Source organism: Artemia franciscana, chromosome 5 (genome assembly GCF_032884065.1).
Source record: "Artemia franciscana chromosome 5, ASM3288406v1, whole genome shotgun sequence".
In the NCBI taxonomy this organism is placed as follows: Eukaryota; Metazoa; Arthropoda; class Branchiopoda; order Anostraca; family Artemiidae; genus Artemia; species Artemia franciscana.
Window position 1 is genome coordinate 9,823,610 of NC_088867.1, and position 72,089 is coordinate 9,895,698.

Below are 72,089 nucleotides of genomic sequence, written 5' to 3' on the forward strand. Positions count from 1 at the left end.
TATGAGGGGATTCGCCCCATCGTCAGTACCTCGCTCTTTACACTAAAGCTTAAATTTTATCCCAATTCATTAAGAATGACCCCTGAATCACAAAAGCCGTAGAATAAATAGTTGAAATTACTAAAAATACTTTAGCGTAAAGAGCTAGGTATCATAAGGAGGTGAGCCCCTTATATGGGTAATAATTTCTGTTTGTTTTAAGTTTTATTGCTGTTCCTTACTTCCAGCTGAAAAAGCTTTTTCACATTTATTTTTTAATTTTTTTTTAAATAATGCTAGTAAATCCTGCTCTCCCTTCATGGAAGTTTTCTTTTCCCATGACAAATTCTCGATGGAAAGTTCCCCCTGCATATCCCCCTCTTCTCAACCCCTCCCCCCAACCAAAAAAATCCTCCTGAAAACGCCTGTATACTTCCCAATAACCATTGCTATATGTAAGCACAGGTCAAAGTTTGTAACTTGTTGCCCCTCCCACGGGGACTGTGGGGGAGTAAGTCGTCCCCAAAGACATAGTTATAAGGTTTTTCGACTACGCTGAATAAAATGGCTATCTCAGAATTTTTATCCGTTGACTTTGGGAAAATAATTAGCGTGGGAGGGGGCCTAGGTGCCCTCCAATTTTTTTGGTCACTTAAATAGGGCACTAGAACTTTTCATTTCCGTTAGAATGAGCCCTCTTGCAACATTCTAGGACAACTGGGTCGATACGATCACCCCTGGGGAAAAAAAAACAAAAAACAAAAAAACAAATAAACACGCATCCGTGCTCTGCTTTCTGGCAAAAAATGCAAAATCCCACATTTTTGTAGATAGGAGCTCGAAACTTCTACAATAGGGTTCTCTGATACGCTGAATCTGATGGTGTGATTTTCGTTAAGATTCTATGACTTTTAGGGGGTGTTTCCCCCTATTTTCTAAAATAACGCAAATTATCTCAGGCTCGTAACTTTTGATGGGTAAGACTAAACCTGAAAATTATATATTTAAAACCAGCATTAAAATGCGATTCTTTTGATATAGCTATTGGTATCAAAATTCTATTTTTTAGAGTTTTGGTTACTAATGAGCCGGGTCGCTCCTTACTACAGTTCGTTACCACGAACTGTTTGATTAATAGATTATATTCTCTACGAGTGGCAAAAAGAATAAGGTCTCTTTCCAGCAAGGCTTCAGAACGATCTATTCATTTAACCTGAAGTATGTCCTTCTGATGTACTTTCTTTGCGTATTCTGTCACATTCAGCCAAAAAGTAGGATTCTGTTTATGGATTCAGGCTGTTTAGATTCAACATAAAGATAAGATAATTTTATAAAATTGTTCCCTTCCTTTGCATCTCTTGCGTGCTGTAGCTTCAATTCACTAAAATGTGGATGGGGAGGAGGGTTTATTTTAAAAATATGGGGGGATGGATATTAATTTTTTCAGTTTTTTGAATGATTATTTCGAAAAAGTAAATATTTTCAAACTGTATAGGGTGGGGCAACAAAATATAGGAGGCAGATACCTTCCCCCTGTGGATGCCTCTAGTTTTTACCCCATAAAAAGTGCTTCGTACAATTTCATAATGAACTTCGGACTTCATGAAACTCTGCAAAAACATACTTAGATACATTTCATATATATTCACGAAAGCTTAGAGGGGGTAGGATTTAAGATATAATTCTTAATAGCTAGGGGGATGGAAATTTTGCTCTTTTTATTCTAAGGCAATATATATATATATATATATACATATATATATATATATATATATATATATATATATATATATATATATATATATATATATATATATATATATATATATATATATATATATATATATATATATATATATATATATATATATATATATATATATATAAATGCATTTTTCGATGAAAATACCAAAAAGGGTGTTTTCAAAATATAGGGAGTGGCAAAAAATCTACTTTTATCTATTTTAGGAGCTAAATTTATTGTTATTTTTATTTTACGCTGAAGGTAACAAAATAAATTATCAATAATGTTAACCAAGTTCTCGATAAGCTCCATGCCTCTGCTTTATATTCTAGGCCGCACTTCAGAAACAAATTATTTTTAAATATAATGTCTGTTTAGATTCATCATTTGTCTCGTAACTTCGAACTCTACTCTTTATATTGTCATAATAAGTAATAGGCAGGGCCGTATCAAGGATTTTTTTTTCTGGGGCTGTTTTAAATAAAAAAATTTCGCGGGGGAGGATTTACTAAAAACTTTAATAAAACACATTAAAAATTGATTTATATTTATTTTTGTTGCATTTCTACGAGTCGAACAAACATTTCTAGGCGGGAGGTCAAACCCCCTAACCCCCCTGGATACGGCCTTGGTAATAGGTGCTAACATTTTAGTTCTTCTAAACTTTTAACACAAAGAACTGACCAGTTTTTTTTAATATTTTGTGTCCTGAAACAAAAATGATTGAATGATTAATTTAGGATTAATGACGATTGCCCTTTACAGCAGACCCTAGTCTCTGGTTTTAGCAGTTTTTTCCATAATCCAGGCTGATTTCGTTTCCGCATCTGTCCTAATTTTATAATATTTAATGTCGAGAGTTATTTCTCTTATGCTTTTGTACAAATTGAAATTTCCTTTATATTCAACTCTTTAATTTGTGCCGAGTCTAAAAGCTTTTATTCAAAACATTTGTTTTGCTCAGTAGTCAAACACTGAGGCGAAAACAACGACTGTCAAAAGAGAGTAGAGCAGCAAATTTTGAATGATTAATTCATGACAAAAAGAAAAGGAATCACTCGGCAAGAGTTTTGATTATTTAAATATTTATAATGGCAATATAAAAACTACTACATAAAATCATTTCATCTTCAGAATTGCCTGAATTAGCACAAATGTTGTAAACGTTTTCATTAAAGTGAAAGCGAAGTTAAACAACGCCCTGTTTAACCTGATAAACTAAAAAAATTAACTGGGTTGAAAAAAACTTGTTTTCAACTATACAGTAGCATAATAAAAACTGTTCTGGGTCTTGCAAACTTGCCTTAATCGACACAGTCTAAAAGCGCCAAGATAATCAAAATGAAAATAAACGCCCTCTCCCCGGTCCAATCTTGGGTCTAGTTCCATGAAAACCACAAGTTTCTTAGATTTTTTTTGGTCCAAAATAATGAAGTTTTCAAGCTGATTTGTCTCCAATATTCATGCAAATTTGTCTCAAATGTATATATATATATATATATATATATATATATATATATATATATGTTTCCACTTAAACAATACAAAGAATCAGATTTCCTTTTCACTTGTCTTTGGTACTCTAAAAAAGAATAGTACTTACGAGAAATTTTCCTGTCAACTTTGCATTTCTTTATTACTAACTTGCACTTTTTAGATTTTTAGATCCATGAAGGCAAAAATATAAATATCCATAAATATTTTGAAATCCAAATAGATACTTTTTGAACTTTGCAAATCCTCCGCCATATACCCATTCTTATGGAATGAATGGCTCAGACAATTGTACATTAGTATATGGTTAAGAGAACACAGTTAAAGTATTGTGTATAAGCTCTGGTGAAATTTAAAAATTGGTAGATCAGCGTAAATGCTGAGCTAAAATTCCCTAAAAAGTCCAGTTTTCCCCTCCCCCCAGCTGACATTTAAAATTCCCTAAAAATAATGTAAATGCAATAATTTAATTAAATTTAAAATAAAATATTATAAAATATTAAAATATAATAATTAATTACATTAAAAATAATGTAATTTACCTAAAAATAATGTAAAGTTCATAAGTTTCACTCACCTTTCATTTTTATTACACGTATCGTAAACACCTTTCATATCGTAAACTACGTAACAAAAGATTGTTTTTAAATAAAATACAACTCAGAAGTTTATAATCGCAATTTATGTAATAATCAAAAAACAAACGGTTGAATAAATTTGAGGTTCTCTCTTTATTAGTAGAAAACAAACCCCCCCCCCAAAAAAAAAAAAGAAGAAAGTAGAAAAAACTCAAAGAATTAAGGGGGCGAATTTAGAATAAAGGTCCTAGAAAGGAGAAATATTACCTGAATGATTTAACTTTTGAAGAATCCGATTTTTTAATATTAAATGGTAGTTCACCAGTTTTGAATATTAAGAAGTTTAAAATTACACAAAATAATGCGTATAAAAGTCCGAATAAAACGACTTCATATCCAGATTTCAGAAGCCTTTATCAACAGGAAAAAAAAAGTTGTTTTCATTGTAATTTCTATTTTGTGTTGTTCTGTTTAGTCTAGTTTTCTTTTTCCCACCCATAAGGGAAACTATATTCATTGCAAGCATTAGAAGTAACCTTAAAAACAAAGAGAAAATAAATCTCAAGATGAAGAAAACAAAAGAGACCACAGCCAGTTTTCCTCTTTGTTTTTGTTATGGCTGGCCAGTTCAGCTTAAGGTCTTTCAGAAATAACATTACCATTTACTATGTTAAATGTTAAATCTATCAAGCATTTTTTCAGGGGGGAGGGTCAAGCACTGCTTCCATCATCAGTCCCTCTGTTTTTGTCTGAATTGATTCTGCATTTAGCAGTGAATTAAATAATAAAAATTAACCTTAGTTTATAAAATGCTTAGGGAATTTAATCACGATTCAGAAATAAGTCTAAAAAAAATTAAAGTATTGGAAATATCTGTGGTTATCTGTTAAAACTTCATTATATTATGTATTATGTTTATTATATTTCAAAATTTAAGGATGTTCAGGGGCTTCGGGTACTGCCCCCATCTACAAAACCTCAGTATTTATCTTGAGCAGTTTCTAACCGCTCTTGGCAGTTTTATGGATGTTTTGTCGATTATTTGGCTTGAACATCTCCGAATAAAATTATAAACCTTCGTCCCTCTCCCCTTCTCACATTTTCATTTTCCGAAACACCATTGTTTTTTAATGATTTCAATAAATACTGTTGGCTATATATTTCTCTTGTTCAAAATCTACACTTATTACGTCCTATTATATTATAATTTTTAACAATTTAAAATCGTCTTATTATAGGCTGCATTAGTTTATTACATTTCAAAATTCAAGTATGTATTCAGGAGGGCTTCATAGATACTTGACCAACATACATATGATGCTTTAATATTTATCTTCAACATTTCCTGTATTTAAAGTAAATCAAATAATAGAAAATCGCCTTTATTTGTAACAGCTAGAAAACTTAAAAACGCACTTCACGCAATAATCTTAAAAAAGGATTAAAAATACTAGAAATTTCTCTTGTTATTTGTTGAAAGTTTTTATCGACTGGTGGTTGTTCCAGAGCATCGTTTCCATTTCGACCATTTTTGGAGAAGGAGCTGCTTACAATTGACCTACAAAAAGAAAATTTTACAAATAGAACTAAAATTTCTTTAAATGGACGTAAACAGTGAGATGCCCTCGGGCCCAGGTCCTCCAAAAGTCCTATTTTTTCAATATTTCTGGGCACTTCTTATAAAGATTATTATTTCTTTTGATTACTGCTCCCCCCCCCCCCGCCGAAAATTTATTCTGCTTGTGCCTTTACATAAACATTAGCATTTAGCCTTTTTTGCCCAAAGTTTTTGATCAGTAGTTTTTCTTTTTAACACAAAACTTATATAACCAAAACTTTTCAAATCATTCGGCCAAAACTATGGATGTTAGAAACAACTTTGAATTTCACATGCAAAACTGCATTGAACATATTCTAAATGATCTGATTTTTTGGACATCCACAACATCGAAAAGGTATAAACAGCAAAATTACAAAAATCATCACACAATGGATGATTTTTAATCGTGATAGATTATTTCAACTAACTATATAAATTTGAACTAGAAGTGCAAATAATCTTTAAGCCAAAACAAATGAAACATATTAAAGCCACGTTTCCCAGTGTAGTTTTGACTTTTTAAGGGGGAAAATAATACGGAAAAACCTTGGGTGCTAGAATACAAAATCTGATTAGTTATCAAGTTTTAGAATAAAAATAGTATTAAATGTTTTCCAAGGCAACTAGAGTTATGTTACCCGGAAATTCTAAGATTGTGAAATTTTTTACAAAGAAATCATTGTTCCACAAAACTGTGGGAAAACAAAACTCCTGTTGCTTAATTCTAATTTTAGGATTCAGGGTAAAAAGGTCAATGCGTCAAACTATAAATTCTAAGAATCGTCATACCTATTTTTAGAAGAAAAACTTTTCTAATCTCCTAGCGATAGCTCCTATTTTCCACTTGAAATAGTTTTACGTTTTATTGCCCTTCTAATTAGTTTTAGATTATGCTTGTCAAATGAAAAAAATTTATAATTAGTCTATGTTTGTATTTACATGCTTATGTTTACGGGGCATGTGATTCTATGTCATATTTAAAAATAAATTTACATATTTGTAAACTATGCTTAAATAAGGGTGCCCTCCCTGCGTACATCCCTGTCTAAAATAACCATAAAAGTTTAAAAAATAACCCCCTCCTGGAATTTCCTTAAGTCCTGGGCACTTCTTACGGTAATTTTCAAATAATTTGTAACAAGAAATTTGTAATTTTGCGATGTTTGTATTTACATGGCTATGTTTATTCTATGTTGAACTTACAAATATGTTTATATATTAGTAAACTATGTTTAAATAGGGGTCCCCTCTCTGTGTACATCCCTGTCTAAAATAACTACAAAAGTTAAAAAAATGACAAAAATTGTACTTTTTTCTTTACTTTTGGCGATTAGCATTTTTGCCTTCATCGCTTTTTCCCCTTCTTTACTTGACAAGAACAATCAACCAAGCAAATTAAAGAAAATTATGCTTGACGCATCGAGATGAATGGTCGCTCACTCTCTATCACCTGATGTTTATCTCGGAGTGTCGTATGGCAAAATACGTACCATGCTGACGCTCCGAGTCATGGTGACAAAGGCAGGGGATGCACCATTTCTGAACACAATTTTTATAAGTAGACAATCTCTTATATCGAAAAGCTTCAGGTCAATCTTTGGAGCTCAAAAATATTTACACCGGAAATGAAATTAAAGACAGCAATGAACTTTAGGTATCCTTACTTTCAAATAGTAACAAGTAAAAACACGACTTTGTCAGACTGGTTTGAAAAATAGAAACCACAAAACTGTTATTGGAATTGTCGACTATGGCAATTTGTTAAATGAAAACTTGCTTACTATTAAATGTCTGATTGAATTAATCAAAAGAAAAGCAAACCAAACAAAGAATAGAGGATATTCTTCGGCACTTGTCGGTTATTGGAAATACACCAAAGAAATACGCTTAGGTTATATCTCAGAAACCGGTTTCATAGCTACAAAAACAAGTGATAGAAGATACAATGAAATGGAATTAGACAACATGTTTTGGGCTTATACGATTTCGGCTCTATACTCGCACATATGGGGCGGGAGTAGGGTTTGGGTTACGTTAGCTTGGGTTAGGTTTCCATATTTTGTTTCTAAAACATTATTTTATCATCATGTGTTGTTATTATTCATTAGGATTAACCTAACTTCACTTCTTGGGTGTGTTTCCAATAACTGACAAGTGCTTATTCTTCTTCATTTTTTTCGCTTTGATAATAAGACTATACTTTTAGGATGTGCGAAAGCTGGAGGATATCAACATATTATGATACTACTAATAAAACATAAGAACACCTCCTCCTCACACACAAAAAAAGGATGTCAATAAAACGCTTATAACTTTTGGGATAAAACTTATCGTACATTGCAATACAACCTCGAAACAAGGTGTAAAACCTGCTTTCTTCTTTTCCGCGTAAAATGTGGTCATATTTTATTTCTTTCCTTTATTTTTTACAAATGTTGAATGTCAAAAAGAAACTTTTAGCTCCAGATGCTAGTCCCTAAGATGGTCAATCTAATAATGGAAAAAAATTAGAGCGCCATATTTAATACTTGTTTGATGATCTAATCAGGTCAGCAATACATACAGACTTAAAACTTTTGGGCTATAGTTACCAAATTGTAGTTTTTTAAGTTTTCAAATTTTCCAGGACTTTGAGTCAAAATTGTCGAAAAGGCTTTATTTATCTGTATTTACCATACGAATCAAATTGTAGAGTATCTGTTTTGGAGTAAAAGTTTATTGAAAGAAATAAAATAGGACTTGGAATATACAGAGCTAGAGTTAGGTTTTTTTCGCAAGGGGAGCGGGGGAGTAGACTTTTTCGCCTCCTGCTACATCATCAATGCTGTAAAGATTACAATTTTTGTCCAAAGATATTACAATTTAAGCTTGTTTTGCCGTCCCCTGACGTGTCATCCGGGGTGCTTCCCCTCTAAACACTCCCCCCAGATCTGGACCTGCATATATATGGAAAACCTAATCTATTGGTTCATTTGTTCTTGAAGAATTAAGTTGCATACTACAATAACATGTATGGGAGACTTTCGTCAAATGATTCCCAGTAGAAGCTTATCATAGCCAATAGCAAGGAAACTTACACTTTGCAAGCTCATTAGACCTAAAAAGAAAGTGCCCTAGACCATCACCTAAACATCATGTAATATAGTTTTCTAGTACATTTGAAAATAAAAATCGCTCGCATTTTTCCAATTAGAATCATTAAAGTGTTCTCTTGAATTATTTGACTAGTGAAAAATCTTGATTTCTAGGACAAGTAAAAAAAAAACGGTTTGACCTCAAGTCTCAAGAGGTTAGAGTTCCAAGCTTTGAGCTTCAAGTTACAATACTGTTTCTGCTTAATAGTAGAGGTGAATTTTGTTATGGGGAAGGAAGGGGGGATAACTATTCTTATTGGACCTCATTTTTCCCCCATACCCCAGTTTGAACCCCCCAACCCTGCTGAAATTTAGTTTCTCCAAAAATGTTGTCAAAACTAAGATAAACCAGCATAATTCAAGCATCCACAGAAACAGGTCAGTTTTCTTTTGTGTATCTTTACTTTTTTTACTATATGGATCATTTTCCAGTTTTCACTGTCATTTCACCTGATTTTGGAAAACTGACTCCAGCTCTCCGCACCCCCGGATTTTGACGAAATTAAGCCAGTGCTTAATAAGGAGGGCAACTTGTTTTTTTTTCAGTCCTTAAGCTTATCTACCTCTCACTATCATTTGGGCAGTTTTCACCGAAAGAAGTAAAAAATCCACATTAGGAAAGTGCTTACCTTGTTATTGATTTTACTATTCCACCGAAGGGACCCTCTGACAGACCTCCAATAATGCCAGGACCGGCAATGTTATTATTATTTGAACCAGCAGGTCTCCTGAGGCACGGAGCATCAGATGTGCAAACCCTTGCAGCTGGATTAAAGCCTAAACCATTTCGACATCTTAAATCAGTTAACAGCCCATCATCACATTCCCAATAAATATTGCATTTTTCAGTGTCAGCAAGCAACGTTTTCCCTGTACCAAAGGGACATTCAGGTTCCTTTGCAAAAACTGAAACTACAAGAAAAAAATATGTAAAGCTATCAAATATTATTTTTTTTTATCAAACCGGTCACGATACATGATATAAAGATGATTTAACCACATGTGCACTTTCACTTTTTCAATTAGATTCATTAATTATCGCCAGCAAATATCTGCTAAAGAATACGTCTGACTGTCAGTCACTATACAATTAGCGTTCAGTTGCGTAAGTGTTGAGTGTTCAATTAGGCCCTGGTAGGGGAAGAAAAGTACTCAATTGTGAATTTGCTTTCATGTGCATCTTAAGCCGTCATTCTGGGTCTCACGTTAACTGTCGTCACGTAGCGGTGAAGTCTCACGTTTACTGCCGACCGCTCTTCTAGTGTTCATATTGAGACAGTTGGTAAATAAGCCAAACTGTGACGCGGATTCTTAGCTTCAAGCATCGATTGTTTTTTTTTTTTTTGTTTTTTTTTTTAGTAGTACAACAGGAACATGCTTACGTCACACACAGCCGACCAATTTTCGACTGTGCTTTATCTTGTATTGGACCCTGAAGTAAATAGAGCAAATTGAAGTAAATTGAGACAGTCGATAAATAAGACAAACTGTGACACGGATTCTTATCCTCAGGCATCGATTATTTTGTTGTTTTTTTAGTAGTACAAAAGGAACATGCTTACATCACATACAGCAGACCAATTTTTGACTGTGCTTATCTTGTATGGGACCATGAAGTAAATAACACTAGCCACTTAAGTGATAGACTTAATTCATTACAAAAAGCACACCTACAGTAGCTCTGTGTGACGCTTTTACAGGTTATACGCTTATACATTATATCTCTTACAATTACAGTCCTCCACAAGCTTCGCTTTAATTTTATCGGAAAATTGGCGAATTTCTTTTCGATATTGATAAACATATTGCCAAAATTTATGACGAAGAAATTTTCCAAGATCTAAAAATAGACTAAAAATGCCAAACGTTCTAACAAAACGCTTCTCAAATTCGTTTGTCCCAGTTTTATGTTATTCATTGTGTCATTATTTTCCAATAAATTGTTTGTCCAGTACTTCTTTTTGTATCTTGAATACAAACGCCATCTACTATCTAATATATTCTTGACTAAGACAGTTTGTATCTAAACAAAACGCTTTTGATTCATGAAATGTGAAAAATTTGAAGCCGAAAAACAATCTTTGGGTTCCACGCAACAAAGGTTCACATACACAACGCCCCAGGCAGGTTAGTAGTAGATGATCTGTTGTTTGTTTTTCGTATAAACGCATTTTGTAAGTAAAAACCCTATCTAGTTGTAATTCATTCCTTACTATGAAACTTCATTTGAATAGAGTAGTTACGGTTCTTAAGCTATGCACCTCAAAGGGCTCTATCGGAATCATTAAATTACTTTAATATTCAACAGGCCTATCTTAGTGACATGACATGTTGGATGTTTCCCATCCCATGGGATCAAATAGTCATTTGTTTTGATGTAAACGGGTTAAGGACAGGGTATGTAGCAAAAACAACTGTTCACGTCAAACCGGTTCGTTTCATTGATTAAAAGTAAAATAACGAAACGAATGCAAGAGATTGGATAAAAAAAAACTGTTTGTTTTGATTAAGACACACTTTACAATAGACCAGTTGAATTCTATAACGCAGCCATCATAACGCACGAACCTGTAGCAAAAAAAATAAAAAAGAACCCTATAAAATATGACGGAAAACATTAAATCTGTGATTCTAGGATTACAAGTTAATAATCTATGCAGCATCAAAATCTCTAGAGTATAAGCAGTTTGCAAAATACTAGCAATGTTTCAAGAAACTAAAAATATAAATTTCAATTTCAAGAAATTTAAACAAAAAATACGATTTGACAGACTTACAAACTTTTCATGTTTTAGTTTGTTCTACTGGAAATTTCTCTTTCTATTAAAGATAAAGCAAACCAGAGGCAATCAGATTGAGAGTAAAATTACTCTTAAAAATCAGACAGTAGCCACTAGCCCCTCCCTGGCCCGTTTAGTTACCCTCCCCCAGCGAAAGCCGGGCAAAATTTTGAAGTAGCCATTATGTTCAAAATAGTCCGAAGGTCAAATAACTAGCGTACCTATGGGGATGACAGGGCCCCCAGAGCCCTTGAAGTAATGCCTGTAAGTTAGACAAGTTTTCCAATGTTTACATAAGGGATATTAGTGGATGGGGGGATATACGTGCATATGTAGGTTCTTAATGTCCCAAGTATATAATTGAGGTCACACTTGAAACCAATATTTGGAACAACGGCTATTATTTTGATAGTCAATTTATGGGGTGTGGGACCACAGCAGGAAATCCATTGGGTTTCGGAATCATCTAAGATCAAAAGCTTCTAATTTAGACTTCGCTTCATTTTAGTTGTCATAAATATAATTTAATACAATCTCAGATACAAATAATTTCAGTTTATAATTTCAGATATAAATGACTTTTATAATTTCAATTATTCTTTTTTTTTGAAGCATAGTGATTTTTTGTTCAAAAAAGGCCATTCACGGTAGATTAGCTAGTTCGGCTTAGAAACATTAGACAGTTTAGAAGATTTTATTAAAGTTGAATATTAATTCATATTAACAGTATAATACGTAAGAGGGCATGTGTGCCCAATAGTACATAGGCTATTAATGAGCCATCCTACTACAAGGAAAAGCTGTAAGTTTTAAGGGTTATTAATATAAACTAAGTTCTATTATAAAAATTTTGACAAAGTGTGAGTTACAAATTCTAAAGTTTATAATTTCAGATTTATAAGAATAGATGGCTCTCTGGAAGTTTCATTAAATACAAAAATATCAAAAATATATGACCTTCAGAGTCTTGCGAGACGTGACAGAAAAGTTGAATAATGTGGGACTGTGTATTCTAACAAAATTATTAAGTCAAGGCACCAATACGGGAAAACCAACTAAATTGTTTTTCCCGTTTGTCTTTTTAAGTTTCTTATGAAGATTGAAACTGAATTATGGTCTTAAATTATTAGGGATTTTTCTTTGTTTTCCAGGTTTGAAGTATTTTTACTAAATTGTAAGAAAGAATCTATTGGAGATTAGAATTCACACTTAGGTCTAAATACCATTTCTGATCTTTTCAAATTTGAACATTCCAATGGTTAGGGAAGTATGAGGTCTGAAATAGATATGCCAATAAGCTCTATTTTGGGCTGTTTTATTTAGCAATTGAATTTATCTGTTTGTTCTGTCTATTTAAGTTACGCTTCTTTTTTAGTCATTGAAAATTCTTCTTAAATGAGGTATCAATCCCAGCCAATGAAGATACATTCATCTCTTACAAACAAATTCATTTTATTTAAAAAACATGCGACGGACAGAGCCGATTATTAGTTTTTATTGTCAAACACACACAAAAATTCGTCGACAAGTCAAAATTAACATTCAAAAAATTATAATATATACAATTAACAATAATAATTGTCACGTACACACGAAAATAAGTCGACAAGTATACACAAAATCATAATATATACTATTAACAACAATAATCCAGATTAAAAAGTCGACCCAGCATTAAACAACTTAACAAACGAGGGCACAAAACTAAGCTCATAACGAACATATGATACAGTCACAGGTTGAAGTTTCAGTACAGGTTTTGCAACGGCCCTGAGTGGCCTTACCCGTGCCGGTTGATGTTTGGGAGGGAGGATATTTCGGTGTATGGGGCTGGACAAAATTTTATTGCCAAAGGATAGGGCTAGTTTTAAACGACGAGATTGAAGGGTTTGAAGTTGAAACTGATTAAGGAGGGATATGTACGGTACTTTTGGGGCTTTTGAGATTACTAGGAGGGTACGGTATTGCACCCTCTCAACCCGATCCGACTGTTCCCTAGTCAGCCCGAAATGCCATACAGGGTAACAGTATTCAAGTGTGGAACGAATAAAAGAGAAATAGATGCGTAGGAGGTGTGGTGCAGGGATTCCATGGCGAGCCAACAACTTCAAGAGACCTGATGGCCAAATTATCTTTTTTAACATGCCATCAACATGTTTATTCCACTTCAGATCCGAAGTGATATGAACGCCGAGCAGTTTAATTTCGGTCACGTGACTGGCGCTGGGAATAGGTGGATTAAAAACAGGCGCAGATTTAAAAAAAGAAAATGTTAAAATTACATATTTATCAAAGTTGACAGTCATTTTGTCCACCTTTGCCTCTTGACATATATCTTTCATTGATGAACCTGCTCTGCTCGGTAGGTTTTTTCGACAACATTCAATGAGCGACAGATCGTCGACATACTTCCAGCGGTCATCCAGTGTTGTTGCCAAATCATTTATTATGAAAAGAAACAAAAGTGGTCCCAAGAGGGTACCTTGGGGAACTCCAAAAAAATGGGCAGTGGGTCGGAGTAGGTGGACTTATATTTTGTCCGTTGACATCTACCAGAAAGAAAACTAGCAATTAAACGCACAAGGAATGAATGTACACCTAGTCCAAGAAGTTTCTTTAGAAGAATATTGTGGCAAATTAAATCAAAAGTTTTTCTTAGATCTATTGCAACAAGATTAATCCAAGAATCTGGTTCATCGAGTTTTTGCAAAATACTGTCAATTATACTTACTAAGTAATGAGATGTAGATGTGTTCGGCATATTTCCAAACTGCCTCGGATCAAGGCAGTTTGGTACGCCCAAGCCCAAGAATCTAAATTTGGAGTGACGATTGGTACCAATCGTAATCAAATTTTAAAAAACAAATCAAAATCGCAGAACGAATTTTGGCTTTTCTTGTGTGACGCCCCCTATCTCGCACGTCATGGTCGATAAGTACTTGTTAATTGTTCCTAATGTACTATGACTTGTTTCCTTGAATAGTAAGATTGATTGACTTCTAAACACTTTTCACACATGCAAAACAGTTTTCCTAGTTAAAAGGTGTGCAGAGGTCTAATCTTTAAGGGGGGAGGTGGGTTAAAAAAAACAGAACACAAGCAATACTTTGTACGGTTCAATTTCTCAATTTCTTTTGCGTGGGAGAAAAGAGCTTTTGGCTGACCTTAGTTAGGGAGAGGGGGCTACCTTTAGTAGTTTCTGAGGGGGGCTATGACTTGACCCTTAAAGATCAACTTCTAAACATGTGTCTTCAGACAGTGTGTCATAAGACTTTGTGTCTCGATCTGAGTGGGTGGACCATTAAGGGACGTAGCATTCTAAGAAGGTCTTGTAACTGATTCTCCGTATAGAGCAACGCCAACATCTGTGAAACATCGCCTGATAGCCCAATACTGTAAATCAGAGCCCCCCAATAATTAAAGTCCCTTCATCTATTTCTAGGCACTGCGCTCGGTCGATGTGAACACCAATGAGGGGCGAATGGCAAAGTAGTTGTAAGCCGTTAAATGACTCATTTACACTGTTTCCCTCTGCTGTGTCTGGACATTAATTATTTTCTGCTAGAAAAAAAAACCGTCGCTGGTCAGTGAATCGTTCTTTTGACAATAGTTTGTTTTTGAGCTGTAGGTGATCGACCTTTATTGCCTAAGCCTTGAATATCGCTTCTGCTCATAATTAAATTAAAAAACAAGTTTTTTAACTGCAAGTAAAGAGCGACACTAAAACTTCAAACGAACAGAAATTATTCCGTATATGAAAAGGGTCGTCCCCTCCTCAACACCTTGCTCTTTACGCTGAATTTTGACTCTTTCTCACAACTCTGCTTTTTAAAACAATAAAAAACTTTAGCGTAAAGAGCGAGGCGTTGAGGAGGGGACAACCCCTTGCTATAACCCTTACTATATGTTAACAATGGCCAAAGTTTGTAATTTGCGCCCCCTCCCCTGGGAACTGTGGGAGATTAATTCGTACCGAAAGATATAATTATTAGGTTTTTCGACTATGCTGAACAAAATGGCTATCTCAGAATTTTGATTCGGTGACTTTGGGATTAAAAATAAGCGTGGTGCCCTGTAATGTTTTTGGTTACTTAAAAAGAGCACTAGAACTTTTAATTTACGTTAGAATGAGCTCTCTCGCACACTTGTAGGATCACTGGATCGATACGATCACCACTGGGGGAAAAAAACAAACAAATAAACACGCATCAGTGATGTGTCTTCTGGCAAAAAATACAAAATTCCATATTTTTGTAGATATCAGGTTAAAACTGCTACAGTAGGGTTCTCTTATACACCAAATTTAATGATGTGATTTTCGTTAAGTTTCAATGAATTTTAGGGGGTGTTTTGCCCTATTTTCTAAAATAAGGCAAATTTTCTCAGGCTCGAACTGTTTGATGAACAGAGCTTCGATCACTAGTTCTGTCAAACAATTCGTGGTAACGAACTGTAGTAAGGAGCGACCCGGCTCAATAGTAAACGAAACTCTAAAAAACGGAATTTTGATGCTAAAAGATACGTCAAAAGAATCAAATTTTCATGCTGATTTTAAAAATATAAGTTTCATCAAATTTAATCTTTGTCATCAAAAGTTACGAGCCTGAGAAAATTTGCCTTATTTTGGAAAATAGGGGTAAACACCCCCTAAAAGTTAAACAATCTTAACAAAAATCAAACCATCGCATTCAGCGTATCAGAGAACCCTTTAACAAAAATTTCAAGCTCCTATCTCCAAAAATGTGGAATTTCGTATTTTTTGCCAGAGGACAGATCACGGGTGCGTGTTTATTTTTTATTTTTTTTTTTTTTCCCAGGGGTCATCGTATTGACCAAATGGTCCTAGAATCTAGCAAGAGGGCTCATTCTAACGTAAATGAAAAGTTCTAGTGCCCATTTTAAGTGCCGAAAAAATTGGAGGCACCTAGGCCCCCTCCCACGCTCATTTTTTCCCAAAGTCAACGAATCCAAATTTTGAGATAGCCATTTTCTTCCGCATAGTCGAAAACCATAGCAACTATGTCTTTGGAATGACTCACTCCCCCACAGTCCCTGGGGGAGGGGCTGCAAGTTACAAACTTTGACCAGTGTTTATACACAGTAATGGTTATTGGGAAGTGTACAGACGTTTTCGGGGGGATTTTTTGGTTTGGGTTGGGGTTGAGGGGAAGGGGCTATGTGGGAGTATCTTCTCTTGGAGGAATATATCATGGGGGAAGAGAAATTCAATGAAAAGGGCGCGGGATTTTCTAGCATTACTTTAAAAAAAAAACAATGAAAAAATAAACACAAAAAAGTTTTTTCAACTGAAAGTAAGGAGTAGAGTAAAAAGTAAACGTAAAACGAAAGTAAAACGAACAGAGATTGTTACGCATATGAGGAATTCTAAAAATACTTTAGCATAAAGAGCGAGGTATTCAGGGGGAGATAAATACCTTGCTCTTTATACTAAAGTATTTTTAGTAATTTCAACTATTTATTCTACTGCCTTTCTGATTCAGGGGTCATTCTTAAAGAATTGGGACAAAACTTAAGATTTAGCCAAAATCAAAAATGTATCAATTCAAAAATGTTCAGAAATTAAATAAAAAAAACTAGTTTTTTAAACTGAAAGTAAGGAGCGATATTAAAACTTAAAACGAACAGAAATTACTCCGTATGTGAAATGGGTTGTCTCCTCCGCAATCCCTCGCTCTTTACGCTAAAGTTTTTAATTGTTTTAGAAAGTAGAATTGTGGCAAAGAGTCAAACTTAAGCGTAAAGAGCGAGGGATTGTGGAGGGGACAACCCATTTCATATACGGAGTAATTTCTGTTCGTTTTAAGTTTTAATATCGCTCCTTACTTTCAGTTTAAAAAGGTAGGTTTTTTTTAATTTAATCTCTATGTAAGCTCAAAGTACTGTTATGTATTTACTAAATTAAAATATTGCGCAATTCATTTCGAACAAATGATTCTGTATTTCCCAAAACATAAAGCACACCAAAAGTTAATTGTTCGTCGAAACAGATTAAAGAAAAAAAAAACCAGTTTCTGGTGTTGCGTCATTTATATACTTTTGATCAAGTGAATGGTTTTGCAATTTTTATTTTCTTCATAATGTTAAACTACAAGATGAATGAACTCATATACAACCCTTTTTCTTGGATTGATACATTACGCAACTTTGTCAAGTACTGAGTTTTTTCAACTTTGATTTTTCTAAAAATTTGCTAACCTAACCGAAATTATTCTTCCTGTTTATCATAAGTTGAAAAAATTAAATATTTAGAAAAAAAGAAGAAAATAAGTCTGTTTTTTTTCTTATTGCTCTTTGATAGATTTAATCCCTTTAGTGGTTTCAAGAGTTATCCTTGGAAAACACTTGAGAGGCACATTCCCTTGGAGGCTCCCCCCTGATCAGACGATTTCCTCCGGAAATTCCCCCTTACAGATACCTCCCCTGAATAGTTCCCCCGACATACAGAATACCCCAAAAAATTCCCAAACAGGTAAAATTGAGTAGCAAAAGAGGAACTACGATAAATGAAAAGAATGAACAAAAAAAGGGATTCTGGAATATTTTACCTATACCCAAAATACAGGTAGAATAGATGGCATAGAATATCATATAGGGTGTATTTTTATTTCTTTTAATTCGTATTTTAGTGTTTTTGGGTGTTGAATTATCATAGCAAGTGTAAGATATGGTTAAACAAAAGGATACCCCTTCTGATTTTAAATAAGGAGTTGTGCTCATTTTAAACTTGTTTGGTTGTAACTTGGAGTTTGTCTTCATGGTAATTAAATTAATTTAAAAAGACACCCACTAAAAGGGACTTGAGGCAGGAAAAAACTTCTTATATATACATGGTGGATGCATTACTCGTTCGCAAAGGATGAACTGGTATCATATACCATAGATGTCGGTGCAAGATCAAGTCCACGGAAAGTAATTACTCCTATATCTTAGTCCCAGCCTTTATTTCTGTGCACTTTCATCATGCGGCATCCCTTCTACATTTGCCACCTATTTAATATTTCCAGATTATTGTCTTTACCCTTTATCTTACTCTGCTGTGATGACACAACCCCCCAAAACACCAAGAAAAGTGTTGAAAGAAATATAATTATAAATGCTATAGAATATTTATACTATATATTCTACTGCATTTTGGAATACAAGTAAGATATTCCAAGATCGCTTCTTTTCTTCATTCTAATAATTTGTGATAATTTCGCTGTGGTTTTATAATTCCACCATGGAAGGAGTTTTTGGGTGGTAATTGACCACAGAGAAGGGGAATTCACCGGGCGAAATTGTTTGCAGAGGAATTTACTGGGAGATGAATCAGCCTAAAATTGGAAAAGTAATAGAAATTGACTAATTTACATAAAGTTAGCTAGCCGTACATTATGGGCTACCCGTCCAAAATTGTGTCTCTCCTCAAATCCTCGTCTCCTAAGGAGCTGATAACTCTCAAATTCCCAAGAATAGTGGATAGATAAACTACACTTCTAGTGTGAAGTACTAAGAACAGTGAAAATGCTATCAGATTGTTTGGATTGGTTAAATTAAACCTTTCACAAATATGTATCTTTTTAAAAATTAGAAAAATTTTCTAAATTTAATTTGAAAAAAAAAGAACAGAAAAAAAACACCTCCATGTGTAGTTTCGTTCTAGCCGAGCGGTTATCGTGCTAGACTTGAAATCCTTTGTCCGTGGGGGCGGGTGTTCGAGTCCTGGTATCGCTGGTTATTTGGTTTGGGACGGGAGTCAGCTCTATAAGCTCAGCCAGAGTCAACCCAGCTCTAAATGGGTACCTGGAGGAATCTTGGGAAGGCAAACAGGAAAAGTGTGCGAAAGCATAGGATGGCTGACCCCCACCTCCAATTGCACTTCCTGGCTGAGGGGCCAAGAAATGGGAATCAGCAACACTGGTAGGGACTGTAAAGGCTTTTGCCTTACTGTTTAGCATATGCAGTTACGCAGGTTCAAGTGGTAGCGGGTGCCAAATTAAAAAAAAGAAAAGAAAATGGGGGTGGAGTATCAACAAAAATCAACTAAACCCATATGGCGCCGAACGGCTATAGTTCAAGAAGGTAAAGTTTTTCGTTCTCAATAGATTAAGGAGATAAAGTCGTCTTTGTGAAGCAACTTACTGTTAATTTTTGAGCTTATCAGACAGAAACAATTGTCAAATCTAAGTGATTAGTTTTGGTTGTTTATTTTCATGATTCAACATTGCAACATTGACAAAATGTGGTACTGTGCGAAAAACTTCATAATTTGGAGCAAGCAGTAAAAATCATAGAAAATTTTGGTTTCGGACATAGACACAAAATGTGCCCATAGGGGAAATTTTTTATTTTGGCTAATTTAAAGCTTCAAAGAGCTTACTATAAAATTTGCAAGGTGACACTCATGCCACCCTGACAAAAATATCAAGGTAAGAATTTAAGTTTACTTTATATCAAGTCTCAAATTGGCACTGTTTCATGCCAAATTCTGACATCGTTATAATTACCAAAAAAGAAGGGTAGGACCTCAACCTTGCTTGTTGTGAAGCAAGAGCTAGTATCCTAATTATGCCTTTTAGGATCTGTATTCCTACACAAGCTATGCGGGAGAAGGACAGATGTATAGGGATAAACAAAGAAGAAGTGTATGGAGGAGAATAGTGAGAAGGGAAGCATAACCGGAATGTGTCTTAACCAGTTACTTTTAGTTTTTAGGTACTAGACCAGATACACTCTAGCGGACTCAGGAACGAGTCCGCTCAAGTCATGGGAATGAAGTACGAATAGTGGGATGAATAGAATACATAATATTCTAATATTCTATATTCTACTCTGGAAAAGTCCGCTCAAGTCAGGGGAATGAAGTCCGAATAGTGGGATGAATAGAATACATAATATACATAATGATAATACATATACATATAAGAAGATATAATATATATATAATAATGTACATAATAATAATATAAAATGAATTGGTACCAACGTTAAGTTAAAAACAATTTTCAATATGAACACGAGATGAACTAATTCTGATGGCCGTAGGAACATTGCAGTGGAAAGAAAGGGAAAGACAAGGATGAAAGAACATGAAGCGACTTAAAATCAAGAAAGGATTTTAGAAAGGAAGAAAAGGTTGACATCAATATAATAGTGAAACAATGGACGTAACATTGAGTTAATCAATGAAAAAGAATTTTTTAAGATCAGTCCAAATGCAAATTACTCATACCATAGAGTGATTGATTAGTAATTGAAAATACATTGTCAGAGAAGTAATTTGTGTTTAATTACAAAACACATATCTAAAATACTAATTACTCTAGCTACAAAACGCTATTCTCAGAGCGTAACATTTGTGATGAAACATTTTACAAATATTATCAAAGTTGGAAGTCTGCTTTCAACAACAAATGTTTCTCAAAATTCTTATTTCTAAGCTGATCCCACTTTGCGGTGTTAAGTGAGCCCACAAAAGAAAGAGATGTTCTACTGGAGCAGACGATGCTATGGCAATATTGGACTAGCGAAAAATTGCAACGTCCGGATATTCTCTCAAGGACTCAATTGTGCGGTTTTTATCATCCATGAGCCTTAATAACTGAACTTTCATTTTGCAGCCACAAGAGGAATACGTACTCATCCCAACACTATTACTGTCGAAAATAGAAAAAAGTCATCGAAATCAATTGATGTAACTTTGCTGTGCTCCGCATCACAATCAGGCAACTGATCCTTAGCATTGACTAGCAAAATATATTTCATTTTGTCAAAATCACATCAATGATCCAGTTGGTATCCATTTCCTTAGAAACCTAGGTGGCTTCCACTTGCTATTGCGAGCTCCTTAAAATTAAGGTTCACTTTGCTACATTGTAAAAGCGTGTGCAAACCGGACCTCTAAACCACCCGAGATCACTTCCACAAGAGCTGTAGTGTGTTTGATAGACCGGTTTTGCTTAATGCTAATCGTTTTCTTTCTTAGTGCAATCAATAGCGTTCCCATAAAACAGTTCTTGTTCCCCTGTAGTATGTCAAGTGCCCTGGTGACAGGCTCAGTTACCTTGTCATGCTCGTCATGAAACTCGAGCTCAATCGCTTCCAACTTCGGTAGATTTAGTTTGGTGCAAACCTGCCGTATTTTGTCCCGCAATTCGACAATCCTTTCCACAGCATCATACCAAAAACTCCAACGAGTTGCATTGAGGAAAATCAGCTGCTTATGGACTTTATCATAGGTTTTTGAGATCTGCTCGTTGCATTCCACCTTGCTTGACACTTCCTAATTGAAGCATGGTACAGCTTTTTATATGGCACATTTGGGTTGGCTGTTCCACTATCTTCACTAGCAAAAGAATTCAGGGTGTGGCTCGAACAACGGAAGTGTTTCTGTTTCATGTGAATTTTCTGTCTGCAAGTCAAGCAAATTTCCAACTGAAACGATTACTGAGGTGTCAATTTCGCTTTCAGAGTCTCCATTATCCTGCTCTAAAAACATAGCTGGCCTCCAGTAGTGTTCCTATGGGTCTTCTTCTGAATCAAGATTTTAATCTAACACAACAAAAGCAGTCCGGAAAAACAGTCAAAAACTATGTTGAATAGACAAAAGTATTTAGGAATATTGGGAAAAGCTAATTTGTATTTAAATACAGAAATAAATTAAATACGTATTTAAATACTTTGAAAAGTAACTAAATACGTATTTCAATGCTTCGAAAAGTATTAAATACGTATTTAAATACTTGGAATTAATTACCTCCAGACAGATAAGGATCGAGAGTCAAACCAAAATAAGGTGCGACCATTTTCTTTCATACCGTAGTGAGCTAATGTAGTAATTTCAATTTGGTACGAATCAAAAGATTTTGGATTTTCAATGATATAGCAGTAGGAATAAAATTAGGCCTGGGACCCTAGGCTCAGGCCTTGTGGTAAATCCTAGTCATTTTGTGGGACACCAAAATCAAATTAAGACAGTGACTAGAAAAAAAAGATGCACGAAGATCCCACCTCCGGACAGATAAGGATCAAGAGTCAAACCAAGATAAGGTGCGATCATTTTCTCCCATACCATGGTGAGCTAATGTAGGAATTTCAATTTGGTGGGTCAACGAATCAAAAGATTTTGGACGTTCAATGATATAGCAGCAGGAACAAAACTAGAACTAAGAGCCGAATGTAGGAAGTTCAAGATCTGCACAGACGTGTTCCGTACTTTCAGGACACAGAGGTTCGAATAAATCACTGAATGATTGTAGATGTGAAGCTCATATTGACTGCAATGCAGCTAATTAGTGATACAATAAAGTAAGTAACCATAAAAATCAGTTAGGTGATTTTTACGTTATTTTAGAAACTTTCGATTGAGTAACAAACTGAAAGAAAAAAGGGAGTCAAAATCTTAAAAATTTCGGTTTTGTGTATTTTAAATATTTAAAAACCAAATTTAAAATAGTACAAAGGTGACACTGGGGAGTTAATCGTACTCAGAGCAACATGAAGATTTTCTGCAAATTTTGATACTTATTTGATAAATTTTTTGCGGATCAGAGGGACTCTGCCCCAGGCCACCAACTAATTCATGATTTTATCAGTGTTCATTCTATTCATAATTGAAATCATAACAAATTCTCCCTCCTATTAACGTTCAAAAACGGCTTGAATTGAATGACCCTGTAGGAGCAGCTCATTGATAGGGCATTTTCACCTAGATATCTTATCGCTTTGCAGTGCTTTTAATTTCTGATTGTATAGATGAAAATGTATTACCCTGAGCCAATACGCTATTTACAATAAATAATACTATATACTGGAACTAACAGTATAAAGGCCGAATGATTGCTATTTAAAACCAAAACATCGTCTTGAATTAGTTCATATTGTAGTCCATTTTTCATGGAAGTGATTTCGTTCAGCATGCTCTTAAGTAACGTCTCATGCTTGCTTGTCTTGTCGAAAATTTGGGGGTCTGAACAGACAATAAAAAATAAAGTTCTGCGCCTTGGTTCGTTTTTCTTATGAAGTTGAGGACTCTCAGTTGAAAAGGTGATGTTGTTTTGGACAGTAACTGATGAATTTTATTTTCTGAACTTAGAAATTCCACATCCATTGATTTTGGACCTATGGGATTAATTATCAGGACAAGTTCGGCAAACACTATCTGCCATATCACTCAAAATACTGATGAAAATATTGTGGCAATTGTAGGAGGCTAGGTAATTTTTCAGCTTGTGGCTCAGTTACGAAAGCAACTTCGATTTCAATGTAAAATAAACCTCAGCTTTCATTAGGGATTATTCGTCAGTCTAGGTCCTCAGCCAGATTGAGTTGGTTTAGCCTCATTAGTCAGTCTAGGATCTTTATTGGGGGGGGGGGAGGGATGTACCTAAGTATTATTAGGTTTCTTTTAGGATAAGTAGTCCTTTTACATGCATTTTGATTAATGATCAACATATGAGTCTGATACATATTTCGGAAGGGGTTCAAACCCGATAGTCCCTCATGGATAACCCCTGCCCTCGGCTCACATTTGTTATCATAATGTTCAAAATCGTCACGAATAGATATAAGAAATCCCGTATACCCACGTGAAAGCTACCCTGTAAATTTGGCTTGAAACTAGTGTGATCATTCTATATCTTCACGGCAATTCTGTTGTCCTAAAATTCCAGTTATGCATCGTAAAGATCGTTCAGATTTGTTTTGTGCTTTGATAAATGATAATTTTTATTATGCTCAAACAAAATAAACTTTCATTTTGTAACCGGTTTAAAATTGGGCCATACCTTTTCCATGTATCTATATCGTTGACGGGTAGCACCTTGGCGCAGAGTTGCCATCTTTGTTAATTTATCCCTACTTTCATATCTGTCAACTAGTGAAAAAAGTAAAGAAAATAATAAAAAAGGGTACTTATCTGTTAGCCAGTACACACTCGAGAATTTGGATCTACATATACGGGATGAAACAACTGAGAAGGTTAAAAGATAGATAAGACATATATGATTTGGACTGTATGTTTACACCTAACCAAAATACCAACTAAATAATGTAAAAAAAAAAGAAGTAAATCTTGTAATACAGTAAATCTTTACACGGAGTAGCTATTGTATATATTAGTTTGGTGATTCCTTTTTATTCTTTTTTGATTTTAGATTGTTTTCTTTTTTAAAGTGCTATTATTTAACTTTTTTCTTTGTTGAACGCGGGGAGTTGTATTCAAAATCAGTACTTGAAGGAAGTGTTAGCCTTCCATCAAGTAATGGTGTTTTAGTTTTGGTTTTAGTTTTAACTGTCAAGTGTTTTATTGTAAGTCTAATTTTATACTTAACTTTTTACTTTGCTGATGACGACTCTTAGATATAGAGTCAAAATATTCATTTAGTAAAATTTCACAGTCTTCAAATAATTCCTCGGTGTTTTACATTTTGTAATTTGTATTATGGAAAAGCAATGTGGTCTTCGTTATTATTTGGTATTATATTATAAATTATGTTATATTTTATTATAAAATATGTAATAAAATATATACTAACACAATTAATTATTAACCTATTAATTTATCAATTATTACGTTATGAATTATGCTTAAATGCTGTTTAAATAAAATACATTTAAAATAAATTTTTAACTTTTTTTGAGATGAAAGATCTCGGATGCGTGTCTATTTGTTTTTTTTTTGTTGTTGTTGCTGTTGTTATTGATTTTTTTCACGGTGGTCGTGTCAAACCAGTGGCCCTAGTAAATCCGACAAAGGTTCATTCAAAAGAAAATTAAAAGTTCTAGTTCCCTTAATAAGTACCCAAAATGATTGTGCCTCAGCAAAGTTATGCTGTTTGCCGTATGCGGCACAAACAACAATTTGGACACAAATGGTGCCAAAATTTCGATCAAGTGAAAATTATGCAATAGCCATCGATTCAGGAGACAATTTATTGAGCTTTCCTGATTTAGAGGCAGTTATGCCGTGCAGTCGTAGATTCATCCCCAAAGAATCATGAATTCGATTTCAGGATGGACCGCAAGTATCAATTGCATAGCACCAAAGTAACACAATTCTGAACCTGTGTGCTTGCGCAGTTTCATTGTGCATGCGGCTGCATGGCTGGTATTATGAACTGTACCAGAAGTGCCAAATTCAAACCAGAAGGATCGTAAAATTCCGATTTTACTTGACAAAGAGTGATTTTTGTTGGGTGTCAGTGATGCTTTGACTAAAGGCGTAAAATGCCGCTTTCCCTTTCAATAACTGTACCCGCGTAATCCCGTAGGTCTATTGTCAGTGGAAAAGGTCTCTAATTAGTTGAAAGTGATTTTATTTGACCACTTTCATATTTCAAACCTCAATTCCTCCTGGTTGAAATTAGGTAGTCCCTGGCACAGTTTCTAATATCCACCATACATTCGCATGGGCCTTACCAGTGCGTAAGTGCGCTGATCCACAATAGCAATGCTTGTGAATACCATTTCGAAAATGCCAGTGAAACTTGTGGATCCTGGCTCGCCAGCACTGAATTCAGAATAAACAGTTAGAGATTTAATTTACACCTTTATTTATCTAAGTGAATTCATTTGAGGCTCGATAAAGCTACATAGAATGCTGTGTAATTGCACGTTATGGCGGAGGGCTGGTGGATATTTGTGCAGGTGCGTGAAGTGCGCTTAAACATCAAAAAGTGGGCTTTAATATCCAAACTTCCAAACTCCTCGTGAACCTTCAGAAAAATACAGAAGGAGGTTTTGGGGAGTAGAAATTAATCCTAATCCTCCTTGATTCCTTGAAATATCTTTAGACTACACCTGTAATGTGGGTGCTACAAGGGAGTAGTACCACATCTTATTCTAGGCAATCTTTTTCTGTGCAACAGAAAAAGATTCGCACTCTTACTGGCACAAACGGTGAAAAGGTGGACAGAGTACTGTGATTCAGGAGTTTTCCCAGGCGGAGGGGATTGAAGAGCTAGGCTTGAAAATTGAGAATTTCATAACCTTACAATAAATTTTTGATAATTCACACATCCTCCTACAAAGTACTTGGAGGAGTACGTTTTTTCAGGGGTAATGATTCGCGGAGTATTTTACACAAATATTAAACTTGAATGTAAAAAGTAGGGGTTGAGGAAAGGATTAGTAGCCTCCTTCACATTTAAACAGCCTTGGACCAAACAGCTCGTAGTAACAAACTGCAAGCAGCGAGCAACCCTTGTCAATAGAACCCAAAACTCTCAAAAAAGAAGTTCTGATTATAGTGTACGCAACAACAAAACACATTATTCACGCTGATTAAAATTTGATACAAAATTTGCAAAATTTAAAATCATTCATTATTTATATTAACACATGAAAAATTGAATAATTTAAAATTAACATGAATAATTTTAGAAACAGGAACTAAACTCCCCCTAAAAGGGGTGAAATCTCAATGGAAATTACACGTATAAGAGGCCTAAGGCTATTATCTTCAAAATATGAACTCCTCTGTTATAACGAAGTGACCTATTTTGTTCCAAAAAGAAAATGTTTCACATGAGCTCATTTTCTCGAGGCATTGTTGTGCAAAAGTTAAAATTAGATTCAATGAGCCATATTTGGGGGTGGGGTTGGTAGCCCTCCTCGCATTTAGTGACGCCTTGGGTATCTTATTAAAAACAAACATACATTAAATTAAAACAAAACTAGTGATCTTCAAATGAAATTAAAGAGCGACATTGTAACTTAGAACGAACGGAAGTTATTATGTATGTGAAGGGGGCTGTCCGCTCCACGACCACCTGTTCTTTTTGTTAAAGTTGGAATTTTTATCTAATTATTTAAGAACTCTAATTTTAAGAAACTGCTCACTCACAGTCAAGTTTGAAAAGGGAGTATTTTAAGCCTCCATTTACGGAATAATTTCTGTTCGTTTTAAATTCTTTTGATCTTTTCCGTTATGCCTGTACCACAACCACTTTTTACTCGTGGAGGAGGTTGCTTAATGGACATTAAATTGAAACAAAAGAGTTGCGTATGCCGAAATGCATGGGAAATATATAATTGGGGCTATATATTTGTGCATTAGGGGGCTTGGTTAAATAAAAGTGAGATATTATCAGGAATGATATAAGTATTTTAGGATAACTTATATCATTTCTAAAAGCGCTTTACTTTGCTTTAATCCCCCCTCCCATAATGTGCAAATATATATTCCAAATTGTGAGTTTCCCAAGCGTTTTGCCATACGTCACGCTTTTTATTTTCAACTTAACGTTCGTAAGTTGAAGCAACTTAATCCACGAGTAAATAGTCGATAAAAATAATTAAACCCAACGGAAATTAATCCGTAGAGAGAGGTTAGGTTGGTGCCCCATTCTCATTCTCTCACTCATTACGCTAAAATTTTATAGCACTTTTAAAATAATTCAAATTCAACAATGAGTGAACAGTCGTTCTTAAACAACTTTAGCGTAAAGAACAGGGGATCACAGAAAAAGCAGCCCCCTTCATATACAGAATAACGGCAGGATAACGGAACATCTAATTTTTGTCACTCTTTACTTTCACTTGAAAAAAGCTTTTCTTGTTATTAAAACTTGGTTATTGAGTATGATGTCGAAATTACACAAGGAAAATCTTTTCATGGTCGCTTCAAATATTATGGTGGCAATGGTAGGCTGCCAACTACTCCCCGGGAAGAATGAAATTTGCCAGCGCCCTTGTGGGTAGAAAGTTTTTCATCTTGCAGTCCATGGTCTCCATAAGTCTTGGGACTTACGAAACACGCCTGAATAAGGTTTATATTTCATTTACATGAGGAGACAAACGAAGATAGTATAAAATAGACATCAGAAATGATGAGCATTGAGGATATAAGTCAGAAGATTGTTCCAGGGAAGTGGTCCCAAACGAAAAAAGCGTATTTTCAAGCATTTTTTCTGTTTTGAGGGGGGGGGGGGTCTGTTGATGTAATAACTGCTAAGAAATTCTAATCAATAGAAGCATGATGAGAAATACCGCACCAATAAAGTGAAAATAAATTAACTGGAATTGTTGATGAATTATCTTGCCGTTTCGCGGTAGCGGTTACAAGCGATAAACGGGGTCTCTACCCTTTTTTTTATTCTTCTCTCTCGGGTCAGCTTTTACCATTTTATTTCAAGGGAGAAGAGGAAGCAACAAACGCTAATTACCGATTTATTCATTAAGAAAGAAAAAAGCGTCAATTGAAGCATAGGAATGATTTTAATAGTGTCATTTTTCGCACACCAATTAAAGGGAGCATCTATTGATGTTCGAATTTTATTAGTATTAATTTAAAAAACGTTCCGCAAAACAAGTTTTCAAATAAAATTAAACAGATCTATTAAGCTAAAAATGAGCAGAAATAAAGTCAAATAATGTTCCAAGAGTAAAACTACCACAAACCACCATCAATAAATTAGTGAAACTCAAAACGAAAAGAAACTTCAATAAATAACCGGGTCAAACTAAAAACGAGCAAAAATTAACATGAGCAGGGCTCACAATCCCCATGCCTTCTTGAGACCAGAACATATTTTGCAATTTATTGAAAAAGTAGGCTACAAAAAACCGTGGATTGTCAGTTTACTTTACAAATGCTGATACTTATTCTTTAAAGTTTTGATAATTTTTTTTATTAAAGTAAAAAGCGAAGAAATCTAAAATGTATTTTGTTTTCAGTTAAGTAGAAATTGTGTTCTGGTCTTGAGAAGGTGCTGGCTTCCCTCCAATCACTTTCGACTAGGCTATTAAAAAGGACACTAGCACTTTCAGCTTCGAATCGAAAAAACACCTTTCTAAATTTCTACGAGATCTTCTTCTATACAAAGTGCCATGGTCTTAAAAAAAAGCCTTCACTTTTTTGTGATCATAATCGGAATTATTTTGCTTGTAGAACAGAAATCAGATCGAGATAAAAAGACGGTCTTTACAGTTCAATGCTCTTTCCAAATATGATAATCACTGCCGTTCTAATTGCTTCCCAGGCAACTCCCCCAGTTTACCCCCCCCTCACCCAGCTGAAATTTAGTTTCTCCAAATCCATGTCAAAATTAAGATAACCCTGTAGAAGTCGAGCATCCACAGAAAGGTTCAGTTTTCGTTGGAATGTCTTTGCCTTCATGGTACTAAATTGCTCATTCTTTAGTTTTCACTGTCATTTTTACATGATCTGGGAAAATGGCCCCAAATTTGAGTAAATTTTTCTTTGTTCATATTATTGACTGCGTTTTCGATAAAATATCGAAAATATCAAACCCGACGGAAGAAGGTATAGAATGGTTACATGCTGGTTCGGTGATGCTACTTTAAGCCTTTTTTATACCCTAAAACTAGAAATATTTTGGTCATTTTCAAGAACTCAAAAAAACTTAAATTTGAATTTGCGATAGAAGTGATTATTATATTCGTAGAGCTTAAAAAAGGCATCGAGTGGTATGTTCACTTTATTCGTAAGTCAATAATATGAACAACGAAAAATTTACCCAACTTTGCCCCCTTCCCCAGGATTTTGACGAAACTAAGCCAGTGCTTACGGCTATAGCTCCCCCCCTGGGGATGGAAACTGGGGCTCAATTATCATGGCATGGAAGAGCATGTTTGGAAATAGTGTATAATAGAATGGTGCTGCTACTTATTATGGTGATAGGGGAAATAGTTGTGCCCGATTACCAGAGGAAAACAAAAGACAAACCAGTAGGCTAATTTTTATAATTTACAGTTATACCCAGGCATTAAGGGGGAGGAGGGAGGGACATAGTTAAACTAAATGCGGGTAAAATTCTAGTTTAGCTACTTTTTTTTATCTTGGAAAGGAGTTAGGTTAGGAAAATTAAACTTTCAGTAATGAGTCCAGGGCTAAAAATATACTCTGGGAAGTTATTGACAAGCTTCTATGTTAACCTTCCGATTTCTAAGTCTTAAAAATTTGCCTAGTTGACAGTTTTGAAAATTTGACTGCCTATTGAAATTTTGACAAAACAATATTTTACCTTAAATTTCAGTTATTAGTTTCTTTTTCTCTGGTTTTAGTTCTGAAATGCAATTCCTGTTATTTGAGTAGAATTTAAGCCATATCAATAGGTATTTTCTAAATTCCGGAAATGTTTCTGCAGATCTTTGAAACCTCCAGTAGAAGCTCTATTTTGTAAGGTCTTACTTTTATAACACAAAGATTTTAGAAAGTAATCAAATGCCAGGGCCATCTATAGGGAGAAGGAGTGGAGGTAAATACCGAAAACGTTTTTGCAGATCTTTGAAACCTCCAGTAGAAGCTCTATTTTTCAAGGTCTCACTTTTATAACACAAAGATTTTAAAAGGTCATCAAAGGTCAGGGCCATCTAGAGGGAGAAGGAGTGGAGGTATATACTTTTAAATACCCTAACAGGACATACTTTAGACTGTAGACCCATTCCTGAAAGTTTCATTTTTCTAACCTAACCCCTTTCCAAGACAGCAAAAAGAAGCTAAAGTAGAATTTTACCCTGAATGTGACAGAAAATTGGATTTCTGAACGTTTTTTGAAATTAATAAAGTCAAAGTTTTTGTCCTTGTAATTTAGGCTCAGACCCAAAAGGCTATAAAAAATCTTCCCAACCTCTCTGGAAATGTACCAGCCGAAAATGTAATCAGCTCCTGGTTTTCTAAAAATCATTTGGGGAATATTCTTTGAAAATAATTCAACCGTGAAAACTTACTACTCAGCGTCAAAATGTAAAATACCCAAACAATCATGATCTGAACAAAGTCAACTGTAAACTGCCAGAAGTTAGCTTAGACCATCTTCATACAAGTTACTGACCCTGAGCATGGGTATTGGATGCTCACACAAAGACATAATACTTGAAATTCGCACGAGTTAATACCCAAGAGATAATGGGAAATTACCTATGGACTTAGAATCGCAGTAAAATGAAAGCGAGATTAATAGCATAGGAAACAAAGAGAATGAGAGACTTATTAAGAGCTAGGTCTTGGGCGATCTAACCAAGGTTACCACCTCTGTGGTCTATCCCTGTTTTATTTTGTAATTTTTTCTTACCTACTAATTTTGTTTTGCCTTGTGATTTAGCTTTTTCCTATTTTAGTAATTTTTTCAAGAATCGTGAAAAACGCGAAAACTCGCATGACAAAAGCACTTTAAAGCTTGGTTCAGAATAAAAATTATTATTAATTTTCTAGTCTAGTGCAGACTATCTGCTCGCAAGCAGGCCTCAAGGCAAGTTGCGCTTTTTTTAGTCACCCAACCTATTGATTCATTACCACATATTTCTGCTAAGTTTTAGTTGACCTATGTTAACTTTTTAGTTGACCTCGCATGACTACATTTTTCAGCCAGGTTAAAAGAGATAACGCACAATCTAATACCATCTATTTTTCATCGACCCGGGTTCCTTGAACCATTGGATACAAGTGATGTTCATCTGCACCATGGAATATCTGCACCTAGTATGTAACTAACATAGAGCTTATTGTATGTGAAAAGATGTTCACATTATGTGAAAAGATGGTGCAGATGTTCATCTGCACCATGGAATATCTGCACCTAGTATGTAACTTACATAGAGCTTATTGTATGTGAAAAGACGTCCATCTTTGTTTGTTCCTTAGTTGGATGTAAATTCTTATCCTGTGCCAGGGGCGGATCCAGAAAAAACTGGGGGGGGGGGCACTGGACCAAGGGCGTCAATATGATTCGAAAGTTATGATAGGGGGTTTAGTTAACGCTTTCGTCAGACCAATTTGTTTGTGTGAATCTAGTTGGTGCTGGTGTAAAATGACAAAGAAAACTCTTTCAAAGCCAATAATATTTTCCTATAGCAGTAAAATGCGTATTAACAACAGACACGAGCACATTCTTTGATGAACAAATTACTATGGCTTCATTGAGACTTTCTGAGTAGACCAGACTTTTTTTTTTTTTTTCTTTAGAGTTGGATAAAAAAAATCAATAAATGGGGAAACCTCTAATTTCTAAGAGTGGAAACACAACTGTTTTTACAAGAGGTAGAGAATTGTAAAGCAACCCCTTGATCCGCTACAAGATTCCAACATTGTCTATGATTAGACTGAAAACCAACCGCACGCCTGGTTGCTGCGGAATATCTGAGCAGCACTTGAAATGTGGTGGTTCTGCATTGTTGCTTTGGTAGCTAGAAAATGTTTCGAAGACGTTCCACGACAATCAAAGGAATATTTAGTTTTTACTTGTGTCAAGGGCTCCTTTTTTCGAGGATTCTTTAATTGGAACCAGAACCAAAATATGGAATGGGTCATGTCCCCCACTGTCAAAGCTGATTTTTTTTTCAAAAAGGAAAGTATTTATATTATAATGTTTATTATAAGCCCTACCCATACCGTGGAAGGGTTTAATACCCAAATATATTTAAAGTTCCTAATTTCTTCGAAAACCACACAAGTCTAATAATGATAGAGAAAAATATGACATATTAGTGTGAATATGCTGTCATAAGGATTAGAGAAGTTCTCAAATTTTCTCAGATTCAAATTTGGTTCAGTTTGGTTCTCTGTATTTTTTTGAAATATGGAAATTTTTTTGAAAGCTCTCTGTTTCTAATGGAATATCATGGAAGGCAAGTGGTTGAAACCTCTTGTTTTAGCGTTTTGTTGTTCTATTATCGCCACTTGGAACAATTGAATCCTCGAATCTATGAAACAATTGCACTAAAATATCGACAAAAAGAAGGATGTAGTATCAGTTAACCAAAAGTGTTCCCAACCAGAAAATTTGGGCGTTCCACAGACCTAACATCCACATGCTTTTTAGCAGGCGATCACTTCTGTTTTGCAGATGTGTCCCAAGAAATGTGCCCCTATCAAAGAAACTTTAGCTATGGTAGACAAAATAATATACGATGAGATAGACATTGATATGGTCATTATCTATTTATTCTCCATAATTTTGGGGTGATAATAAACAAAATTTGGGGGTAGTCAATGGCGAAAAGGAGGGAGACAAGGGCAATAAAAATATTCAGTAGTCTTCCAAGTTGTCTTTCAGGGACGATAGAGCTTGTTGATTCAGCCATATAATTAATGCTTGATTCAACAAGCATTAATAATTAATGCTTGTGAATCAACCAGCCTACATCGACCTTATCAATCTGGGTAGTTTCTAACTTCCACATTATGTTCGGAAACATCGACGACATTCCACTAAGACTTCATCCTAGGAAGACAATATTCTACCCTGCATCTTACTACAGTCAGGCAGCTCAATAAGATAGGGCATATGAATTAGCTCTCCCATCTCCCACTCAGCAAACTCAAATGTCCAAAACATTTCCCAAAACCACATTTCTATGTGTCTCCCCTCCCGTGACCCATCCTTACCATACCCCTATCAATGACTCCCAGAAATAGTACCCTAAATCGATGGGCTCTTAAGAAAGAGAATAAAAAATCTGCCAAAAAAAGAAAACACAATCTAAAGGTGAAGATCTAGCAAGCAAGTTTAATTATATGATCAATTTTTCCTAAAAACGAGGTTTATCTTTTAATTTTATGACGAAATGATCCGTAAACTTATCGTGCGAGCAGTTTCATATCTGAATCTCTAGCAGATCAAGAGCAAAATCTTGGGTAAGGGGGCCACCGGACCAAGGGCGCCAATGTGACTCGAGGTGGGCACCAAATTAAAGTTTATTTTAAGAAAGATTAAAAAAAAAGAAAGAACAAAGAACAGAATAAGGGTGCCAGAAATATCTTGGGGGAAGGGCCACCACCCACCCCGACCCCATGTATCTGTTCCTGGCCTAAATTACTTTTAACTCTTTCATTCATCTAATCTTAACCAAATTAGCTATATAGTTCAAATAAATAGATAGACAGATTTATCACACGAAAGCCCTATTGGGCCATTCGCTATTTAGTTAGTCACAAAACTAAAATTAAGAAATTTTTGAGAGGGGAGTGAGTAAAGGCAGTTCAAAAACTTACTCCTTAACATAAATTAATGTTGTAAGTTGCCTCGTCATATCCCCATCATTGAGGCCCAGACACTATATCCTAAATCGACGGCTCACAAGAAAGAGAATAAAACAAATGTGCCAAAAAAAGAAAAAAGAAAACACATTCTTAAGATGAAGATCTAGCAAGCAAGTTTAATGATATGATTAATTTTTCATGAAATCGAGGCTTATCTTATAATTTTATGACAAAATGATTCGTAAACTAATCTTGCGAGCAGTTTCAAGTCTGAATCTTTAACAGATCAAGAGCAAAGTCTTGGGTAAGGGGGCTGCTGAACCAAGGGCGCCAATGTGACTCGAGGTGGGCACCAAATTAAAAAGTTTATTTTAAAAAGATTTAAAAAGAAAAAAGAACGAAATAAGTGAGCCGGAAGTGTCTTAGGAGGAGGTTCGCCCCTCTTCTTCATGTATCTGTTCCTGGCCTATTAGTCACACGCTATTTAATTAGTTACAAAACTAAAATTAAGGAATTTTTGAGGGTGGAGGGGGGTTTATTATTAGTCAAAACTTACCTTTCGATTTCCGGGCATTTTCGAATATTTTACCAAAATATCTGGAAATATCCTTCGATCCCCTTGCACATTCAGCCATCAGTCTTCGTCTCTTATCCATTCTGCCCTCGTGTCCAGATTTTTTATTTTTATCCATTTTGAACTTTAAACTACAAGGCTACTTTTCAATATGTCATTGTGAATAGACGAATAGCTATAACTGTGTTACCACGTTTATGAAACGTGTTGAAGATACCCCTTTTATCTTCAACAGGTGTTTCCATTTTCGTGAAATAGGGGGAAGTTCCATGTTCATAGAAAAATCTTTGCAAAAATCAAAGATTTTTATGCCAATTTTGCAGATATATACTGAACCGGCTGAAGATAAATAAGTTTTGTTCATTTTAAATTTCAACTTTGCTCTTTACATTCATAGGAAAGCTTTGCTTTTTTTGTTAATTGGGTAAATCACCTACGAATAATTCATCAAATTAATTCATAATGCGAATGAGGGCGCCGGTCCCACCTTGGATCCTCCCATTGTAAATTCTCATCATATATATGATTGTCACAGTGGCACTTTTGAAGACACTTCGCGAGGTCAGTAATACTTTCCATACTCTTAGGCCACATTTCCTCCCTTTCTGTTAAAATTCCACTTGATTAAATTTTTGGAGCTTAATCAATACAAATACGCCCTGTAAATAAGCTTCACATCCCACCACCCATTATGGTAAACAACACAGGCCTTCGACTCTTTCCAATAAAGGGGAATGCGCCTTCGGCCCTCGAATAAAGGGTCAATGAAGGCATTTTGGTCATCTGCATAGTGGGAGACTAGTATATTTGTCCCCAAGTAGGATGCAAATGTTCATCCTGTACATGGTGGACAAAGTGGCACTTTCGGACTTGTTTTGGCACTTCGCAGAATCAGTAAAGCTTTTCATATTCTAGAGCTAAATTTTGGCCTTTTCTGCTAAAAGACACTTTTGGTAAGACTTTTGAGCGTAATCAATTTAAGTACCTTAAAATGTGTACCTACCTGGAAATGTGACATACCATCATTCTATTACCTTTCTCTGGTTTCTTAGGCATTTAGCCCCTGCAAATATACCTCACCACAAAACGAAAAAAATCGCAAGGAAGAGAGAAACGAGGACAATAACAACCAATGAACACAAAAAAAATTATACAAATATTTCGGTCAAGACCTCCGCTCGACCGTCCTTAGTGCAGAATAAAAGAAAAAACGAATAAAAATCCAAAGGACAATATCAAAACCAAACATTGAGCGGGGGTCTCGAGCGAAAAATTTGCATAATTTTTCGTCAGGTTTTCACTGACTGTTATTGTCCTCGTTTCTCTCTTCTCCACAATTCTTTTCGTTTTGTGTTGATTAGACAGTGTGGTCTCCGAAATTATTAGATATCTCCAGCTCTATATTATACCAACTGCTCCACTCACAATGGCAAATAACACAGTCCTCCGACTTTTGCCAAGAAAGTGATTATGCCTTCGGCCCTTGCATAAAGGGCCATTGAAAGCACTTTGGGTATCCGTATAGTTGGTAACTAGAAATAGCGAGCGTTTCCAATAAATGTTTATAATCATAGTATTGTTTAATTTTCCCTTCAATATTCCAACTAGAACATTTTTACGGGATCACTAATGGCTCGTTAGCAAACTAGGCCAACGGTATTGTTTACTGAGAACTATTGGAATACATAGATCCTCAGGAATTATAATTATTATTTGAGGTTGTTTATTAAGGTCTATTATGTTTTATCGCCTTAGTAATTTATAGTTTGGAATCATGTTCGCTGCTTTAATGCTATTATATTTTCCAGCAAATGAAATTATTTTCAAAAATGGCGCTGTGCATGGAGAAAAACCTCTTGGCTCCAACTTTGTTAAGTTTTATTTATAAAACGCCTAAAAGCTATATGCACTAACGGCGCAGTTTAAACAAACAGGCTACTAAGCAGGCAGATATAAAATTGTTTAATTAGGTATATTATATATAGAATTATATTTAGGAGGTAAATTAGCGTAAAAAATTGGGTAAAGAGGGAAATTATTTTGGTTTAAAAATTGTTGAGATTGACACAAGTTAGATACCCAGGAGATTATGGGAAATGAAAGTAGAATAAAAGCGAAATTTGGCATAGGAAGGCTGGGCTTAAAAAATAAGTAAAAGTGAAATCTTTCAAATATTTCCCAGAACTGAACATAGATGGCATGACGCAGTCTAAACAGTATAATAGTTTAATAAACAGGCAGTAGAGTATTTGCATCGTCAAATAAACCATGTTTAGTTAGATATACCAAACATGATCTGACAAATTAATAACGACATCCAACATTAGTCAGTGCTTCCAATATTCCCTATTATTTGTAGGTTTCTTTGAACGACCCCGAATGAAAAATCCCCAAAATTACCGTTCGTGAAGTTAACACAGAAAACAAATCGCTAATTTTTGTCAGCGTTAATCTTTGGGGTCATTTAGGAAAGTTGATTTTCTTCATAGGAAATTCAGAGAATACTCAGAAAATTCGGACATGGTAGAGACACCGAGTCAAATATACAGAAAACATAGATAGCATAAACAAGGTTCAGTCTGAAGCATAGGTTTTTGATCCAAGACTCCTTACTACTTCTACCACTACTATACTAACAACTCAAAGAAGCCCCAAGCCAATTGAGGAGCTCACAGCTAGAACACTCCTCCTTTATCCCAGTTTATTCAAAACCTCCCTCTTTAAACCTTCCCAGGAAGTTCCTATTTCCCTTAAATCTTTCTTTACAACATCCTCCCACCCCAACGGCGGAGGACCTATTTTCCGTTTAGCCTCTTTAATAAATATAAAATGTTTTCACGTACAGAATGTCTATCTTATTTAACGAGCAATAATTAGATATGTTTATATATTTTTTTTCAACGCTACTATATTATTTTTGGAAAATTGGTACTCTGATATTTCCCGGTTTGAAAAAATGATCTAGATAGGTTGTGGGTTCAAATCTTGGAGTAGTCAAATTTTCATTGGAATGTTTTTTCCATTCTCGAATTTTTTCCAAAATTTTTCATGTAAATACCGTCATAATTGCTTGGAATAGTTGAATTACTTTTTGGTATAGTAAATATGCAAAAATCTTAGCCAAACAAGATAAAATTAAATATTTGAGAAAAACTGTCTTTCTTTTCACCAAGTGAAAAGATCGATCCCCTGGTAATAAATTTCAAATGTTTTAAATATTATTTATATTTAGAATTTACATGTACATCTTGATAAAGTCCCGAACTTCAAGCTTTATACATCCATTGGCTGCAATTCCTATGTTTTAGGCATGTTGAATTCTTCTACCCTTTTTTCATTCGTTTACCCTTCTTATAATGAAAAAAAAGAAAGAGAAATAAAAGGTCGAAATTGGATTCCAAAAATGTGAAGCTATAAAAAATATTCAGGGTATAACTAAGATAATAGGGTATTTAGAGTATAACTGTTTTTTTTTTTAAAGCTGTATACACCCATTGGCTTTAATTCCTACATTTCAGGCATTTGTTTCCTTCTACCTTTTCTTTACCCTTTTACCCTCCTTAAAATGGGCATTAAAAAAAGAGAAATAACAAGTTACAATTGGATTCCAGAAAATATGGATGCTATAGAAGATACCATTCGTCCCCTGAGAGCGGTTTTGTCGTAACTATGGTTTTCAAAATTCCTGGAAAAACGATTTTGAAAATTTCACCGTCGCTGGAACATACACGGTATAATCGATTTTCTTCGCAAATACATAAAAAAAAGAGAAAAAGGTATCTAAGAGGGTCTCACAAATATGAGAAGGAAAAGGTGAAGTTTTCATTGTCAAAACTTGAAATGAAATGCAGATACAACAATCCGACCTTACCGAAATTTTAGTAAACTTAGATACTACAAAATGGTGTGGGTCGACTATTGTTTTCACCATGAAAATACGACAAACGAGTTCTGATGCAGCAATACTGTTTGAAAAAGTATAAAAATTACAAAAAAACGTCAGAAATGTTCATTTTTTGTTGATTTTCTTTGCTGGCCGCCGTTTTGCTTCAATGGAATCCTCCTCTGGACAGAGATCTCGCGCAGGCAGAGAGGCTTCCAAATGTTCAAGATCCCCCTTGGCCTTGTAGTACTGTTCAATCTTGGTTTCAAAATACTTCTGGTCTTGATTGGGGATGAAATTAGGAGATACTTGAAATCTTTTATTTTCGCATCAGGTAGATGAATATTTTTGCCACAAAGTTTGGGCAAAACAAGACGTTCAACAACACGGACAGCCGAAGTGTTGGGATACTTTTTAACCGAAGTACATTCTTGTGATATAATAGCCATTTGCAAGTCTCACGAGAAGGAAGTTTTGAACCTAACTCTCTTAGCGTTATCCTGACGGAACTCTAAGCTGTTTTACCTTTGAATACGGTACCAACGAGTACTTGTACAGCTTTGCTGCCTTATGAAAGTCAAAGAACTTTGACTGGGTCATTTGCAGGAAATTAAAAGGACGTATCTTTCTTACTTTCAATAACTTCCTCACCAGATCTAGTGGAAAAAACAAATCAAGGTGCTTTAGCCCCCGCTCAATAGTGCTACGTATAGCATTTAGCCCCTGTATAGTCGAATGACCCGAATGAACTGGTAGTCGAATGACCTGAATTTGCAATAGAAGCGATTATTATATTCGTAAAGGACATAAAAAAAGGTATCGAGTGGTAAATTCACTTTATTTTTAAGACAATAATATTAACTGCGAAAGATTTACCAACAGGCTGCTCCATTACAAGGAAGCACTACCAAAATATGATCATAACCAAGATTTATTCTAACCACTGATACACACTCAAAATCATAACGAATCAGGTATTTGATAATATCAAATTATACCCTATATATATATATATATATATATATATATATATATATATATATATATATATATATATATATATATATATATATATATATATATATATATATATATATATATATATATATATATTTCTTCTTCAAAAGTGTACGTTGACGGAGTTACGACAAAAATGCCCATGTAATTTTCCCATACGAGATACAACAAAACCGCTCTTAACAAAACGGCAAAATGTGAGATACGGTAAACGAGAAATCTAAAATTGAGCACTTCTAGTTGAGATACAATGAAGTGGTCGACGGAATCGGATAGAACAAAAAATTTCACATTAGATGGTAGTCCTAACTCCACTTCCCAAAAATGTTGCAGATACGACAAAACCGCTCTCAGGGGACGCATTGTTTTATGAAAAAAAAAAAGTCTTCTTACGGAAGCAAAGAGCGAAGTTGAAAATTGGCACGAACGAAAATTATTGCTTACAAAATAATGCATCATATATCTACAAAACTAGCTCAGAAACAGATTCGTAATTTTTACCTAAATTTAGAAGTCTAAATTGTAGAAATATATAAATTACCGCTTTAATGAAAACACAAAACCAATGCAAAAAAAAAAACAAACAAACGAAACAGAATGCTCTCCTAGAAGAAGAAAATACAAGCAGATGGATAAGTAGTCTTCAGGAAATGAGAGACTAATTTATAAGACTTCAGTTTTAAGACTATAATCTTTCAATGCCAGAATATCGATCACTTTTAGTGCACAACTATAATTGTCAAAAAAAAAATCGATACCTACACCATATACCATACAAAAACTTTTTGTCTAACTCAGGCAATGAAACTAAGAAAATTAACACGCGTTCTTGTTAAAATGGGGCATTGAATACGAGTTTTATTTCCTACCTCTCTCAGACATTCCCACAAGAAATGTGCAACTTTGTCGCATAGATAAAGAGTCCAAGGGTTACATCATCGCCGAAATTTTGGAAAACTTGCAGATAAGAAAAAACTCATTTATTTTCGTGAATATCCAAAAATTAGTGAGTATTTTTCAAACGGCAGTTTTTTTTCAAAACTCACTTTTAGTTTTCTCTTGCTAAAAGGGCTTGGATCGGATGTGTCCAAAAAAGGGGGATGGTAAACCTCAGGGTAAGAGTTTTGACCATTAAGGTTATGACTGCATTGCGCCAAGTTTATAAGAAACTTGTAGACATGAGCAGTACCCATTAAATGAACAATTAAACATCTCGCTACGATCATATGGTGGCCTACTAGCCTGGCGGAGAAAAAGAAAATGGATCCACATCACTAGCAAAGCAGTGGCGAAACAGTGATTTTTCTCGCTTTTCAAGAGGGATTGCTCAAAGGTTTTAACATAGACAGAAGGTTCTAAATATTTTTCAGGTCTAAAACAGCTCCCGAAAATAATCAGATTTTTTTCAAGATTTTTGACTCCTGGGGGAATTGAGAAATTAAATATACTATTTCCTTGGGATAATATAAAACTTCTAATATCCACTAGTTCGGAAACGTCCATGTTGAGTCTGGAGAGCCACTCCACGTTAACTCCACACCCAGTTAAAGTGCACTTTAATATGGTTAACTTAGTTTGAAAATAAGTTACTGAAGCCTTTTGCTGACTCTAGGTGGGAGCAAGGAAAAACCAAAGTCTGAAAATTTCTGTGGTTATGGTAGAGTTCTAGAAAACGAATTTTGATCCTCCCTCCCAAGGTAGCATAGGAAATCTGTCAGTAGATATTACTATGGGAAGAGGTGTAACATCGCTAATTTTCACGCCCAGCGAGGTGGTGGCTAACGCGCTGCGGGGTGACCTTGAATAGTGGCACCCCCGAGATTATATAGCCTAGTAAACGACACAGTGTTTGCACTGGGTTCTGTTTAATGGATAATTCTTCTCGGTTTGGTGGGCGTTTTCGGGATGAAAAACCTCTTCCTAGCTAATTTGTCTACTGTGGTTTGCTTCCCCGAAGTAGCATAATATTTATAGGCATGAATATATACTGAGTTTAAGGTAATAGTCTAGAGATTTTCTGTGCAGGATTTCGACTCTTTTTGATAGAAGATCATCGTCAAATGCTGAAAACCATGTAGCTAGCAAGATTGGCCCAGGATTGTAAAAAACCTCCATTCGCCTGTAGGTCCCAGGGATTTTTTGCTGTCCGGTTCTAAGCCGGTTTAAGCACTTCTGTGTCTATTTGAAAAGATGTGCTAGTCCCTGATCTGTACTGGTTCTGGAGCCTTTGATTTTCCTGAGTCCAAAATAATTTCAATTTTTTAAAGAATATGAAAATTACAACTTGGAATATTACAACACTAAAAAATAACTATCATATCGACATTTTGGTGGAGAAACTCACACGCTTTGAACTGGACTTATTAGGAGTAAAAGAAACTCACATTCCAGCATTCCAGGGGTGTAAAATATGAAATAGCGTGATATCCTAACGTAGGATAACAGTATATATATATATATATATATATATATATATATATATATATATATATATATATATATATATATATATATATATATATATATATATATATATATATATATATATATATAATATTATTATTATATATGTATTTTATGGCTAAAATAGCACACAAGCTAGCATAAGCACGTCAGAACAGTTACAATGATAAAACAGACATCGTTTTTATACAATCATAATAATGGGTTATGCCAGATCTGACTCTCAATCAATCGAACTATCTGTCTTAACTTTTCTACAATTAGCCATGACTTGATGCCCACAACTACTTGATTTTTAATTCAAAATCAAGGGACAAAACCAGTGAATGTTGACATTCAACAAAATCTGACAAATTCAACAAAATCTGGCAAATAAATTGCTTCGATATGCGAATATTGCTCATGTGTCAACTTAGAATAAACATTATAAAAGTATTTTTAACTTAATATCATCAAGCAGTCCTGAAGCTTTGCTTGTAAGTACTCTTGACAATCTATTTGGGCATAGTATGTTTCGATTTATTTCAATACAGTTGCCATATTGCCAAAAATTTTCGCCTTAATACTCTTAGGTTTATTAGTAGTAGTAGTAGAACCAGTAGTTATAATAGTAGCAGTAGGAGTAGACTCAATTGTAGTAGTCTTAGCTTTAATGCCAGTAGTAGTAGTTGCAGTAATAATAATAGTAACAGAAGTAAGAGTTGTAAGAGTAGAAGCAGCAGTAGTATTCTGATGCAAATATTGTCTTTTGGTTAGTTAAACATCCCCCACAACAAGCGTTGTAAGTTTTGACTTCACACACACAAAACTGTTCCTAAGATATTTCTGATATGCCCTTTTGACAACCGTCATACGGATGGCTGGATGTCATCCGTACAACAGAAATTTTCAGAAATATTCTCTGTAAATTTCACCTTCATACCCTTAAGTATAGTTGTAAGAGTAGTCACAGCATTAGTATAACTACTCAACTTAATACAATTAGCCATTGCTATGATCTTGTTAATTTGCTCTTTTGATAACCTCTATATTCATATGCTTCTTGAAATTTTCACTTCATTCTCTTAACCTTACAAGTAGTCACGACAGAAGTACTAATTGGAGCAATAGTAATAGTAGCAGTAGAACTAGTAAATAATACAGTAGCAGTAGTATTAGTAGTAGTGTTTGCATATATTGCCTTTTGGTCAATTGATATTACCCTTTAAGTATTCTCTGAGAGTTCCAACTTAATACACAAATGAATTATTAAGATGCGCTATTTTGATAATCTAAATGCACATAGTCTCTTTTGTTAGTTCAAATTTGCCATCAATATTCTCTTAAATTTTGCCTTCATAGACTTAGCCTTAATTGTGCTATTATCACAGCAGTTTTGGTTATAGTAAAAGGAGTTGCATTAGTTTTCCATTAGTAGTAGTAGTAGCAGCAGTAGCAACAGTATTAATAGCGTTAGTAGCACATGCATATTGCCTTTTGGTCAGTTGAAAATCGCTTTCATGATGCCCTAGAAGTTTCCCCTTAACAGGTTAACCCGTTCCGAAGATATTGTTGTGCTTTTGACACCCTTTAGACGCCCTTTTACCTTAATATTCTAAGCCTTACAAGTTGTTGCAATTGAAGAAGCAGTTGGAGTAATTTAGTAGCAGTATTAGCATAATGAAAAGCAGCAGTGGTATTAGTATTAGCAGTGACATGCATATATTACCTTCTTGTCAATTGATCTTCCCCCTTAAGTATACTCCGAAAGTTTCAACTTATTACCCAAATCAATTCTTAAGATGCGCCCTTTGGACAATCTGAATGCGCATAGTGGATTTTCATTTAGTTCAAATTCCCCCTCAATATTCTGTCAAATTTTCACCTTCATGTGTGTACCCTTAATTGTACTAGTATCATGGTAGCAGTGGGAACAATAGTAGCAGTAATAGTGTATAATTATTAGCAGTAACAGTAGTAGCAACAGTACTAATAGCAGTCATAACAGGTACTTTAGCATTTTGGTCAACTGAACATTCCACTCATGATGCCCCTTAAGTTTCCTCTTGATATGATAAGCCGTTCCAAAAATATTGCTGACACGCCCGTATCAGCCATCTGTATACGCATAGTATGTTTTGATCCGTTCATCTTTCCCTTCAACGTTTCCTCAGATATTTTTTTTTTCAATTTACTGAACCTTATTAATACTCACTACAGAAGTAGTAATTTTATTGATAGTAGTCGTAGTAGCAATAGTACTTGTGGTAGCAGTAGAAGCAGCAGTAGTTGTAGTAGTGGTAGCGTGGAAATATTGCCTTTTTGGTCAATTAATCATCTTATCATTTTCCTGAAAATTTCAAGTTAATATACTCATTCATCCCTGAGTTACACCCTTTTGACAACCCGTGACGAAAGTAAAACAGTTCAAAATAGGGATGAAACCTTTTAATTGACAGTGAACAGATATAATTTTTTTTTAACTGGATATTTCGAACACATATATAAAGCTCATCATCAGCAGTATAACTAAAAGACATCAGTATAAACAAACAAAATTTATACCTAATAAGCTAATTACATATAGTTTCTTGCTCTTATTTTTTTCCATGTAACAGCGGAAACAAATCTCTTTGACCTTTAACCTAATGAACCGGAACCGAAAAGGTCAAAGAGATTTGCTTCCGCTGTTGCATTGAAAAAAATAAGAGCAAGAAACTATATGTAATTAGTTTTTTAGGTATAAATTTTGTTGGTTTATATTGATGTCCTTTAGTTTTACTGCTGATGATGAACACTATATATGTGTTCGAAATATCCACTTAAATTTTTTTTTATATGTGTTCACTGTCAATTAAAAGGTTTCATCCCTATTTTGAACTGTTTTACTTTCGTCATGGAAAGGTAGTGTGGTCTTCTAAGTTATCTTTGACAACCCATATACACATAACATGTTATGCTTTAGTCCAACACTCTCCTCAACATCTCCAGAAAGAATCATCTTAATGCCCTTCGTATTTTGGGAAAGTGGAAGTCAAAAATGCATACCTTTTCTCAATAACATAAACTATATGTAAACAATGAACAAACTGCATAACTTGCTGCCCTTGCCCTGAGGCTTCGGAGGGGGTGGGTGACATCCCCAAGCACACAATTACTAGACTTTTCAACCAGGCTAAAAAAAATTGATATATCAAAACTTTGGTTGGATGCTCAAATCACTTTGACTCTTAAAAAGAGCGCTATAAATTCCAATTTTTCATCCTCAGGTACTCAAATTTCAAATAGAAGTGTTTGGGGAAATAATGGACAAGGGGGGAGGGGAGTATTTGATCTCCGATCACTGTCGATTAATAAAAAGTTAATCTTCTAAATTTCCAAAAGAATAACCCCTTTTTGAAGTTTTTACGACACAGTTGCCATAAAAACCATATATGCCCCCAGAGCATAACTTAGACTCTTGTCCTAAAGGCTCTGAGGGGGGGGGGGGGGTTCATCTTCAAAGAAATATTTTCCAGACCTATCAACCACTTTGAACAAAATGGCTATATAAAAATTTTGATCAGGGTGTTTGAGGAAATGATTGTGGTTGGGGGGGGGACATTAGTCCTCCAATCACTTTCAACTATTAAAAAGCGCACTAGCCCTCTCAATTTCGAATCGAATGAGCCCTTTAAGTTTCTGCGACAACACTTTTCTACATGAAACCTTATTTGCCCCCAGGGCGTAACTTGCAATCTTTTGCCTGAGGGCAATGGGGGGGGGGAGATCATCTTCAAAGACATAATTTCCAGACCTTTCAACTACGTTTACCAAAATGGATATCTCAAATTTTGATTGGATGTGTTTGGGGAAACGGTGGGCATGGGAGGGGAGTTAGTTGCCCTTCAATCACTTTCGTCTATTAAAAAAGGCACTAGCCCTTTCAATTTCCTATTGAACCAGCCCCTTTTGAAGGTTGTACGACAAATCCTTTGATGCGAAGTGCCCTGGTCTAAGACAAACAAACAAACCAAAAAAAAAAGGATAAATAATATATTTTGCCAACATCGTTCTTTACTTAAGTGGCGCTATTGCACTGCCTATGAAAAGTGAAAATCACCATCTACTAGTGGCTAGGGTTAATTTGAAGCTGACATTTAGGAAAAGTAACTATCTTCTGGGAAGTTATGACATTGGTAGACTTCAGAATTAGAATTTGAGTAATCTCTCGAGGAACAGTTGAATGCTAAACTGGAAATTTAAAAATTGATAATGTAGAAGATGAACAGAATAAATCTAAGTAAATTATTTGAGAAGTAACTGATGCTGTCTCAGGGAGGAAAAATGGGAATGCAGCAAGGAATATTAGTGGAAATGCTTTATGTTTAACAGACAGGAGGAAGGGCTTTTACAAAAACAATCTGAGTGACAAATCATTTGAAAATATGAAGAATATAAATAAAGTGGAGAAATCACTAAAATATAAACTAATAAGGTGTGAAATGGAGACCATAAGAAAATTGCCTGGATCTGGAAGATGCAGCTAGACGGTATAATAGTACTGGCATGTTCATAAATAGAGAAGGAACAGTCGATCTGGATTTGTCCCAGTTAAAGATTGGAACGGGGCAGCAATTAGTGATAAGCAAAAGATATAACGAGAGATGGGCAGAGCATTTTGAGAATGGACTAAACCGGGTAAAGTTACAGGAATAGATATAGAGGAGAATGTAAAACCTTGTGACACATTGGATGTGAAGGAAGATTATTTTGTGAGGTTGTGACAGTACTAAAAGTATTATAAAGTAATAAGGCTTAAGGTGCTGATAGTTTGGTAAATGAGTTTCTTAAATATGGTGGTTATGAGGTTAGAAAAAAGTTACAGCAAAATGTGAATATAGTTTTTGAAAAAGGGGAAGTTCCGAGCGATTTCAGGAAAACCCTTATTAAACCCCTGTATAAAAAGGTGATAAGAGTGAGTTTGGCAATTGTAGAGGCACTAGCCTGGTATCTGTAGGTTGCAAATTGCTTAGTGTGATGATACGTTTTAGATTTAGAGATGTAGTAGCCAAACTTGTAAGAGAAAAACAGTGCGGTTTTTGGAAGAGTAGAGGATTTTTTGACCAAATGTTCATTTTAGATTAATAACTGAGAAGTGGGAGTCATCAAACACCTTTTCCCTCATACTCATAGATTATGAGCAAGCGTTTAATTCAGCTGATAGAAGAGTTTTAGAGAAATTCTTATCCTTGTATGGTATACCAGAGAAATACATAATAGTGATTAGTGCTAAGTACACTGTTGCAGTTAAGGTGGGAAATGAGATGAGCAGCTAGTTTTGTATTAAATCAGGAGTTAAAAAGGGTTGTGTTTTATCCTCGTTTATTTATTTATTTATTTGATAACCCATCATGCAAAAGAGCAGTAAAAGAAAATAAAATAATAAAATATTAAAGACAACAATTAAATACTTCGTAAAATACAACACAAGCAAATAAATATACGACAGAAACAGGAATAAAAAAAGACTTGTAAGCGAACGAGTATAAATACAAACATTTACTTTCTAATGTGGCCATTATCTTACCACTGCAAGATATTGATCCAGTCGTGTCATAGTTTAATCATTAAAATTCACAACACTTGTTGAAATGGCAGGACATGGATCAGTTATATTATAACGAATAAACACAAACAAGTTTCGGATCAAAGGTGAGAGCAGAAAGGGATAATTTGAGAAAAGATTATAGTACCATCTAATCAACATAACATATGTGTGAGAAAAATTATTCAGAACTTCATGAAATACTATATATGTTTCAAAACAATAGCCTTAAACGATCTTACATCGATTAAATTATTATTATTACTAATTTTTTTAAAACCCGTCACAATCAAACACACAAGAACACGGAGCATAGGAAGAAAAAAAAACACATTATGCAGACGGCAAAGAACAAAAATTATAAAACTGAGATAACGCGAAAGAAAATACATCACTGCTTAAGAATGTAGGACTAATAATTTAAATTTCAATAAATAAAGACCGCAAACAACAACAACAAAAACACAAGATAATGCGAAAGAAAACACATCACTCTTTAAGAATGGTCAATCCTTTAAATTCCCATCTATGTTTCGCTATCTGTCAGAAAACGGCAAGCTCTGGGTCAGCAAGCTTGAATTTCGCAATAGCGAGCGAATTTCTACACTACGGAAGCAGATGAAGAAGATACTTGGCAAAACGAAAGAACATGGATTGGATTTTACTCTTGTTAGTTTTAATTAGGAGTTTCCAGAAGGGTGAGGTGTAGAGGGTATAGGGATGGGTAATAGTAATATATAGACTTGCTAGAAAATGTCGGTTGGATCGAAGTTTCCAAGACACAATAGAAAGGTAAGCTGCTGAGATTCTACGTCTGATTTTTGTTGGATAGAAGAAGCATTGGGCATACCTAGATACAAAACGCGATATACAGGTTGAACAGAACTAGATCCAAGCGTGATGGAAGGGGCAGAGGAATATGCTTTCTATTTAAACAGGGCAATATCAGATTTGGAAGAGTTGAATTCAAGCCCAACTTCCGTATGATTCCAGATTCCGTATGTCATTCACATGCCCGGTAGTAGGACGGCCCTACTCTTTCCACATGGAAAACCAAAACTTTGCTTAACCACATGGAGTAAAAACCTCTGGATTTGTGGACCATCACAGAACGATTTCTTTGCAGACACGATGCATGGGAACTGCTTTTTTTCGACAAAGCGGAGGGCATGGCATATTTCAGAACAATATACATCAAGACAAATCAGGAACCCATTCTTAGGTAAGTGGAGTTACTTTCGGAGGAGGTGATACAGGGCATTGATTCCACTTAAAATCGAGTCAACTGACTCGAGGAACTGAGCTTCTTAGTCAATCTTTGACCAGTCACGACGACATCACCACGCCTGAGGAATCACGTGCTTGTGGACTAATTTGAGAAACCGAAGGTGGCACACTGATTGTGATAAGCTTTCATAGTTGGTCTTCAAAGGAAAACAGTCATTGATACCATATTCATCAATTTCCACTTTCCAGAAAAGTACCGTTTTCTGACATTCTGTGTCATAAAGCATTAATTTTTGCTCAAGGATGGCCAATATTGCGATAATACAAATTCTAAGATTTGTTATTCCCCATCTTGAAATCGAGGAAACTCACATTTTAGCATGGATTACATAGCTGTTGCGACCTGAGACACAGGCCGTAAATGATTACGAGTGAGCTCTAATGAACAGGAAATAAAACGTTTCAGGACCTTTTTCAAGTCACGAAAGAGATCAAATCCCAGTAAAGTGTCAGCTGAAGCGACAGAAAAACAATTTAGGCAAAATACCATTTTTTACAATACAATTACAATACAGTTTTCAATAGGGTTAAAATACCATTAATTGAAAACTCTAAGATAGTCAGTCAATCGAACACTATTTAAAAGATGTATATAGTCCCCCCTCTAAATCTCAAGTTGCTTCTATGATTTTCTATTTAATTTGTCAATATCTAAAGACAAGTCTTTTTGAGTATCCAACTCCACACCCTCTTCCTCCGAAGGGCACACAATTTTGATTAATTGCAAAAAAATTGGGTTTTCACATATTTTTGAGTATATTTTAGTTTTAACATGTGTGCACGAAGACACAAGTCTTAGGGAGGGAGGACTAGATGGTAAAAGACCACAAACATTTCTTAAATTTTCATGATAAAAATCTCTGCGTTTTTTTTTTTTTCAAGAGCTATTGTTAATTTGTTTTATTAAAAATTTTCTATCCCATAGTGAGCTAATTTAGACTTCATCTTCTGCCTTTTAGGTAAAATTGTTTCACAAAAGATATTATTAATTTGGCGCATTTTACTTTCATATAAGAGTTAAACCTCATCTATTTTACGTTGAAAATCATAGATGCTGCTAAAAAGCTATTACAATCATGGCTTCTATGATCACGATCATATAAAACATAGTTATAAGGTTTTTTATGAGCCAAATGGCCAATCACCTATATAATAGTTGATTTTAGAATTATACTATTTATTTTAGATATGTTTTATCTGGTTAAAATTTTGCATTTGGTTGTATGACACTGGTTATAATGTGTAAAATCATATTATTTATTATAAATGTGATGTATTTGTATTTTAATTGATGTATGATAATGCATAGTTGCAGTATTTTGATTCCTGTTTCTCGATGCAGGCAGTTGCTGCAGGCGAATAACGCCCCTCCATTAGCAATTTAAGTGATACTTGTTCTGGTCCAATGAATATTGACTGAAGTGACAACCAAGCAAGCTAGTGATTACAGAAGGCACAGAATAATTGAGTGATACGAACGCATATGACCTATTAGTTGGACAAGTCAAACCCCAAACGACAACAACAACAATGGCTAATTTTAACATTCAGCCTTTTTTATGAAGAGGGGGAAAGCATTTTTCAATCGGCAGTTGAAATTTGGAAGCCCATACAAATTGTAGGTCAATAATATGGCACTGATGTGATCGTAATTTTTGTGTACTTAACGTATTCTAACAACGGATCTAAAAGTGAATGAAAAAACATGCCGTTTTAAAAAATAGTTCAAGAACTTCGGAAATTCTTAATTTTTCCTTTAGTAGATGGGCACTAGATATGCATGAAAAAAAATAAGAAAAAATGCAAGTTGAAAAGTGAAAGTTAGTCCTTTCTTTATTTAAATTTATAGGTTACGCATTTTTAGGGATAGTCTTCCGCTTCCGCTTTGAGTAGCAAAATATTCTTGTCACTATAATGCGTTGCAAGAGGGTTCTAACATGGATGTCACTTTTTAATTGAAAGGACGAGGGATTATAACAATTAAAGATACAGAAAGCCTATAAATTAATTTTGTGTTCATTTTTTTGAGAATTATATATTTTAGCTCCAATGAATATCAAATCTTCAGCACCCTCCCAACCCCTTTTCCTCTTTCCTTATTAACCAGGGATCGCTGGTAGTAAATTAGAATGGTAACATTACATATTAAAAGGAAAGAACTCGAAAAACGAATGAACTCCATATGCAGAGCTTCACATGTTTTTTGGCTGTAGCGGATGCCAATTAAAAAAAAAAAGAAGCAGGGATGAAAAATGTTATTAAAAACTGTCTAGAAAATCTTCACTAACAGATTTTCTAAACAATTTTTACTAAGCAGTTTTTCTAAACAATTTCTATTAAACAGTCCTTCAGATGAGATTTTCTTTCTTTTTTCCGGTTCTTTCCTTTTTCTCTGTAATGTTTCTTTATCTATATATATATCTTTCTTAATTGTTTTGAGTGTATGGCCTAGTTTTTCTTTTCTTTTCGCCAGTAAACGCTTCTGTATGTCAAGCAAAAAAGTATACGGCTTTCAATTATCATATTTTTTTCCTATATCAATTAGAATTTTCAACCACTGTTCCAATAAATTCAGTTTATTTGTTTGTAATTTTGGGTCTGCTCTTTTATTTTTATTTCTTTTTTTTTCCTTTTAACTTTCGTTTTAATTTTGTCCCATGTTTTTTTTTTTTTTTTTTTTTTTTTTTTTTTTTTTTTTTTTTTTTTTTTTTTTTTAGCCCCTAAAACATAAAAGCCAAGTTGATGTAGTCACTTTGATAGTACTATCTTTTTCACGTGATTTAATTTCTGGGAAAAGATCCATCTTTGTAAAGTTATTCATCCAATTATTCTCTGAAAGAATTCAGAGCAATAGAAAATGAAACAGATTGTAGTGGCTTGGAAAATGGATTCATTGTGGGTTATGCAAGGTTTTATCCGAAGATTCGTATTGTATTTGAAATCTTTGGCCAGGCTGCTTAGAAAAGTATCATTTAAGTAAAATATTGTTATGTTGACCTCTTAGGCTGCATTCTATTTTGAAATTTATTATCAAATATGTGAGGTAAATTGAAAATAGAAAACGTATTTTCATTTTTAACATTAGCGCTACCTTTATTTACATTAGTTTTATCTAGATGCCACTTTTTAAATTTTTGAATCGTCCAAGCATTGGCGAATAACAAGACATGGAAATAGAGCAAATTAAAAATTTCGTTGCCATTTAGAATATTATAGGAACACAAAGTTGCTACTGCAAATAGGCTATTGAAAAATTAGGTTGGTGCAGCTAAAGAAGCCTCCTAAACATATAATAAATTCTGGAATAGAATTGACAGCATTGCTTTTTCCAGATATTTTATGCGGATCAGCTCAAAGAAACGCTAAAATCAGCAAATTTAATATTTGCATTTCGACAGAGGAAAATTCAAACATTCCCTGTATTCATGATTTCAGGCAGAAAAAATAGTAAGCAACAGAACTCAACTGAATCATATTTCTTAGAAATTTCGCAGCCATAAAGTTTTCTCATGGGAAAAAAAGATGGAAAGGACAGATGATGGCATTATGTTGTTGATAAAAATTGCAGTTTTAAGGTTTTTTTAGTCATTGATTTCATAAAAATATAATTAATTATGCAGTACCATTCATTGTTTTTTCTTTTCTATACTTGTTAAGCCTAGTGACTGTAAAAGGTATTTAAGCGACAATTAGGTTAAAGAAAAAGGTACTTTCCCCAGACCAGGCTGGGATGAGACTTCAAAAAATTACGTGAAATCACAGGGGATTTCTGTTGAGATGGCCAAACAAAAACTTTCGATGCGGTGAGATGGGGTTGGAGTGCTATCTGGAATTGAACTCTTAAAATAGTTTAACTCAGCAAGAAATATGTAGTAATAAAACTAATAATGTTGATTGGAAATCTTCTCATGTACATTTCTAATGGAAAAATGCAAATTATAGGCTAATCGGGCTTATAGAAAATGTGGAGCCAATAAATCATATGCCGCTAAACCTACTTAAAACTCCTCTTGGAAAATTTAACATCTTCTCCCCCCTAAAAACACAGGATGTCCATTCTTTCTGTGGTGACTATGAATATTGCTTTCAGAGTGTTATTGTGAAGATGGGGTAAGTTTTCATAACAACACTACAAAAATTTTAGGTATAAAATCAGGGTATGTTCAAATTTAAAGTAAATAGTGGGTAATCCTAAATTATATAAGGATTAGGATAAAGGGCGGCAGTCTGAGTGGTCAGGTGGCTTGTTTCATATTTAAATTAATTCTGGACATTATGTCGAAATGGGAAAAAACAAGTTTTTTTCCAAAATAAATATCCGAACAGCCATATTAAACCTCCGAACAAACCTACATTATTTTATTATAAAGGGGATGGTCCCTCCTTCTAAATTCCTACTCCATTTTCTTTAAGATAAATTTTTAACCTAAAGATAAAGCTTAGTATCAATATACTTCATTATCCCAGGTAGTATTATTAAGAAGGGTGTGGATGCAGTGAAGACGTTAAAAATAGATTAGCCAAGGTCTAGGGTGCCTTGGTGTTAAATTTTGTTTGGAAAGAATAGGATATATGTGTGCAAACCAAGATTAGAATTTTGGAAGCTATAGTGATGACAGTTATCAATTGTGGCTCTAAAATTTGGGCACTCCGAGAGACGGGGGAGCAATTGTTAGATGTTTTCTAGAGTAATTGTCTGTGGTTTATTTTGGGTACCCTTTTGACTGGCTGTATTTCAAACAGTAAGATGTATGAAAAATATGTTTCTATCCCACTTTCTATGGCATTATGAAACAAAATTTGACATAGCTGGACGTGTTCCGCTAATGAAAGCTGACAGACTGCCAAAGATTGTCTCTTTTAGCCAAGCATCTATGATCAAAAGAAAAGTGGGTCGCCTCTAAATAGAGTTGTAGGAGGTCATAAGGAGAAATTTAAGGGAAATCGAAACTTCATAGGAGGATTTAGATAGGGATGCTTTGAATAGATTGGACGAAGGGGAGTGTGTGTAGTTGTGTTGGCCTTCGGTGGCTAGGTGCTGCGGTGAGTTGTTAATACCCGTTGTAGTAGTGGCAGCAGTACACCGTCAATAAAACAGTGAGTAATCATAATACACAACTACATAGAAAATTCTGTGATTTGAGTTCTTTTTAAGCATTATTGTAGCTCTTTCCTTTTTTTGAAAAAAGTCATTCTTTTCAACTTCATGACAAAAATAAAGTTGGCTTTTTGAACCTGATTAAAATAAACACATGCAAGGGTTCTAGGCTTTTATGATCAAAGTAAGGCCCCATACTTAGAGTGGCTTCAATTTGGGTAGCCCAGCCCAAGATTTCTGCTCCCGCTAGGTTTTAAAATTTCCGGTGGTATTTTCATTAAAATATATTTTTTTTGTATTTTAACTGAAGAAATTGAACAAATAACAAATTTGTCCACCGAAAAATTTTGAAAAGGTAGATTTTTGTTCCTTACCCCTCCTGAATTTTTGTGAGTTGACGCCATTGTTCAATTACATGTACAAGGAACAGGGCATAAGCGTCAGCTGTTCCTATCTTTCTACAGCTTCGTTATAGTTTTGTGCTAAGAGTCTCTGTTATTTGTGAGTTGCTCGACGAGTTCAAGCCAGAGATTGTCCCATCCCCTTCCCCAACTTCTGAATCTACCCAGTGGTTCTAGGTTGGCTTTAATGACACTCATTAAAGAGATCCTTGACCCCGAGTGTCTCATTTTAAATAGCTGTAATATTCAGCACATGATAAAAAAATGCACAGGTGACACATGAAGGAATGCTTGGGAAAGAACACGAATGAAACCTTAACTTAGCAAGATTAATAGAGAAAAGAAGATTAAAATTGAAGCAAATTCGGCAGAGAAGTACCAAAAATTCTAATGAAATATAAAGTGAGTAGTATTTGTTAATGACATCATATACAAATACATTTCATAAAGCAACCTAGATGCATCTGTGAATGGAAAAACGTGATAGTACAATTTATTATAGAGGCTGAATTTTACAGCTATTTAAAAATGAAATGCAGCTGAAATAATTCCAACTTTCAAAACAAGAAAATGTCAGTTCGTCATTGTCCCTACTATTCTCTTTTCTATAATAGGGACAATTTTGAAAATCAAGGGAATATCCCAGCTGTGGAATGGAAATTCACGCTTGAACGAAAGCTCCCAGGGGAAGATGCAATTTTGACAAGTGGCGAGAAGGACAATAGGCTTTTGAAGTAAGCTTCAATTTTCCTCTTATTTTACGATAAAAAGTTTCTGTGGTTATAAAAGTTATCTTGAGAGAAATTTAATGAAGGATAAGAGTATTGACCCCTTACTGGTTTTAAGCACACGTATAGTCACGACTCCTTTCTTACTTTAATGATTTAAGATGAACGGCGATTCCCTCAAGACGCAAGTTTTATTAAACTTCATTGAGACCCAGGTGCACGTCATAGGGAATGTTTTCTAAGAGATACATGTGACTGTTTCTTAAAAAAACAAAGGATGTGGGAAAAACCTTCAGGGGGCTCACTATTGGGGGACCTGTAAGACGCTGGATCCTATCAATCAATTCCATCGGGGAATGTAACATCCAGTTTCCGGAGTTAGCCATAGCCTTAACCAACGGGGCCCTAGAATCCAATTTCGTTGAAGCCCTAAGAAGACCTAACCACCAGAGGCCCTAGCAAACATATCAACCGGGGGTGCGAAATTAATTAAAAAGGGCCCCGAACCTAAAAAAGCGGGGGCCCTAGTTTCCAATTCCAATGGGGTCGTAGGATTCATTTTCAACAGGAACCTAACCTAACCACCGGAGGCCCTAGTAACCATTTCAGCCAAGGAGCCCCAGGGGCCCTAGTAGTCAGATCCGATGGGGCTCTATCCAATTCCACTGGGGACCTAAGGGAAAAATCTTCAGAGCCCACTAGTGGGGGACCTAGCCCCCTAACGTAACCTAACCAATGGGGCCCTATAATCCAATTTCATTGGAGGCTCTAGCCTTACCTATACACCTGGGGTCCTAGCAACCATTACAACTGGGAGCCCTAGGGGCCCTACCAGTCAGTTCCAACGGAGCCCCTAAACTGACCACCAGAGGCCGCTAATATCAAATTCAAATGAGGTCCTAGCATTTGATCGGGCCTCTAGCCTTACCATCGGGGGGCCTAGCAACTATTTCAACCAGGGGCTATAGGGGCCCTAGCGGTCAAATCTAACGGGAGGCCCTAGCAGTCAATTCCAACGGGGCCTTAGCATCCAATTTCAACGGAGCCCTAGCATTCAATTTCATCGTCAAGGCTTTAAAGATTCTTTTAGATATTTCAAGACATTTTTAAAACAATTTTCTTCAAGGCATTTTTCAAAACGCTTCAAGACATTTTAAGACGTCTCTTAAGACATTTTTCTACAGGACGTGTTTTTCAAGACATTTCAAGCCGTTTTCTAAGAGATTTTTCTTCAAGAAGTTTTTTCGAAACGTTTCGAGACATATCAGGACGTTTTTAAGACATTTTTAACTGAGGAGGACACACAAGTGGGATGTTTTTGACGGCTGACCCACCTTCTAGCAATCACTATATCACAAATAACATTTTTTGGGAATTTTTAAACAAAGATTTTCGTTTACAAAAGAATCGATCGTTTACATTTAATAATAAATTAGTGTTTCTTCTAATGAGTGGTGAGCGTGGCACAATGTAACACTCTCGATGACACTCTTCTGGCGCATATTATCACACCTAAGGGTTTTTTCAAGCTTTTACCGTCAAAACAAATTTTGAGGGACCACCAGGGGCCCTAGCAAACCGGGGGACCTAATGACTCCTAGCAATTGAGGTCGGCGTGGCACAATGTACTACTTCCTATGACACTCTTCTGGCGTACACTATCACTCATAAGATATTATTCAACTTTTACCCTCAAAATAAATCTTAAACTAAAAAATGACTATTGTTTTTGTTTGAACAGTGGAAACTTGCCCTTTCATTGCTAGATTGCGATGTTCCATGGCAATTCCAAGCCCTTGGCACACAGTGGCTTACAAAAGACACCATTTGGTGCAAATTATCACACCTAAGGATTTTTTCAGCTTTTCCTCTCAAGATAGACTTATAAACTAAAAAATGGTCATTGTTGTTTATTTATACAGTTGAAACTTGCCTTTTCATTGCTAGATTGTGATGTTCCATGACGATTCCAAGCCTTTGACAATCAATGACTGGCAAACGACGCATTTTAGCAAGCATTATCATACAAATGATAATTTTTGAGCATTCTTGTGCAAAAATATTCGTTTTTCACAAGAATCGATCGTTTGAACTTGATGAAAAATCCCCACTAAAGTTTCTTCCTATGACTTTTAGCAATTGAGGCCACCATTGCACAATGTACCAGTCCCCAGATGAAACCCTTCTGGTGCATATTATCACACCTAAGGAATTTTTCAAGCTTTTTCCCTCGAAAATAAATTTATAAATTTAAAAAAGATCGTTCATTTTATTTGAACATTGGCAACTTGCAGTTTCATTGCTAGATTGCAATGTTCCATGACAGTTCCCATCCCATAACACTCAATGACTGACAAACGAAACCCTGTAGCAAGCATTAAAAATAAGCGTTACTTCTGATCACTCCTAGCATTTGAGGTCAGCGTGGCACAATGTACCACTCCCGATGACACCCTTCTGGCGCAAATTATCACACCTTTAATTTTTAACATTTTTTCTCAAAAATAAATTTATAAGCTAAAATATGACCATTGTTTCTATTTGAACGTGTTGCATGCTGATTTTTGTTCGTGGAACTTGATACATGTTGATTTTTCTTTTCGTAAAACTTGTACATTAATTTTTCTCTCTGTGAAACTGATTTTTCCATGGAACTTATTGCGTTCTTATAATTGCGTGTTGCGTGTTGATTTTATTCGTGGAGCTTGTTGCGTGCTACTTTTATTTTTTGTTCGCGAAATTTGTTACATGTTAGTTTTTTCTTCGTGAAGCTTGTATATTGTCTGATCTCCTCATGTAACCGATTTTGCTCGTAGAACTTGTTGCATGGTAAGTTTTGTTCGTGAAACTTGTTGCATGTTGATTTTTGTTCGTGAAGCGTGTTGTAAATTGATTTTTTTCCTCATGAAACTGATTTTGTTCATAGAACTTGTGGCGTTTTGATTTTTTGTTCGTGGAGCTTGTCGCGTGCTTATTTTTGTTCGTAAAAAGAGTTGCATGTTGATTTTTCTCTTTGTGAAACTTGTACATAGATATTTTTCATCAAAAACTAATTTTGTTCATTGGAACTTGTTGCGCACCAATTTTGATCTTGGGACTTGTTGCGTGCTGATTTTTTCATGCAACTTGTTGCAAGTTCATTTTTCTCCTCGTGAAACTGATTTTCTTCATGGAACTTGTTGCGGGCTGATTTTTGGTTGTGGAACTTGTTGCGTGCTGAATTTTGTTCGTGAAACTTAATACATGTTGATTTTTTCTCTTCGTGAAACTTGTACTTTGATTTTTTCTCTTCACAAAATTGATTTTGTTCATGTAACTTCTTGTGTCTTGATTTCTGCTCATGAATTTTGTTGTGTGCTAATTTTTGCTCATAAAACGTGTTGCATTATGATTTTTCTCTCCGTGAAACTTATATATTGAGTTTGTTCCTGGTGAAACTGACTTTGCTCATAGAACTTGTTGCGCGTTGATTTTTGTTCATAAAACTTTTTGCATCTTGATTTTACTTTTCATGTAGCTTTTACATTAATTTTTCTCCTAGTGAAACTGATTTTGCTCATGGAACCTCTTGCGTGTTGATTTTTGTTCGTAGAACTCGTGTGCTAGTTTTTGTTAGTAAAACTTTTGCATATTGATTTTTCCTTTCGTGAAACTTGTGCAGTGATTTTTCTCCTCACGAAACTGATTATATTCATGGAACCTGTTGCATGCTCATTTTTGATCGTGAGACTTGTTGCGCCCTGATTTTTGTTTATGAAACTTGTTGCATCTTTATTTTTCTCTTCTTGAAACTTATACAATGATTTTTCACTATGAAGGGTAGGCCGCGTTCCCCACCCTGAGTATTCAATCATGTTATGATATGTTTGTTTGTTTGAACTTGCCTGAATAAGTTTGTTTGAAATTGCCTGAATAAGAAGATTCTTAAAAAACTTTGGGCAGGGGTGGCTCTTCCTCATCTATTTTATCGCTCAAGATGATGAGACTGGCTCACCTGAGCCAAATTCTAAAAACTCGGTCTCTTCACAACTAATGTCGGATGATAAATCCGATCGACATTGTGACATGTTTATTACAACGTAATGAAAAAAATTTCAAAGCATTGTGTAGTTTTTGCCTTTGCTCTTAATTTAAGAACAACATCATCTCTTTTATTTTAAACCCCATCACAAAAAAAAACTGGAACGTACCTCCTGTTCAACAGTAATGTTGTCCCCAACAATAAAGAAAAGAACAGAAAGTCACCAAAATTCAGGATATATAACAGCAACTTAAAATTCCTAATGTTTTGAAGGAGACAGAGCTAAAAGTTAATGGAAGTACTCCTTTTCATGGTAATTTCTTCCCTGAAGCCTTAGAAAAGTTTAATTTTTGCTAAACTTAAAGAGTATACAAAGTATATGAAAGTAATTTTCTACATTCGGAATAAAATATCTTTAAATACATATATTATGTAATTAATATACATATTTACTGCTATTGGTTTAGTAGTATCAGGGCAAAATGCGGGATTTTTGCTAGGGGGGTTATTTTTTCTGGGGTGGGGAGGGGTTTACATTTTTTTTGGATAATGTATCAAAAGTGTATTTTTATGTACTTTTATTATGTTTATTATGTTTGTATTGTGTTTTATTATGTTATATACGTTTACTATCTTTTACTATGTTTTATTATGACAAGCATTTCGGGGGAGGGATTCAAACCCTCTAGCCCCTCTCCGAGAAACAGCGATGAATCATATATTTGTTTATTAAGTATGCTTCCATATATTGTTTAATATACTAGGAATAAACACTATATTTGTTTATTAGCATATTTGTTTCTGCATCTAGAATGCATTTACATATACATATTTAATAGGTATATTAGTAAACATATTACACACTAAATAGTATATATTATATTCGCTACACCTATCTTATTACAAGATGAATAGGGTACCAAACTTATCCACAACCCACCACTCTTTGCCTTTAGCAATATACAAATTTAGATGTATTATGGGCAAACTGTATTAAGGGCAAATATTTAAATGGAAGAATTCGCTTATGATCAGTTCTGCTTTGCCAAAGGTTCAAAATTTGGGAAGGTCTTATTCTTTTTCTAAAGTTTTCAAGGCTCTAGCAAGCACCCCTCAATTAATCTCTATAGAAAGGTAAAGCAGGAGTACATTTTTTTTTTCAGGAACTGGCCTAGGGTAAATAATTCCTTCATAGACGAACTTTTCTTTTTCATATTAAAGAAAGTAGTTTAGCGAGACAAATGAAACTTTTAAAAATCATTCCGTATCTCAATTTCAAGTCTATGAAAACTTATTTAACCAAGCTAAGAAAAGGGTTTTTAATACTTAATAAGCACCAATTAAAAAGCGTAATTTACCTAACTTGGAAATAGAAACAAATTGAAAATTCGCTGTTTAAAGACTTTGGCACACTGCCTGCTTAATAACATAGAATAGAATTTTGACGATGAAAGAAACATCACAAACTTATACAAGGAAAGAAAGCGTATCAGGAAGGAATTGCCATGGGCATCCATTTAATTACATTCCACTCACTATATCTAGATCCTCCTTACTTCAGCGAGGGATAATAACCTTCTAAAATTTCGAATCAACTTACTCCCGCTGAAATTAATAGCACCTCATAAATTCCACTTATTTCGTCAAGAAGAATTTCCTTCAAGATATCTCTTCTTTTGGATACTTATACCTGTACGTGGTTATTCATAGCCTTCAATGTTCCAAACGGCTAAGTCTATAGCCACAACTATTAATGGCAAATAAAAATATCCTTTAATTATATCTGATAAAAAGAAAATATAAAGAACTGGGAGAACCAAGTAAGAAGTTTTTGCTTTATTTTGCCAATTTGCCCTATTTTGCCCTATTTTGCCAAAAATAAATTTAGAAGCAGGATACTTGCACAAGTTAGCTGATTTTTGTGGGTTTAGTGTGGTAATTATTAATTATATTATTAATTATATTATTAATTATATTATTAATTATATTATGGTAATTAATTTCAAGGGCAGTGATTGCTATATTTGGAAAGGGTGTTAAATGAAGAATCAAATCATATTTTTTTTCCTGTCCTACAAGCAAAATTAGCCAATAATTTCTTACCATTATTATATACCCTTAAAATATAATTACCTAGTAAGGTTTCAAAATATTGGAGGGCAGCCATCCTCCCCCTCACGCCCTTTTTTACCCGAAATTGTCTGATCAGAATTTTGAGATAGTTATTTTAGTCAGTATGGTTGAAAAATCCAACAGCTATGTCCTTGAGGATGACTTGATCCCCATAACTCTGGGAAAGGGCTGTAAGCTATGAACTTTGACCTTTGCTGACATATAACATTGGCTATTGGGAAGCATAAGGGTACTTTCGGGGAAAAGAAGTTGGAATTTTCTGGGGGGCTCTTAACGTGGAAGGATCTTTCCATAGGAGAATTATTAGGGTGAAGGGAATTTATATTGGTGGGGAGCTGGATTTACCAGCATTAATTAAAAAAAGCTATCAGAAATTAAATTAAAAAATTGTTTTTCAACTGAAAGTAAGGAGAAAAATTTAAAATTAAAACGAAAAGAAATTATTACGCGTATGAGGGGGTAACTCCCTCTTCAGTGCCTCTCTCTTTGCGCCAAAGTGTTTTCGAATTTGTAAAAAGCTTATTATTCTGATTAAACGGTCCTTGTGTATCAGGAGTTATTCAAAGATAATTGGAACAAAAAGTCAAACTTTAGCGTAATGAGCGAGGTACTGAGGAGGAGGCAGTCCCCTCATTTACATAATAATTTCTGTTCGTTTAAGTTTTAATGTTGTTCCTTACTTTCAGCCAGATTTTTTTGTTTATTTTTTCTGAAACCATGCCTGCGTTGAAAACGTAAAAAAATGGCACAGAAAAATAAAAGAACTATGCCTGTTCTTGTTCTTAAAAAGTTAACCTCTAGCCTATACAATGTGGTGCTAGACATTTCCCACCAGAAAAATCTCTTCCCAAAAAATTCTATGCGTGAAAAATTCCCCTCCAGTAAAACTCCCCCGGAATATTCTCCCCACAGAAAATTCTTCTTGAAGATACCCCCCGCACTAAAAAACCCCTACTCGGAACCCAGAAAATTCGCCCCTCAGAAAATAATCCTCCTGATGTTTCCCCCAAAATTCTGTATCTTCATTAGAAAGAAAATTGAAAGTTCTAGTCACTTGTTTAAGCAACAAGAAAAGATTGTGGCTTAGTAGAGTGAAATTTTCTGCCATTTTGTGGCGTAAAACGACAATTTCGGGAAAATAGTGTTATAAAACCATCGAGTAAATTTTGAGATAGGCTCTTGATTTAAAATTATCAAAAAACTCTCCGTTGAGTTTTCTAGTTTCATAACCGCCTTTTACAAGTAGGACCAGCTACGGAAGCGGTAATTCTGTTTTTTCTGTATTCTATCCAGTTATTATCGATAGAATTTTTTGGAAGCCTAGTGGCTTTTTCGATACTGAGGATTTCCGTTGAAGTACATTGGAGACGGGTCGAAAAATCTGTTTTTGAAATTTCGAGCGCACTGCAATCAAGATTCGGAGCGGTTGCATTCGAGCCGTAGTTTTTGTCTGCTTCGGTTGGCTCCCTGATTTCATTTGAAGGGAGTTTTGTGGAAGTATTAGTGAAAAGGCCCTTTCTAGCAGACAGTTTTTTACGTCAAGCAGTAGTCATGGCCCACTGCTGTGCAAGTTTTTTCAACTGTCTACTTGGTGTAGATCTCACAGTTCTTCGAAATATTTCAAGGTGAGCTGAGTGACCTTTCGTAAATCGGATTCCTGCTGCTTTAACACGGGTGGTAAATCGCGCACTTTGGCTACCCATGATGTTTTTGCCACCTATAAGCCTTGCAACTATGCTCATAAAATATTCTGCCAGGTTGCTCGTGTTATTTCCTATCAGTAGACGAGCCCTTCTGGTCAGCGTATCAAAGGCTGAATACACATGGCTGAGAAAGATGTTGCTAGGGGCGTCTTCAGGATTAACCTGTAGAACTTTCCCGGAGAACGAGCGGCGTGTAGGACAAAATCTATGGTCGCCACGGAAAAAATGTAGAGGAATCGCCTGCAGCGCACTAATGAGATCCTTTACGCTTTTCTTCTCTGTGGTGGCACATGCAATTGCATTTCTGGCAAAATCAAACATTTTCTTTATTATTGCGGCACTAATAAATCTTCTGCATTCGGCATTTTTATGCTGCTGCTTATATAGTCTATTTTTCAAGCATTTGCACGCATGATTAGCACACTAAATTTTTTCTACATTTCTGCCATATGGTACACTTGTTATAATTTCAGAATGGGTACTCGAATCGCCGTTGGCAACAAATCGAGCATATCTCAGATTGTGCATGGATGTTGCTATTTGGAATGCGTCAACTAATATATCTGGCTCCATACCTATACTAGGCCCCAGCCAGTTCATAAAACATGTACGGTCAGGATCAGATCTATTTACTTGATGCCTGTATTTCACGCAAGTACTGCAATATTTATTTCTAATTCCTATTTAAGAATTTCTTCGAATAGAAACCTATCACCACTCCACAGTCTGAGAGTGCACGATAGCTATTCCCATAACTTCGTGTACACCAGCTTCCATCAACTATAACACGTGTCTCTACAGCTCCATTTCGGGGAATTTTCTCACCTGATTCCAGTGCCATCCTTCGCTCGGTTTTCCCATTTTCGATAAGATAGTCATAGAGAACTTTTTCCAATTCTACGCAAATTTCTTTCTCAAGTTTCGTAAAGGCTTTTTGAGACGGAGTATTTATTCCAATCGTAGAGAAAAGTTCTTGAACCTAGGCGTGAGTCATTCCACCATTTATCGCACCAACCACTACCTCTTTGTTGACATTTACTGTTCCTGTTTCTGTTTTTTCTTTTTTTCTGATAGTATTCACACTATCAAAATCAGTCCTTTTCCATTTTTTGACTACGTTTCCATTGAGTCTGTTTTTTTAAGCCTTCGAGGAGCAAGGGGCTTTTTCTGTGTGAATTGTGGCCTCCTCATGACATGATTCGCATTTGAAGATGAGTCTTGAGCGCAATCCAGCTCTATGCTTTAGAAAACATCATATTCGAAACCAACTTGATGTCTTGGCACCTGTAAATAAAAAGCTAATTGGTTGTGAGGAAGTAAAATGGTAAAGCACCAATTTTATTGTTTTGGTAGAAAGGAAAGTGCTTTAGCTTCAAAAAGGATAGGTAGTATGTAGAGTAGTGAGCGGTGTAGGGTAATTAAAATGTAAAATAAAATATAAAATATAGCTAGAAATGGGTGAGAAGTGGAAATCATACGATCTAACCGAAAGTTTTTTGTATTTCGTTGACAGAAGAAACCACCCAATTTTATTTATGTATGTAAGCCAGCCAAAAACTGTCCTGAAACTACCAATCAGGAAAGCCAAGTATTTCGAAACTTTACAAAATCCTTTGGGGCATGACAGGAAATGCCCTCTAAATCAACCCGTGTCGATTTACCAAATTTCAAGAAAAATTACTAACCGAATTCCAAGAAAAATTAAGTCTCACTTGACTCCTTAAAATCAAATTCAAAGTAAAAATCCTTGCCCCCAAATCAGTTGCATCTCAACTATCATTTAGATTTTTATTCGAGTAATCCACAAAGTGCTTATTAGTACGATTAAAAATACCAATATGCTTTTATGAGTTAGGAGGATCAAATTAGCTCGTTAGTTTCTCAAATCCTTTTAAGTCTTTGCAGACATTCTTTCAGAACCTTTATCCGTATAATTTAACGATTAAAAAAACAAACAAGTTTTTTCAAATGAAAGTAAGGAGCAACATTAAAACTTAGAAGGAACAGGAATTATCCCGTATATGAAAGAGGCTGTTCCCTCCTCAACGCCCCGCTCTTTACCCTAAAGTTTGACTCTTTCTCTCAACTCTACATTTTAATACTGTAAAAACTTCAGCGTAAAGAGCGGGGCGTTGAGGTAGGAACAGCCCCTTTCATATACGGGGTAATTCTGTTCGTTTTAAGTTTTAATGCTACTCCTTACTTTCATTTTAAAAAAATTGTTTTTTTTATGTAATTTCTGACCGTTTTTTAGTTAATCCATGTTTTGATTTCGGCTCTCCTCAGATCAATAATTAAAACGAAATTTGCATATTTAATTTTTTTGGCTAAATGGCTTTCTCATAGTTTTGATCGAACGATTTTGAGAAAAAATGAGCGGGGGAGGAGGCCCAGCTGCTCTCCAATTTTTTGTTACTTAAAAAGGCAACTAGAGCTTTTAGTTTTTTACGATGGTTTTCATTAGTAAAGATATACGTAACTTACGAATTAGCTTACCTAACGAACTTCTATATTCGCATGTTTCTATTACGTATATGAGGGGGGTTCGCCCAGTTGTCAATACCTCGCTCATTACACTAAAGCTTAAATTAAAGCCTAAATCCTTAAGAATGACCCCTGAATCACAAAGGCCGTAGAATAAATAGTTGAAGTTACTAAAAATACTTTAGCGTAAAGAGTGAGGGATTAGGAGGAAATGAACCCCTTATACGTGTCATATTTTTTGTTCGTTTTAAGATTTAACGCTGGTCCTTACTTTCAGTTGAAAACACTTTTTCATATTTATTTTTTCATTGTTTTTTTAAGTCATGCTAGAAAATCCAGCCCCCTCCCCTTCATGGAAATTTTTCCTTGCCATGACAAATTCCTCCATGGAAAGTTTCCCCCACATAACGCCCTCTTGTCAACCCCTCCTTCCAACCAAAAACTCCCACTGAAAACGTCTGTACACTTCCCAATAATCATTACTATGTGCAAACACTGGTCAAAGTTTGTAACTTGCAGCTTCTCCCACGGGGACTGTGGGGGAGTAAGTCGTCCCAAAAGACATAGTTATAAGATTTTAACTATGCTGAACAAAATGGCTATATCAGGATTTTGATCGGACGACTTTTGGAAAAAATGAGCGTGGGAGGGGGCCTAGGTGCCCTTCAATCTTATTGGTCACTTAGAAAGGGCGCTAGAACTTTTCATTTTCATTCGAATGAACCCTCTCTCAAAATTTTAAGACCATTGGGTCGATACGATCACCCCTGGAAAAAAAAATGAAAAATAAATAAATAAACACGCATCCGGGACTTGTGCTCTGGGAAAATATACAAAATTCTACATTTTTGTAGATAGGAGCTTGAAACTTGTACAGTAAGGTTCTCTGATACGCTGAATCTGATGGTGTAATTTTCTTCAATATTAAATGACTTTTAGGGGGTGTTTCCCCCATTTTCTAAAATAAGGTAAATTTTCTCAGGCTCGTAACTTTAGATGGGTAAGACTAAAGTTGATGATGAAACTTACATATTTAAAATCAGCATAAAAGTGTGATTCTTGTGATGTATTTCTTGGTATCAAAATTCGGTTTTTTAGAGTTTTGGTTACTATTGAGCCGGGTCGCTCCTTACTACAGTTCTGTAGTAACTGTTTGAAATTACCTCTACTATTAAGTTTGCTTTATGTTGGAAATAAAATGAAAAAAAGAAGTTTTTTAACTGAAATTAAGGAGCGACATTAAAAAACTGGAATTACTCCGTATATCAAAGGAGCTTTTCCATCCTCAACGCCTTGCTCTTTACGCTAAAGTTTGACTCTTTTTCTCAATTTTTCTTTTTAAAACAGCAAAAAACTTTAGCGTAAGTAGCGGGCCGTTGAGGAGGGAAAAACCCTTTTATATACAGAGTAATTTCTGCTTATTTTAAGCTTTAATGTCACTCCTTACTTTCAGTTAAAAAAACTTGTTTTTTTTTCATTTTATTTGTGAACGTTTTTGGATTAATACATTTTTTTCTGTTTTTTTTTTCTGTTTCTCTGTTTGCCATCCTGGCATGTCCAATGAATTGTGGGACAGAATAGAAGCAGTTTTAAAACGTGTCTAAGAATTATTTTCAAACAGGGTAAAGGGCCTTACATTTCCCTTCTTCGGAGAGCAAATCTAGTCACCCTTAAGGAAATGAGTGTACAAATTCCCTTATGTTTTGCCAACAATGCCGTGCATAAGGCTTGTACTACTTCTCTTTTCCCTAGTGAACATTTACCCACCCGCCACGTCAGGAGCGAATCCAGGATTTTTTTTTATTTTTATTGGAGGGGGGCACATAAAAGGTTGCTCCGATAAACTTGTGGACAAAGAAAAACCAGCAATTTAAAGGGAATTAAAACAATTTCTAAGTCGTAGGTAGGTAGTGGACATGGACTTTTATTTAATATAAAATTTGATGAGTTCTATTGAAATTAAAGTCAGTTAGAAATATTGATAAAAAAAAGTAGGTTTATAAGAACCACCTCGCCATAAAAACAATTAAAACGTTGTTCACCCTCTACAAAAAAAATAACTTATTTAATCTTTTATGCATAATTAGTAGCATTTGCACTTCTGGCGACTATAGCGAGTTAGTTAAACTTTGTATTGTCAAAAAGAAAATTAGTACCATATTTTGGTATCATACATTCTTTTGAACTAATTGTTGATTATACATTAAACAATAGTTCGTTTGATAGTGTAGCAGGAAAAATAGAACAAAGAAATAGAAATATAATTATTTCTTAATGTTGCTATTAGCAACAGATTAAGTCAGAATTTTAAATCTCCCCTTCTTACGAATTAAGATTTCCACCTCCCAGTTGGCATTTGTGGTAATACGGACAGATTCCTTTGATAAACTTAAATTTAATTAAATACTTTTTGGGGACATGTGTCATTAATAAAAATCTAACAGAGACTGTAAAAAGTAACTGGAACCTTGTTTAAAACATGTTTGCAAAAAGAAACAGCCTTAATAATTAAAAACTTACTAAAAACTCGACTATTAAAACCAAATGCAAAAAAAAAATCGGCCCAAACAGAACCAGAACAAGGGGTCCCAACCATAAATCTACTGCTATGTCAGGGGGAGAGCGCCCCCTGTATCCACCACTGCCCCACGTTCTATTTCAACAAAAATCCCCCTTCTTCCCCCAATAAGAGTTTCCAATGAAAGATATAGAAGAACGTTCATCCTTCACATAGTTGAAATTTAAAATTAGTAACTTTCCCCTCTTCTCACTCCACTTTTAACTTGTAGTTTTAATGCTTATTTTGCAATTGCAAACTTTACAACTCTTGCTAGTTAAACTAAATTGTCATATTGTTTAAAGTTGTTTTCCGGGTTTTAATTTACGACTTTTTATCGTTTGACTTTTTTACTGATTGTAATTTTATGAGTTTAGACTGGTTTGATATTTGTTACTGATTGACATTCACCATTTTTTTTTATTTTTTTATCGACACTAAAGTATGAATTTGGCCCTTTTGGGCTTGTGATAGCCGTTTTGTAGAAATAAATCTTGTCTTTTCTAAACCGTAGTTTGAAAATAATGTGATAGATAACCCGTGAAATATGACAAGAGAAGAGCCAGAACTTGAGTACGAAGTTGAGATTGCTAAAGAAATAGCGAAACAACTGCCAATTATTCAATATAAGCTTTAAATTGTTGGTAAAACCAACAATAGTGAAATTAAACCGTCGGGGCGTTATGTTGTTTTGGGATGAAAATATCTTTAAAAGTTATCTAACATTCTTTCTCTATAGCAGAAAAGACAATTATAAAGAATTACTAAGGTATACGTTGTATTATTTGTAACCCAGAATAATTCCCCATCCTAACAATTTTGATAGCAGTAAATCAATGACCTAAAATGAAAGACAAAGAAAAAACTTACATGTGGCGAATCACGAGCTTTTCATAATTCTCAAAAAGGTAAGGCAGATCCACAATCCAGCGTGAGCCTTTTAGAAGGTCTGACCCCAAATTTCTTCCAGAAGTGATAACTTTCAACGCAAAAGGGGAATTTGTTCCAATTTCTTCGGAACTTGATTCGTCGTGAACTGAAGCAACCGTTAAGCCTTCTAACAAATATTTTGGTAAACGCGGTCTGCCTCTAGCACGATAATTTAATTTCAACTTTTCACGATGGGCCTGCACATTTGGCAAATTGAGCCCTCGCCTATTTCTTTTTTTCCCATGTTACTGTGGTCAAGAGCTATATAAGGATTTTATTAGGGTTGTGGCCATTTTTATCGGGGTTTATTTACTAAGGGGTTGAATCGTTTCTTGGAAAGGCCTTGGACTTGAGACTGGTCATTGACTGCTTTTGCAGTTTGCTTTGGTAGTTCTACATCAACACTAGAGTCTTGCTATAACAAATTTAAATACTCTGGGGACATTTTGTTTCGTTCACTTTAGTTATTAATTAGCTTGTTTTATATATCTTTAATTCTTATTTCAGTAGAAGATTATGCAAAATTGTACTTATACTACAATACATAAATTTGTCCTGAATTTATTTTAACGGTACAATAATAACCAAAACGATAAATCATTCTTTTTAAAATAAAAGCTTTGCTTCTTATTCAGCCCTTGTGCTGTGTTCAATTTATCTCTAGGATTAGACGCAGCTTGTAGTTAATTATTTATACAATACAATTTTCTTATATATTTATTAACCGGCAGTTTGGTGTCTTCACCCTACTTCTTCTCTAGACTGTGTTTAAACAGGTTACAACTAATTAATGCTTGACTGAATCGTTCCTGAACAATCCGAGTGGTTAGTCCCTTGGTGTAATTTATGCATTCTTAGATGCTCTGATTACAGCTAAATCTAACCTTTTGAGGGGAATTTTTGATTTCGGAACACAAATATGTAAAGTATTTGAAGGGACTGCAGCCAGGAGGTATATATTATAGAAATAAGTTTCTGATTGTTGAATAGAAAATTTTTTGCTCTTTTTTTTTATACCCCACAACAACATTGTCAAGCATAGCAATCTAGAATGCAAACCCGAAACAGGTTTTATAGTTATTTTGGAATTATAAAAAAAATAATTGTTGGCTTTAAAATTTGATTAGGCCAAAATATTCACCGGATTTTTTTTACTTCTATTGACATAAAAACCGCCAAAATCACTAATTCAGGAACGTCAGGCAAACTCCAAATGTTTAACATGGGAGGTATAGGAAGATTCTTTGAGAGTCCGTCCTGCCTTAAACAAACCATCAAAATAAAGGTAAGAAACTATGGATGCTGTCACCCTGCAGTACCCTTTTGCGTATGCGTTCAATTTTTTTCTCGCCCCACCCTAACCCTTGTAATTTCACTTTTCTGAGATTTATTAAAGCGTCAAATATTTGTAGCAAATTAAATCGCTATATGCAAATTATGTGTGGATCTTCTCGGTTATCGTATCACGAGTCACTGGTAATTCGTAATAGTATTTGTATATCGTTATTCTTGCGATATGGCAATTATTGAAAATGCCACAGTAAAATTAAGGGATTAAAAATGTTTACAAATAAAGTCATATTACGATTGTATTTCAATATGATACTTCATGGCCAATTTGAAGAAAATTAAAAACCATTAGAAAAATTAAACTTTAATGGTAGACGAATCCGCAAGAATAACACGTTTGAGCTCTCTTAGGAGAAGAAAGTCAACAGGTAGCTCGCTTTCCTGAATATCAACAAAGTTTTAAAAGAAAAGTTTAGAGAAGCTTAAACATCCTAAAAGGGTGAAGAGATAACATTACCGTTTGACGAAATAAAATTTGAATCAGCATGGAAGTTGCCCCCCAAATAATTTGGAAAAAAGATTATTTATCAAGTATTTTGGAAACTGTTGCAGGTTTTAAGTGTCAAATTTGCTCTTTATTTTGAGCAGATATTTTATTTAATTACCTATTGCTCGTTTTTAAAATGAGGAAAGCGAGAAAAATAGGGGTCCATTACACTTCCTAATATCTTCCACATTAATATTTTTCCAAATGTAATGTCTTTGAAACCTTACCATCAAGCAAAAATGTGAGCCTAGTTAATGGCAAAATTAAAAAATGTTCTATTATCCCCGTTTCACCACATTTACTCAGATCAATTTTATTCCTGATATTTAAGGTGCCTTTACGTCGTAAAATCTATTAATTCGAGATTCGATTCGCTTGATTTAAAGCATTCAAAATCGGATATGAATACATCCATTTCATCTTCAAAAAAATTATTTTCTTAAAAATCTAATAGAAATAGAATTATTGAAGAATAAGAAGGGACAATAAGAATGATGCATTGAATATAATTTCCTGAATGAAAAAGAAATGATTTAAAAGTAAAATAAGACATAGTGCTTTTTATAATAATATTTGTATTATTAGTAGTTAGATCAAATTGGTTGTTGTTTGGTCATGGAATTTGGTAGAGGGATGTGTGCTGCAGGAATCATTTAATTGTTTTAATCTTTATTTCAAGTATTTTATAGAAACTGTGATTACTTTATTTGTCATTGTAATGCCTAATAAGCACCGATAAGTCCTTTTTATTACATTCCTGATTCATATACTACCCGATAATTTATTGAACTGAGTCTATGTATAATTAAACAAAAAAAACAAAACAAGTTTTTTAAATGAAATTTAGGAGCGACACTAAAACTTAAAACGAACAGAAATTACTCCATATATGAAAGGGGCTTTTCCTCCTCAACGCCGTGCTCTTTACGCTAAAGTTTGACTCTTTCTCTTAACTCTACATTTTAAAACAGTTAAAGACTTTAGCGTAAAGTTGAGGAGGAAAAGCCCCTTTCATATACGAAGTAATTTCTGTTCGTTTTAAGTTTTAATGTCGCTCCTTACTTTCATTTAAAAAACTTGTTTTTTTTGTCTAATTTCTGGACGTTTTTGAATTAATGCATGTTTTATCTTGGCTCTCGGCACATAAATAATTAAA

General features: G+C 34.8%; 1 protein-coding gene and 1 long non-coding RNA gene across 2 annotated transcripts; one reads left to right on the forward strand and one right to left on the reverse strand.

Moving 5' to 3' along the window:
• Positions 1-5,161: 5,161 nt before the first annotated feature.
• Positions 5,162-31,151, reverse strand: LOC136026963 (uncharacterized). Its single transcript, XM_065703829.1, has 3 exons — positions 31,002-31,151; positions 9,159-9,441; positions 5,162-5,353 (listed from the first exon to the last, which is right to left on the reverse strand). The coding sequence occupies exons 1-3, from the start codon at positions 31,036-31,038 to the stop codon at positions 5,200-5,202; spliced, it is 474 nt and encodes a 157-aa protein (XP_065559901.1). The 5' UTR covers positions 31,039-31,151; the 3' UTR covers positions 5,162-5,199.
• On the forward strand, positions 9,894-51,560 carry LOC136026964 (uncharacterized). The gene is made up of 2 exons (XR_010617462.1): positions 9,894-12,460; positions 50,384-51,560. It is a non-coding gene; the product is annotated as an uncharacterized LOC136026964 (long non-coding RNA).
• Positions 51,561-72,089: the final 20,529 nt, after the last annotated feature.

What these genes read in the sequence shown, in the direction of transcription:
- LOC136026963 (XM_065703829.1), bottom strand. Translation starts at nt 31,038, where the DNA reads ATGATTGTTTGGGTATTTTACATTTTGACGCTGAGTA. An exon ending in TTACATTTTGACGCTGAGTA is followed by an intron (nt 9,442 to 31,001) that starts GTAAGTTTTCAC and finishes TTTTTCTTGTAG; the next exon opens with TTTCAGTTTTTGCAAAGGAA. An exon ending in ATAGTAAAATCAATAACAAG is followed by an intron (nt 5,354 to 9,158) that starts GTAAGCACTTTC and finishes TTCTTTTTGTAG; the next exon opens with GTCAATTGTAAGCAGCTCCT.